Genomic DNA, 72,089 nt, shown 5'->3' with positions numbered 1-72,089 from the left:
AACCATGGAACGGGACTATTGTTTTTGGATTCTTTGACGTCCAAACATGAGAAATGGCCGCCCTCCATTGTCTCAGGGCACAGGCACACCCACGCAAAAAAATCCCAAACATGGGTACTTGAACATGGAAAAAGGGTTCATTTCGTATTTTTTTGGATTTTGAGGCTTTGTTTTGACGTGTTAGTTGACGGAACCATGGAACGGGACTATTTTTTTTGGATTCTTTGACGTCCAAACATGAGAAATGGCCGCCCTCCATTGTCTCAGGGCACAGGCACACCCACGCAAAAAAATCCCAAACATGGGTACTTGAACATGGAAAAAGGGTTCATTTCGTATTTTTTTGGATTTTGAGGCTTTGTTTTGACGTGTTAGTTGACGGAACCATGGAACGGGACTATTTTTTTTGGATTCTTTGACGTCCAAACATGAGAAATGGCCACCCTCCGTTGTCTCAGGGCACAGGCACACCCACGCAAAAAAATCCCAAACATGGGTACTTGAACATGGAAAAAAGGTTCATTTATGTAATTCTTACAAACAAAACTCATGATTTTAAAAACTTATGTTTTTTATGTAATTCTTACAAACATGGAAAAAGGGTTCATTTATTTAATTCTTACAAACATGGGTACTTGAACATGGAAAAAGGGTTCACTTATGAATTATTAATCATTTTAAAAACTTTTATTTTTTATGTAATTCTGACAAACAAAACTCATGATTCTAGGTTCCCTTTTTTTAAAAATAAATTTAAAACAACCGTAAACTTCGCTTAAGGACCACAAACAATCGGAATAACAAACTATATTATAAAATAATAAACTGTGCAAAACACGTCAATTATATTAAACAAAAACTGTAATAATTACAAATATTCATGTCAACTACAACACAACAAAATAAATACAATGATCAATGGTCCGTGCGGCGTCTCTGACGAGCCCTGACCGTCCCATCAGCACTGGGTCCCCCTCTCGCGATCGTCAGGCAGTCCTGCATAATGTCATATAACTCTGTGCCTGCAGTGACTATCCTAAGGTTGAGCACACGCTCCAACCTCTGTGCAATCGCCTCATATCCCTCGTAATCATCCTGTCAAAGTCAGTAAAAACATTTATTATGGAATTCAAAATAAACAACAACTCATAAAACATTAAACGCGCAAATAATCTTACCACATATGGAGGGGGGTCAAATGCCACTGGAACCTGGGGGCTGGGCGGCTGTATGTAGTCCTCAGGGTCTGCAGCTGGTGCATCCCTCTGTTGGTCAGCTGCCTGGGTCGGTGTCATGAAAGGGTGAGATATGCGGAAAAACCACTCAATGTAATCCGCAGATACCTGCCCAGGCACTAGACAAGGCTAACCCGCAGGTAGTAAGTGATCCGCAAACTCCATCCACCTGTCATCTATCTGATCCTGTGACAATCGTGCACTAACAGTCGGCGGAGGGATGCTCTGGATGTAACCGAACTGGCGTACCACCCTCTCCGGTCGAACTGTGACGATCATAGGACCCCATCTGAGCTGACCCTGGAACGATGAAATCTCCTGAAACGCCCTAACACCCCGATGCTCCGTGTACGGCAACCAGGACACATCTGTGACGGTCAAACCATCACAACGTGCCCTGTAGGGTGCTCCTGTGATGCCCTTCATGTGCGCTTTCGACGTCAACCACCGGGAAGCACGTGGGGACGTCTCCTGGTATGTATCGTCAGTCACGCACTGATGCACACTAGGGAAGTGCTCATAGATCCAGCACTACACAATAATTGAGGTTAACATAACATAAAAACATGTTTAAATCATAATCGAACCTAACATATTAATAAACACAAAATTTACCTGAAGTAGCGTCAAGTACCCCGCAAGCTGTCGGGTGGTGGTCCTACAAGCCTCATCTAACTGGTCATACATATGAACCAGCGCGGCAACCCCCCAAGCGTAACCACCACTATGAGCGAGGTCCCGGAAAGCGTCAAGGTGGACCACATGCACGTATGTTGCACTCTTATTAGCAAAAAGAGTGCAACCGACAAGGTGCAGCAGATAAGCGCGAGCTGCGACAATCCACCGCCGGGCCTGACATCTGGTCTCATAAATGTCACGAACCCATCCTAATCGTACATATGCTCCACGTGTGAGTGCTGTCTCGGCTCTGGCCTCCTCCGCAGACACTTCCAGCAACTCCGTGAGCAAGAATCTGGCCTCCTCCGTAGAAAGAGCGTGGAAACTGTGCAAGGCGCCAGTGATGGGCAAATGTAGAATGGACGACACATCATCCAATGTGATCGTCAGCTCTCCTACTGGAAGGTGGAAGGTGCTAGTCTCACTGTGCCACCTCTCCACAAATGCGGATATAAGTCCAGGATCGCCAGTAATAACTGAACAATCTATCAGTGGACTTAATCCTGTGGCAGCCACCAGGCCTTCAATCTCAGGCACTGGCCTCCCAATCAGTGTCACCTTCTTCCCATGTGACACTAACTTCAAATCAGGACGTTCCTGATTTGAAGTACAAATTATACAATTATTAAAAAAAAATTAATCATAAACAAATAAATAAACAATGACAAATAATTAACAAATTAAAATACCTGTCCACTCCACACGGCATGTGCAACATGCTCGGCAAATGATGTGAGCACTGACGGGTCACGTGGACCACCAGGGAATCCCTCTGCAGCATCATCACCATCTGACCCCTCACCACTATCAGCACCCTGTGCGTCCGCACGCATCTCAGGTGCCTCCGTAGGCTGCTCAGGGACATCATCAGTCATGTCAGCGACGTCTTCAGCCATATCACGTCCCTCCGTAGTCATCTGATGAACGCGTAGCCTACGGGCTGAGGCAGTAGGCCTACGCCTCTCGGGAACATCGCCAGCATCCTCGTCAGCAGCTCTATCTCTGCCTACAACTCTACCTATGGCACGACCTAAACCTCGTGTTCTGGCCATGATCTGTAAATCATGTCGAACACGTATTTTTTTCGGTCAAAATATACACAATTTTCTCTATAAAAAATCAACTTTATTTATAAACAAATAAGACTAACTTAAATCAAATTATTTTCACACATACACGACCTAATTTTTTTTAAAAAAATTAAACAACTTCATTTATATAAAAAAAAAAAAAACAACTAATGTAAAAAAAATTATTAATAAACATGCACAACTTAATTTTTTTATAAAAATTAAACAACTTCATTTATAAAAAAAAACACAACTAATGTAAAAAAAATTAATTAGTAAACATCCAACTCTTAATTTAAAAAAAAAATAAGAAACTTCATTTCTAAAAAAAAACACAACTAAATTACTTAGTAAACATCCACAAGTTAATTTTTTTTTTTTTAAAAAAACAACTTCATTTATAAAAACAAAACACAACTAATATAAAAATAATTCATTACTAAACATCCACAACTTAATTTTAAAAAAAAATTAAACAACTAATGTAAAAAAAATTATTTAGTAAACATCCACAATTTTTTTAGTAAATAAAATACTTCATTTATAATAAAATAAACTAATTAATTATAAAAAATTAGTATTTTTATAAAACTTCCAAAACACACAACTTTAATTATAAAAATAGACAACTTCATTTTTAAAGAAAAAACACTAATTTAAAAAAATAAATAATAAACAAAAACAAACACAAGTACTTTTATAAAAAAAATTAATTTACAAATTTATATTTAGTAAAAATACACAATTTAAATTATAAAAAAAATATGACATCAAAAACCTAAACTTCATTTTACATAAAATCTAAAAAACAAAATAACCAAAATAAATAAAATAATTCATTTAAAAAAAATAAAAACAATTTCTGTTTAAAAAAATTTATAAAAAAAACACAAAAAAAAACAAAAAAACCACTTCCGGAAGAAGTGGTTCTTCCGGAAACATTCCGGAAGAAAGGGTTCTTCCGGAAAGGTCTTCCGGAAGAGTGCGTCTTCCGGAATTCTTCCGGATGAACCACTTCTTCCGGAAAGTTCCCGGAAGAGGTTTTCCGGGAGTCTTCCGGAAGAAGGGTTCTTCCGGAAGACGTTTGGTTACTTCCGGAAGAACACTTCTTCCGGAAACTTTCCGGAAAATGTTCTTCCGGAACTTCCGGAAGAACCCCTAACGGGTCTTCCGGAAGACTTCTCCGTCAGCCTTTTCCGCCATTTTTTTCGGCGTACTCTCGTCTTCTCCCCTCTCGTCTTCTACCCTAGGTTTCGTCTTCTACCCTAAGGTTCCACTAACCTAACGTTACACTAACCTACCCTAATGTAGTGCATAACAAAACCAAAGCTAAGAAGAAGGCCACCTACCTCGAAAGCAAATGGGTCCAAGGGCTGTCGGAGAAGCTCGCGGAGAAGAAGCTTGTCGGGGAAGAGAGAAGAGAAGAAGCTTTTGCGGAAGAGACTCAGTGAAAAAGAGAGAATGCTTCCGAAAGAGGGAAAAAAATGCTTTTTATTTTTTTAAATGAAGGGCAAAATTGACCTTTCATTGAATTGCTGGGTGCACCAGCAATATTGCTGGGTGCACCTAGCATATCCCTTTTGATTCCATTATCCTGCATTATTTTATACTTATACCCATTTTATTTTGTGTTTGTAAATGTCAAATAGTAGTAATCACGTTATTATTATTATTATGGTTTAAAACAAAATAAAATACTTATCATTTAAGAATTATGTTAAATACTTGAATTTTGCTTTACAATATTAAAAAATTGTTAATCGATCAAGAACAAATAAGTATTCTCAATAAATATACATATAATGATATAAAATAAAATAAAATCGTTAAAATAATGATATATAATAAAATAACTATTCTCTATCTTTTTTGACAAGACTCTATTCTCTACCTTATTTATAGAAGGAGATTTTTTCTTCTTCTTATCTACAATAGAAGAAGGGGATTTGATTCAACACAAAAGTGTAAGGATTGTAATGATCTGTATTTACATACAATTCGTATAATTAGTATATTATAAATGTAAAGTATTAATTGACTTAGTTTATAATTATTCTCAGTAAGAAATTAAACATGATTGATTACTTTGATTGGATTTATTTTCCAAATTTCCAACCACAATTTGGAATACAAGATTTTGCTTAAAAGTCTGAGCCAAAGATAATTTATATCAGCATAATGTTGGTTAATTGTTTTTAACCGTAAGAAATTACTATCATACATAATTTTGACAAAAAATAATATAGGTAGTCAGTATATATTATTAACTCTTTTATATTATTAATGCATAATAATTAAATATAATTTATACTATTAAATCTTTTATAAATTATCATGTTTATTAACTTTTATAAAATTTATTTTAAAATTATATTTAACACAATTTTTTTTACTATCAACTAGTTAAAAATTGACACATATAAGATGAATTTATTGATTTTTTTTATCAAAAATAATAATTATAAAAGTTATATCTAACATAATTTCTCTAATGTCAACTAATAAGAAATTAAGATATATGATATATTTATTAACTTTTATAAAAAAAAAATACTCAACACTGATTGATAAAGTAATAGTGTTTTTGAATAATACACAAAAATCAATTATCAATTATAGCCAACAAAATTATGTTTATACTATAGAAAAGAAGAAATAGTTATTTATGCTTTACTTCCATCACAACAAATGATTATTTCTTTCCATAATACTATAAACAAACTATAATTTTTTTTGAAAAAAAAAGCTAATAATAATATAAAATGATTTTATACGATCATCTCATCATAATTCATTACATAGGGTGAGTTGAGTCGCTTTTATAATAATTACCTTAAAAATAATTCAAATCATGATTTTATGATTAAATGATGATATAAAACTATCTTGCACTATTAGTGCATAGTCATTAAATTCAAAATTTTGTATATATTGTATACAAAAATTAATATATTTTTAATGTACTACTATTCATCATTGTATAATTTATTAAATTAAATATTTAATAATGATTAATTTAAAAAAACTATTAAAAATATATTCAAATAAAAAATTATGATAAGTCATTAAAAATGGTTATATTCACAATTTTTCATGCATGTTTGTCAAATTTATTGTCATTAATTATTTTATCTGTCTTTTTACATAAATTTTTAGAACTGTAATTAATAGTAACTGAAATATACCAATGAATTAATGAAAAAATATGGTAAAACAAAAATGAAAAGGCATATTAATACTTCTATGGTAAAAAAACATTCCTATTTCCTATCATAATAAAATAAAATATTTAATATTTTTTCTGACCATAATATTAATACAAAATAACAATCAATTTTTATCAAAAAACTCAAATACACATAAAATAAATATTTTTTTAACACAATTAATTCCATATTCAATAATCAAGAAATATTTCTAACATTTTGATTTTGATGATTTATTTCATCAAGCTTGTCCAGCAGTTAAGTGTAGTGTACGACTGAATTGTCTTTAATTGTGGCTACCCTCCCCACCATATCTCACCTTACCACATCCTTTCTTTCTTGGTAACAGTAATATTTGTATCTTCAGCTGCCAGGCGCCGTTTCCTTTTACTCTCTCTCCTCCTTTTTCAAAATCCAGTTTTTACTCACTGTGATCAGGCTCCACTGCTCCTTTTCTTGAGAGGTTTGGAGGTCAAGTGGTGGAATTAAGTATGAGAAAGATGAATAAAACAGTAAATAACAGATAAAAACAGTGGGAAGAAATGGATGAAATAGTGGAATTGTATTATGGTAGGACAATTACAATCTCAACAGCTAAAGGAATAAAAGATAATAATCTGATAGTGTACTACCAGATCCCAAATCACTGATTCAGTGACCCTACCAAATCACAGAATTCTTTTCTGTCCACTACTGCTCAATACTACTACTTATATAGTACTATTTTGATGTATCCTCTGCCACCTCATCATTCTTTTTCCCTTTTCCATTCTTCCTCGTATACACTCTCCAAACCTTGGGCCTATTAACATTCTCATCAAGGCCCACTTCCTTACTAAGGTTTCTATCAATTCCATCCTCCTTAGCAACAACCTTGTCCTCAAGGTTAAAATCTGGAAACTGTCCTCTAATGCACGCATCATCTTCCCAAGTCACATCATCACTGGACTTGTGCTTCCACTAAACAAGACTTTGAGGCACAGATACTCCTCCTTGAGTGATAGTGCGTGAACCAATGACCTTCTCAGGATAAAATTCATCCATATCAGTAACCTCTAGCTCTGTGGGTAGATCCCCTTGCACAGAATAATCACCAATAGCCTTTTTCAACAAGGAGACATGAAAAACTGGATGTATCCTAGACTGTGGAGGTAATTGAAGCTTGTAAGCAACCTCACCCAACCTCTCAATGATCTGAAACGGCCCATAAAACCTTGCAGCCAGTTTAGGATTGATTCTCTTTGCTACAGATTGCTGCCTATGAGGCCTTAACTTAAGAAAAACCCATTCCCCTACTGCAAACTGAACTTCCCTTCTCTTCTTATCTGCATCTTTTTTCATTTGTTGTTGTGCTCTCAGCAAATGAGCCTTCAACTGATTCAAAGCCTCGTCTCTTTCACACAACTCCATAGCTACAGCAGCAACTTTGGTCTCATTACTCAAGAAACGGATGATGTTTGGTGGCTGCCTCCCATAGACTACCTCAAAAGGAGTCTTACCAATAGATACATGAAAGGTGGAATTATACCAGAACTCAGCCCATGGAATCCAGTGTGACCATGTCTTTGGTTGTTCAGAAGCAAAACAACGCAAATAACTTTCCAAGCATCTGTTAGTAACTTCAGTCTGGCCATCTGTCTCAGGGTGGTAGGCCGAACTCATCTTCAGTTTAGTGCCCTGCAGTTTGAAAAGCTCCAACCAGAAATGACTCATAAAGAGGGGGTCTCTATCACTAATGATAGACAGAGGAACACCATGAAGCCTGACAATCTCCCTAACAAACAATTCTGCTACAGACTTGGCAGTATAAGGATGTTTCAACAGCAGAAAATGGCTATATTTGGATAGTCTGTCCACTACTACTAGCACAGCCTCAAACCCCTTAGATTTGGGTAAGCCAGTGATAAAATCCAAAGAAAGATCCTCCCAAATGGCATTAGGAATAGGCAAAGGTTGAAGCAAGCCTCCAGGTGCTGTTGCTGCATATTTTTGTCTCTGGCAAGTATCACATGCCCTCACAAAATCTCTAACTCTCTTTTGCATACCTGGCCAATACAGATTAGCTGCCAATCTTCTATAAGTTCTTAGGAACCCTGAATGTCCCCCCATAGGCGTTTCATGAAATTCCTTTAGCAACACGGGAATTGAAGGAGAGTCAGAGGATAACACCAGACGACCCTGATAAAATAAGACATCCTGCCGCACAGTGAATCATGTCTTAGCTCCAGGATTCCTTTTGAGTTCTTCCACTGTTTTCTTCAATACAGGGTCCTGCCTAACCTCTTGCAGCAATTGCTCTCCATCCAACCATGTGGGATATGATAACATCACAGCCAGCTCCATATCACCATGGCATCTTGACAAAGCATCAGCAGCCTTATTCTCTAATCCAGGCTTATATTTTACTTCAAATTGATAACCTAGAAGCTTAGCCAACCAACATTGTTGATCAGGTGAAGTTACTCTTTGTTGCAGGAAATGTTTCAAGCTCTTATGATCTGTATAAACCATGAAAGGTTTGCCCAAAAGATAGTGCCTCCAATGTTGGATTGCAAGCACCAAGGCCATAAGCTCCTTTTCATACACAGACTTTGTCAAATTCCCATCAGATAAAGCTTTGCTGAAGAAAGCTATTGGTTGTCTCTTTTGCATCAGAACTGCACCAATGCCCCTTCCTGCAGCATCACACTCCACTTCGAACGGCACAGAAAAATCTGGCAATCCCAGCACTGGAGGTGTAGTCATAATCTGTTTAAGTAACTTGAAAGCAACTAAAGCTTCTTTTCCCCACACAAAATTGTTCTTCTTAGTTAATTCAGTTAAAGGTTTGGCAATTTTGCCATAATCCTTAATGAATTTTCTGTAATACCCAGTGAGCCCTAAAAAACCACGCACTCCTTTCACATTTTTAGGCTCAGGCCATTCTAATACACATTTAATTTTGTCTGGGTCTACTGCTACCCCATCTCCATAAATGACATGGCCAAGGTAGTCCACCTGTTTACAACCAAACTTGCATTTAGCTTCATTGGCCACAAAGCAATGAGATTCCAGAACTGACAACACTAATTTCAAATGCTCCAAGTGTTCAGTTTCAGATTTGCTATAAACTAGGATGTCATCAAAAAACACCAATACAAAACTTCTAAGATAGGGTCTGAAAATGTCATTCATTGTAGCCTGAAATGTTGCTGGTGCGTTCATCAACCCAAAAGGCATTACAAGGTACTCATAGTGTCCATTATGAGTCCTAAAAGCAGTTTTATGAATATCATCCTTATGAACACGAATCTGATGATATCCAGCCTTTAAATCTATTTTAGAAAAAATAGTTGCTCCATACAATTCATCCAATAACTCGTCCACAATTGGAATAGGATACTTATCTGGAACAGTGGCTTTGTTTAAGGCTCTATAGTCCACACACATCCTCCAGGACCCATCCTTCTTTTTGACTAAGATAACCGGGCTCGAAAACGTGCTCATGCTGGTCCTAATAACTCCTGCAGCTAGCAACTCCGTCACCTGCTTTTCAATTTCTTTTTTCTGGTGATGAGGATATCTGTAAGGCCTTACATTGACCGGTCCATGCTCAGGAATTAACTTAATCTGATGCACCTGACTTCTTTCTGGGGGTAGAGTAATTTTTTCCTGAAATACTTCAGAAAATTGACTTAGTAATTTGGTCAATTCCATCTGTCCAACTGCTTGAGCAATATCCCTCTCTTCCTGCTGAGTCCACCACCAACCTTCACCTCCCCTTCTATGCTTATCCTCTAAAAAAGAGTGTAAGCAGCTCTGCTTTTCCTGTATACGGCCCTGAGCTTGTAAGTTTACCATTCTTCCCTCGTGCGTAAACTGCATTGATAGATCCTTCCAATCCATCACCACTTTCCCCAAAGTGCTCAACCAAGACACTCCCAGCACCACGTCTAAACCTCCCAGCTCTAACACCAACGCATCCACATGAAAAACTTGGGTCCCCAAATCAATTTGAACTCCTTCACATATTCCCTTTGAAAGAACCTTATGACCATCACCTAGCTTGATGTTCTTAGCTGCCATAGGGGTCACAGATAACCCTAATGCTGTAGTGATTTCTGGGGAGATGAAATTATGGCTAGCTCCACTGTCAATTAAAACCATCACATCAATACTAGCAATTTTTCCACAAATCTTCATTGTATTATACTCCCCCATGCTACCCATCACTCCAATCAGATTGCATTCCGCATCTGTCTCCTCTCCCTCTCCTTCCGTTTCAGTGGCTTCAAGAGAAACAATTTCCCCTTCCTCGTTCAGCTCTTCCCCTTCTCCTAAAATCAGAACACGCATTGCTCGTTCAGGACACTTGTGGAGCGTGGGATGGTACTTCCCTCCACACTTAAAACACAACCCCTTGGCTCTTCGTTCAGTTATTTCATCACTCTGAACGCCGCGAACTCCCTTCCACCGTTCCGACGACAGTGTACGACGGTCATTTTCCCCTTTTCGTCCTGTTGAATTCATTGAGGACGTGGGAATTGTATTTGACCCGGTAGAACCCGTTTTCTGACTTGGAGCGTACCCACCCGAATTAAAGCGGGTAAAATCTTTGTGGATCAGGTTAGACCCATTTTGAGATTTAGACAGCAGCCCATTGGGCTCACTACGGCCCATACGATTCTTCCCATAGTAACGATCTCCTTCATCATCTTCTTCCTTCAGTTCCTCTTCAACATCTTTGGCCATCCTCATCACTTGCATACGATTCTACGGATTCAACGTTCGCACCCGCCGCCGAATCGGTTGTTTCAAGCCACTCATGAAATAACCCAAGTACTGCTCCTCCGGTAAACGACCCACCTGAGAAGAAAGCAGCTCAAATGCTTCGACAAACTCTTCTACCGTTCCCGTCTGACGGAGGGTAGACAACTCCTCAAACGGATTTTCCAATCTTCTACCACCATACCTCGCAATCAAAGCTCTCTTCAGAATTTCCCACGAAAGATCATCCTCTGTTTCCCGTAACAAGTTAAACCAATGGATTGTTGAGCCCTCCATACTCAGACGAGACAACTTCACCCGCATTTCATCAGGAGTATTCTGCACGTCGAAATAGATCTCTGCGCGCATAATCCACGCTACAGGATCTTCCCCTTCAAACACCGGAAGTTTGACCTTCTTTCCGGCGAGGCGAGACTCGTTCTGAGTTGAGTCACCAACAGAAGTTTCGCCCTCTGGCGACACTCCCTTCTGACTGATCTGTTTGCTGAGCTCAGTAAGAATTACACTCTGTTGCTGCATCTGTTGAGCATGTTGCTGCATCTGCAGAGCAAGGTCATGCAACGTCGTTGTTACGTTACCCATTTGTGTCTCCAAAGCTTCAATCCGCTCTCCCATTTTGGGTATCCTTGGCATTTACAATTTCTGGTTTCAGGGGGTATTGATCCGGCAGGTCGGACCAATTGGTGGAATTAAGTATGAGAAAGATGAATAAAACAGTAAATAACAGATAAAAACAGTGGGAAGAAATGGATGAAATAGTGGAATTGTATTATGGTAGGACAATTACAATCTCAACAGCTGAAGGAATAAAAGATAATAATCTGATAGTGTACTACCAGATCCCAAATCACTGATTCAGTGACCCTACCAAATAACAGAATTCTTTTCTGTCCACTACTGCTCAATACTACTACTTATATAGTACTATTTTGATGTATCCTCTGCCACCTCATCATTCTTTTTCCCTTTTCCATTCTTCCTCGTATACACTCTCCAAACCTTGGGCCTATTAACATTCTCATCAAGGCCCACTTCCTTACTAAGGTTTCTATCATCAAGGATATCAAATGTGAATTCTCTTCACTAACACAGTTGGTTCCTACTTATTCTTAATTAGAAAAGGTTGCATACCTTTAAATTCGAAATTATGGTCGTTGATGCTTGTTGTTGTTAGTGGCTCATGACTTTTCTTTTCTCTAGCATAGCCATGAGTTTTTTATACTTCAAAGATAAGTCTTCTACAAGTAAGTCTTCTTTGAATAGGTGAAATTTTCTCAAGACTCCTTTTCTTGTTCTTGGTTGCCTTGCTTGTATAGGACTTATAGTTTGATGACTATCTCTTTCTTCTTCAAGATGATTCTTGTTTTCAAAACGACTTGTCACTTTAGATGATAGGACCCGAGTACATTTTTTTATGGCGTCTTCTTTATAACTTCCGGTGCGTGCTTATGAATTGTGTAAACATGTCTGTCTACACTATTCTTTTTTGTAGTGCATTCTCTAATGATCCCTTAGTCATGTGTAGCTTCTAGTATCTACCCTTGGACTAAAGTGACCTCCAGAATCATGCTTTTAGTCATATGCAACTTTGAATATTTGCACTTTGACAAAGAACTCATGATTACCCTTCTGCTTGTAGTATATTTCTTATGAAGTTAGACAATCTTAAGACTTGAGGTACCTTCACTGTAGGCTAATGCTTTAGACCTTTCTCCATGCTTTTTGATTAAGTTTTGTCTTTTAAAAACACTAAAGACAAATTATCCATTAGTAGCACAAGTCTAAACAACTTAGAACTTGCTTCATAAAAACTTGTTGTCATTAAAACTGTTGCTTAAAAAGGGTTCTACTTCAACAGCTAGTGGTTAAGTAAGCACAAAAGAAAATTAGAAAATCATAGATAACATTAACCCATTGATCTAACGATAAAAAAAGTAGTTTTTAAGAGATTGTTGGTAGGTAGGCCATGTTTAAGAGGTTGTCAAAGGTATGCCTAACAGTGATGTTTTTAGATTAAATACAAAATAAGAAATAAAGGAATCTTAGTAACATACATTTTAACATATTTTTTTAAATTTTTTTTTCCAGTTTTAGTTAAAATTTACCAATTAAAAAATTATGAGTAGATCCTCATTACTTAGATAAGTAAATCAATTGTTTAATCTCCTAGTTAAATATAGTCTAGCTAGTGAAGTTTCTTTTTATAGGATTTTCAATATAGTTCCAGATTTTTTAACTGTTTCTCTTCATGCTAATACTTCTTCCATTATTTTTCCTCATGGTTTCTAGTTTGTAATTCCTTTTTTACAAAAAAAAAATACCTATATAATTATGTGATTTTTAATAAAATTTAATCAATAATAAAATTATATTCAAAAGAGTGTATTAGATAGTATGTTGCTATCCTCTTAGAGGTATTATGTGTTATAAATTAACTTTGGCATAGTGAAAATGGATGTAACAATAAAAGGTTATTTGTATTCTATTCTAAATATACCAACATGGACCTAACATTTTGAATTAACATTGTGATATCTTACTATATTTGAATGATCAATATTAAAGATGGGGTGTTTTGGTTTTGTATATGGGTGGGGTTGGACTAAAATGAGAATTTTTTACTATACATTATGATCAAGATTAAAAGAAAAATGTCCATGATTTTTTAAGTGATCATGAACCCACTTACTAAATTTTATTCTTGATTATTTATGTATAATTGTATGACTCATATTTATGGTTCCCACTTCACAAAACTAAAAAAATAATTCAATTGATATGCTTACACATAGAAAGACACACAAATAAAATTATATGGAGGGAAGAAAACTAGTAGTTCTTAACCTTTTTTTTCTCAGCCATTGCTTTGAATTGCCAAAACACACTATCAACTTCGTCTTCCTTAAGATCATAACCAAGCTGAAATATAGATTATAACCAAAATAGCAAAGGGTAACATTAAGTATATTTTAAACATTAACAATGTGGTTCGATAGAGTAATAGAAAAAACAATAGCAAAGCTTTATTCCACCCGGTGAAGTCGAATCTATAGTAATTGAATTTCCTTGGTTCTATTTTTTTCTTGATAGAATAATTAAATTAAATTTTCTTCATTTTTGAAAAAAAATTTATATTGTAAAAAATAAAATTTGCCAGGTGTTGATTACTTTATATTTTTTTGGTGAATCTTAATTTGTTTAATGTTTATTGATGCAAGAAAAATATATATTAGTAATTTAAACTTGATGATAAATCTCATGGACTATGGTAGTGTTGAATTTGATCGATATTAAAGCACACAAAATGAATACATGGATATTTTAAAAGAAGTCATATATGAAAAGATCATGAAGAAAGAAAAAGAAATAAGATATATATGGGGAATGCTAATATTCTTCTTAATTGGAGTGTATTAGCATTCAACACAAAATAATTTGGACTATAAAATTATTTATTTTTCTGTTTTCCAAAATTTAAGAATATTATAGAACTTTATCATTTAATTCACAAAATAAAAATAATTTTTTTTCTCTCTCGTATCTTTTTCCACGATTCTCTCCTATATACGAGAAATATTTTTATTTTTTAATTAAAATAATAAAATACGATAATGTCTTTGAATTAAATTTTGAAAAATAAAAGATTGACTGATTTTTTAGTCCAATTTTTATGTGTTAAACGCTAATGCAAACCAATTAGGGTGGATATTAGCATTCACTTATATATATGTGTGTGAGGGTGCATGTGCGCTCTTAAATACTTTTTTGTCTTTGTATTTTAGTAGACTACCACCTATTTTGTTGAAATTTTAATTTAGCACATTTAAGAAATAAATTACCTATTGAGATTAGTATAAAATTTTAAATTTACTCGAGCTATAAAGCCAAACATGGTATTTCATATCTTCCTTAAAGTTACATTCTTTCATAAAACTCTATATCTAAATACGCAATAAAAAAAGTATTTGTATACCTCTTCAAGTCGCTTTCTCAAAGCTTGGCTTCCACTTCATCAATAAATGTAAAAAAATAATAGAAATCAAGAAAACATTAGTTAGAAATTGATTGCGCAATGAATAAAATATGGAAATAATGAAAAAGTTGTTAGTAAAGATTACACAAAGCCTTGGAATTCAATATCCTAACACAAAAAGCCTTGGAATTTAATATCCTAACACAAGAAGCCTTGGCATTCAATATCCTAACACAAAAAAAATATTTTTTTTCTTGGTTACAAATATACATTTCTTAATTTTTAATAAAAGGCTAGGATTTCTAAAGCATCATAATAATCCCAACTAGGTTAGCACCAAGAGGATCACCAATCACCTGTATAAGACGAGGTTCCTTACTATAGTGAATTTACATGTTGAAAAACATTAAAATAAGACTTCAGCTGCCATTGGAGAAATTACAAAGGAATGAATAATTCCATATGTTGCATCCAATGGGACCTTTCATGCAAAGGACCTAGCATCCAATACATGAGCATTCATCCATCCATGTGTTGCGTCTAATTCATGGTGTATCATATGTCTTTGTGTTTATAATCTATATGTGCATTTGTATGCAAAACGGAAAATTCATTAGTCCATTAACTAACAATGATTTGAAATAAGTGTCAAATTCCCTACCGAATCACATAAATGGCCTAGAACTATGCATCATTACCCATACCTCCCTTTGGACACCTCATCATGTCACATTAAATGCAGAACAATTACCCTTTCTCTCTACTAAAATTCAATGAGTGCCAAATTTTTTTTGCATTTGAAATAAACACCTTACCAGAAAAATTTAGCCTTCGAGTCTCACTTACAATCTTGTGATTTTTACTACGTAACTTTCCTCTCTTCTATCTTTTGCACTCATAATCCAAAAAAGACCACTTCTAATGTTAATCCTAACCAGAACCCGAATATGGATTCCAACGAAGATTTTGTTGACATTGTTCCTACTCACACTGAGTCCTCTTGATATCAATAGTGCAATACTCAATGTTTAGTATTACTTCACTATTGATTATCTAGATAAACTTGGCCTGAAGATCAATGTGACGCCCTCTACCCTGACATATAAGTAAATAAAATATATAAAAAATATTAGTAACCAAATTCACACGGGTAAAAAGGTTCACATTCACTTCACTATTATCAATTAAAACTTATTAAAAAAAATATTCGACTCGAAACAAGGCCATCAAAATTTACAAAAATATTTTGTTAAATCAGTGAGATAAAATAAAATAGACTAACATTATGCAATTAATATAAAACTTATGTCCCACTGTCACATCCTATCAGAGTATTGTGTCCTGACGTCCTTCAGCACAAGGTTCCTTTAAGCACTTCACCTAGCCATCTGCTCCCCCGAACACAATGTTCAAGATCATCACAGGATCCAAACACAAACAACAAACCGGGAGTGAGTTATCACATTCCTAACTACTAGAGAGAAACAAAACAACATATAGTAGCCAAATACAATTTACTTAGCATATCTCACATTATTTCATCACTTTGTCATTCAAAATTCACTTTTCAATCATCAATCACAATACACAAGAATCACACACTCCGATCAAGACATAATAACACATCAATTTCATAATGAATAATTAACAAGTGCATGAGACAGTTATGCTAAGACTCAAGCCTATATGCAATGTGGTACCATGTCAGTGAAAAACCACCCTGGGGTGCTTAGGAGTACATAACAAGACACACCACACAATGGGTTTGTCAGGTCACTCTCACTAAGTAAGATCATAGGGAGACCAGTCAGGGTCACGATGTTTTGCGAGAATGCTCCAACCATATGGGATCAGCATAAGCTTAAAAGAGCACTCAAACCCAGTGACCCCCAAGGCCTACACTCCGAAGAGTCCGTCAGGGCCTCTCCCTCCTGATTCAGGTCCAACCCCTAAAATCATTTTAACACACAAACACTGCTGGTGAATTATACAATACCCACGACCTCACACTCGTGTCTTTAACACTGGTTCCTAAATAGGAACCTACACTTTCTCTTTATCACTGGTTCCTAAATAGGAAACCTACACTTTCTCTTTAACACTGCGCATTTATACTTTTCTCAAGATAACACTGGTCGGGTTATTGTACAATTCACAGCTTACAACACAAATGATGTCACATCAAGAGTTAATCACACACTTATTCACAACCAAAACTCATTCACAATTTCACATCTCATAATGTCACACTCCACCATCACATGTTTTCACGTATCTCACAATTCAACACTTGTTCTATTTTACACTTTTACTCAATCTCAATAACAATATTATAATCTCAAGACAACATATTATTCCACAATTCATCACATATTTCATTTATAAGCACTGCTCATGAATTATACAATACCATGACCTCACACTCATGTTTCAAACATGTTTAACACAATTGCGCTATAATTTAACATTGGTTCCTAACTAGGAACCTACACTTTCTCTTTAACACTGCGCATAAACACTGGTCGGTTATTGTATAATTCATAGCTCACGATATAATTAATGTAACATCAAGTGTTAAACACATCCACTTATTTACAATCGAATATCATGTCCACACTTTAACATCTCATAACATCACATCAACCATCTCATAATATTCCTAATGATATTCATAAGGTACAACATACACATGTCCATCAAATTTAACCATAATATTCTCGAACTCCAACACTTAATAATTTTTGGAATCATACTATAACACTCTACAATATTATTTACATAAATTATTAATATAAATAACTACCTCTATATATATATAAACTAACATACATCATATTGAATCACAAATTACAAAGTAAGCTTTCAACGCACAAATTCTAAATAATTATATGAACACTTTGGTCAATTTCAATTATGATATTAATTTTTTTTAAAATTATATATAAAAACCTAAACAACAAGAAAAAGAGAAAATACAAAATCAATATCTCTTTCTAAATTTCTCCTTTATTTCATCAATTCATATTAATTAGAAAAAGTACTCGATTTATAGGGTTCACGCTCAACACAATAACATATCAATTTCACAATAATTGGTCTGTAAAACATATATAATTCACTGTAATAATTATAAGGATAAAATAAAAATTGCAAAAATACCCCAAAACCCATTCCAATTGATATCTCTAAGGATCCCTATACATGTTCTCACTAATTCTCAATTGTGAATAACTTATCCCTTACCTCTAAGCGGGCTCACGTATTTTCAGCCAGCGATAGCAGCATCTCTAGCGGTTCCCTGAGATTCCTCCAATTTTTTTCCTCTAACTGCTCCGATAGAGTTCCCAAACGTCAAAGAGACAGAGAAGGGATTGAAGCCTCCACTTGTACTGTCATCATGCGATTTATTTTTCTCCCTCCACAAATATTATCTCGCAAATCCCAACGGTGAAAGCGTGCGAAATTGAATTTCGAACAACATATCCAAATTTCATGAAAATCCAAGGGTAACGAAACCGGGATCGTAGTTTTACCAAGACAACTCTGGGTTTCTGCGGGAAAGGAAAATGCTACAATGCGAGGGGTATTTCTCTTAGCTCAGACATAATATCAAAATTCCCAACGGTGAGAATGCTCAGAATTTGGTTGCAAACGTGGTGCTCAAATTTCACGACGATCCAACGGTTAATGAGTCCGAGATCATCATTTTTCTAAAACAAGTTAGGTGACCTGCGGGAAAAAAGAGAGGGTTTTGGGAGAAAAGAGAAAAAATGAAATTGTGAGGCAGAGGAGGCTGAGGAGTCAGTTTGAAAACTGACCTAGCATGTTGCTATTTATAGCTAGGGACATTTAGGACCTATTATTTACTCTATTTATTTATTATTTATTATTTTATAAAAACAAACTTTATTTTATTCTCTATCAAACAAATAAAAAAATACCCTTTTTATTTTCTCTCAAATCATTATTTTGATTAATAATTATATCTCCTTATTTATTTATTTATAAAATCTGATCATTTTTTTAAATTCTATTTATTTATAAATAACAATCCTTTTTAATCTAGTTTACGAAAATTGAGATATTACAATCAAGAAGAACATAGATATGTAGAATCAGAAGCTACTTCAATATGAATGAGGTCATATACCCAAAGTTGATCATGATGTATTGAAGGATAGTTTTCTAGTAAATGGATGATTGCTGGAGAAGTTTTGGGGAAAATAGTGAAAATTACTCCAACAACCGTTTGTACTACAATTTGTAGTGAAAGAGTAGACAATTATGTTGAGTCCAAGGCAATATAGAAGGTGTTATTAGGAGACAAATTCGAGTTACCTCTGTCATTTGGAAACATGACAAGGGATGCTAAGGTGTAATGCTCAAGTGTTCCAACAAATTCTAAACAAGGCCATCTTTCCCAACGTGAGGTCAAAAGACTTCATCACTGAGATTCATATATTTTTCCGGCCTGTTTCATCTACTAGAAGGTATTTCCTTCAACATCCCCTTACAATCTACACTAATATATTTTAGGGATTTGAATGGCTAAGGGTAAATGAAGAACATCACCTATGTTTCACTGGTAAACAAACATTTTGGGATCAATGGGTTTATGATGAATTTGTTGGAGTTAACCCTAGAGGCTAACCTATTTTAGACCATATTTGTATCATGACTTTTGTTTATATATTTTATATACATAAGACATGTCAATTATAATGTTATTAGTTTTATAGCATAATAATTTCTTTAGAATAGGCAATTCATTCAATGGCAAATCAAATGAGACTTGAGTGTGAGATTCATTGTTGTTTTAAAAGTATCTGTAGACAAGTATTATTATTGACTAGGGTGACAATAATGCATTGAGGCTATTATGTGAGTAGTTTGTTTATGTGTCCACTTTGGTATCGAGAAATTGAAGATCAAACTTGACAAGGATGACTCTCTTGTGCCTCTTGTTTGATCAAGACATTTGGATGAAGAGTCAAAGGTTACATGGTGAAAATGGTTGTGGTAAGATTGAAATTGAAGCACCGATTTTCTCATCAGCGGGGTGGCAACGATGCATTGCTAGATGTCAAACACTTTCTGTAATATTATAAAGATAATATTGTTTCCAGTCTAGTGGGAGCCTATAAAGTCACACACATAGAGTGATCAATTAGAGCAAATGAATAAATTAAATGTGAGTTAATTTAGTTCATAGTTAATTAATAAAATATGATTTACTTAATTAATGACATATTTAATTAAGATTTAATTAAATAGGACATAGTCTAGTAAGATAGCTAATTATATATGATTTAATTAATTATCTATAGATCTAATCAAATAAGATAAGTATTTATGTATCTAATCGAATAAGATTTGATAAGATCAAATAAGATTTGATAAGATCAAATAGGATTTGGTAGGATAAGATATGATTGGGATTTGAATCAGATCATTCTCTTATACCTGGTTATTAGGATCACACTACAACTCGTAGTGTCATTCAATTTTACAATTCACAGCCTCCTCACCATGCTGGCTCGTGCACAAGATTGTCAAGATATTGAATCATCCTAAAATCACGAGCTTACTAATGTAAGCGTGGGACCTTTGATCCCTTTCGATATCAAATTATGAGTCACTCCCAAATATCTCTCTGTGTGGCCCGTTTTTAGGTGCTTGTTGGTTGCCACGTTTGTTAGGTCTAGACAATCACTAGTCTTACTACTTTAGATTTTGATGAATAACAAAAAGTATAAATTAATAATATTCTAATGATTTTTTGACAAATGGACTGGTTCTATTTCTTAAAAGACTTAAGAATACGTTGTATTGTCCAAGAATGATTACTTTGTTAACTATCTATCCAGTGTCCAACACACTAAAACTAAATAGCGACCACTCTCTATGACAATTAGTGTTATACACTATGTTATTGGTTATACCACGCGTCCAGCCAGTAAGTAACTCATACATCTTCTGAAATGATCAGCATTGACAAAGAGTCTGTGGTAACCGTAAAAAGGAAGTACACGTATTCCATCCTATACAAATTTATTTTGTCTCTCTTTATTTTGAAATGCTAATATTTGAATTTAAGGAAATGACAAAATAGAATGTGCTAATAAGAATATTCTCTAAAGGTTGCTTTCATTAAAAGACAAAGGAGAACATGAGGATGTTTGTACTATCATACAAATCCTCACAAATCAAAGCACGACACGTAGCTTTTCCTTCACTATGAGACAACGGTCTATAAAAGGCAGCCACTACTAAAAAAGTAGAGGAAAATGCTGACGAAAAAGCAAGAAATGAACAAAAGTGAAATTCTGCTGAAATTACTAGACAATCAATACAAAGTTTTCATCTGTTTATTCTTTGCTAAGAAAATTCATTTTGTAATTTATCTTTATTTTTTATTCACTCTTTGAGTGTTGTTGAATACTTGTATTCATTCAAACTTCTGTTTGTGAAAGCCAGGAGTTGCTTAGTGTTAAAAATACTTGAGTTTCTTAGATTCAGGGGGAGTTTAAGAAAGTGCCATAAGTGGTATTAAAAATACTTGTAGAGCCAAGAGTGATAGGTCCAAATACTTGTTTGTAATCAAGTTTTGATTAGTAGAACCCTTTACTATTGTGTAAAGGAAAAATGGACGTAGCTTAGGTTGAGTGAACTAGTATAAACTAAGTGTTTCTACTTCTCTCTTTTATGGTTTATTGAGCATTCTATTAACACTCTCTGTCAATTGTTTAATACCAAGTGTTTATTTGAAAAATAGTTTTAAAAGGACTCTCTTTTACTAAGTCTCTAGACGATTAAACGTGTATTTATTATTTTTTTTTTCTCCTTAGTGGATGATTTATCTTTCTTCTACATTTCCATATATATAATCACATTAAAAGTTGATATAAGTTTCTTATATCTTTGATTAACACACTATTCAACCCCCCCTTCTAGTGTGGTAGTTGTTATTTCAATGTTTTTACTGCACCATTAAGGCCAATAACATCGAGAATTACCTACCTAATCTATGAAAAAACAAAATCAAACTTTTGCACGCGAAGATGAAGCTTTGTTAGTTTTTTGTTCCCCTAGAATTATCATATTTCCCTGACTTGGTAGTATTTTCAAAACAAATAACCAATGCACTTACATGGATTGTTCTTAATACTCATGGGTTATATTGGTTGTGCCATAACCTTTTTTTCTTGGATTTAAAAAGAAACCTTTTTTTTTTCTCTATATTATTTCTTAAGCAAATAAAGTGTATAGTTTAAGAATCGTGATATTAGGTTATTTAATGTTGTCATTTATTGGTTTTTTTCTTTATTATCAATGTAATTTTCCATGCATATGTATTATACTATCATATACTAATATTTTAGATAGCGATGTAGGATCTTACAGTCCGAGTTACAATTCTCGAGTTTCAATTTTTTAACTCCCATCCGATCTTAGGTAAAATCTCAATTTTGACAACCTTGCTCCTATATATATGAGAGAGATGGAACTGTGGATGACATGAAACTGATAATTCACTATTGAGAGAGAGAGAGAGAGAAGTGTATCACACCAAATCCCTACATGTGTACCATCAGCTAACTAATAAACCATAATTTGAGTGATATTTTGTGTGAGTTTTGTGCTATTTGATGTATTTTCTTAGCAGAACTCATGTTTGGACGTTAGTTTTTACCTTGAAGTACAACCACTCAATCAAGAGGAAAAGTTGGAAAATGCCCAATTTCATGAAGATCTGATGCTATTTTCACTTGATAAGGGTTATGGTCAGCTATAGAGGGCCATGGTCAATTTCACGAGGAGGGTTGTGTCCAAATTACAATATACCAAGGCCTCAATGAATAATTGTCAACAACGACCATGGCAAATATCACCACTGTCATGGTAAGTTCATATAGGTTATGGCAAATTGACAACGACTCAAGCCTTGAATAGCTTCAACTTCAGACAATGGGCGTGGTAAACTTTACCACGGTGATGGTGGATTTGACCACGACCATAGTTCACCTAATTAAGGAAATTATCTTTAGGAGTCTATAAATAAGATTCTCGAACCTATAATTTACATATTTCAAATTCATTACATATTTACGCTTTTGAGCATTTTTGAGGCATGGAACCCACCGATAGGATGGGTCGTGATCATCGTTCCTTCCTTACTGATACGTCTATGCTAATTTCTGTTAGGCTTTCTAGTTTTGCTTTGAACATGAGTGGCTAGTCTCCCCTAGTATGGCGGTTATGATGTAATCGCCCAATTGTACTCCTTCCCTTGTTCTTATGAAAATTCCTTGATGTTTTATGTCAATTTATGTTGTACCTTATTTTCTTTGTCAAATATATAGTGGTGATCATCCATGTGTATTTGGTAGATCTAGGTAGTGAATGCTTTATACCAATTTGCATGATCAAACTTTTTGGGTAATTTCCAATAGATTAGTTTATCAATAAATTAGTCATCCCTGGACATTATTTTTTCCTTTGTCTTAAATTGATATATTCATGATCATTGGAGTATCGATTTAAGGCAAAAGCACCTATTGACCTGAATCAAAGGCTTTAGGTAACTTTAGGGATTGGTAATTAACTTATGGTAGGAATTACTTAGGAACAGGGTTAGGGGAAAATTGATACTTGTAAATTAGAACCCCCGATCACTTTTAATATCACTCAAATTTCTCGTTTATCTTTTTTTACTTGCTTTTTTTAAAAAAAAAACCACAAAAATAATTATATTTGTTTTTAATATTTCTTCCAATTGTTTAGATAAATAATTTTAGCTATTGGGAAACACAACTTGTCCTTTGGGTAAGATATCCAGACTTAGGTCCATTGTTACTACTATGTAGGTTACACTTGCCCTTTTGCATACATATTTTACACATCAAGTTTTTGGCGCCATAGCCTTCATGGGAAGAGGGAGAGCACAAATTTGTCACTTCCAAGGACCTCTTCCCTATCTGGTGCATGAGCCACGAACTACGGTCCAATGTTGGTATGTAATTCACCAGACACTGCCAAAACATAAAGGTGGGTGTCTCCCCCAACCATAGTGGGTTTTTTTCTGTCGACTTTTTTATCACAAGGATTGCCACCCACTTTGGGTTTGATTATGTGATGACCACTAGTGGTGTTCCCACAAAACCCATTGACTGTTACACCCTTCTCCAGATGAAGGTGATTCAGTAGAGGGGTGATGGATATGCTGTCACGCATCCTCTTCCTCTACTACTAAGGGAGCCATAACAGCCAGAGCCTCAACCGCAACAACCGCCTCAATGATACTGTCAGCGGCATTCTCTAGTACATCACATGGAGGAGAGGGCTCAACATCAAGAGCAGCCTAAGCAAGCCTTCAATATTACCTCCCCGGTGCACTGCCTTGACTAGCTAGAGACCTACATCAGATGGTGGTGCTTAGTCATTTGGATGCACAAGAAGCTAGATTTGAGAAGCATCACTAGCTGATGACTGAGAGCTCTGCGGCTCAAATGGTGTTCTTTAGGAAGATGTAGGACCACTTCTTTCAAGGTCCACCTTCATCTTAGGGAGTTTTATTTTCTTTTTCCTTTATTTCTTTTTGTTTTATATTAGCCTATCTTCACTTTCATTTTAGGTTGTTTTTAGTTTTCAGTATTTCATTTTCAGTGTTGTATTTTAGGCTATATTTTAGTTTGTTTTATGCATTAAGGGCACTACATGTATAAAGTGTGGGGGAGGGGTATCATCAGTTTCCAACTCTGAGCTTATATGATATATGGGACTTTTTGCATTTATTCCGATTCCATCAATGTGTAAAATTTTTTTTATTGGGTTTTGAGAATTTCCTCAGGAGGGAACATTAGCATGCATGACTTGAACTGGCTTAATGTAACACCCTGAAATTTCCTTCTTAATTTACTTTGCTACATTGTGATAAGCTAGACAGTGAAAATTTGTATTGTGCAATTTAATTTTGTGCCTGTATGATATAATTTATTCTCTATATAATTTTAAGTGCATAATTTCCATGCTATATATGTCTATAGTTAGTGTAAATAATTTGTTTAGTCTAGCTTGGCAAAGATATGGAAACTTCCTGAACGAAAATTCCTTCTATGACAAAATTGTGTTGTACACTGAGTGACAGTGTAATTTAGCTCTATGTGAGAGTGATCTCTGTGTGAGGTTCACTTTGGTTACACTTAATTCTAGGGAGATTAGCACAGTAATCAAGGTGTTTAGGATAGTATTTACTAGTTTTGATAAAAAAAAAAAACAAGAATATCCATTTTTTGCAAAGCTGTACTTTAACCATTTATAGTAGAAAATTCAAAAGGAAACAATACTAATTGTGGGCTTGATGTACACGATTTCCATGAGATGCCAAGAGTCATTCTTGAGTGATTAAGATAAGGCAATACCTTAATCCATTGGACCAAAGCCTTAAGCACATTGACAAGCTTCATTAAAACCCTAAAACATTATCATTTCTTCTTATTTTCATGTCAGCTTCTAGGAGAGTTTAGAGCAGCAAAACTTCTTCTCCTTCTCGCTCTTGAGGGCTGGTCTAGAAACCTTGAAGCCTGTTGGTAAGCAAGTTAACCCTTCACTCTAGCCTTGTTCATTCTTCTTCATCACTTGAATTTTCTCTCATGTTCTTGAGTTTTGTTGAAGCTTGTTTTTTACTCAAGAGACTTCATTCTTGGTTGTACCTTTCTCTTTCACATGGAGACTACAAGAGGTAAGGGGGGTCTCTCCAATCTTTGAATCCTAACCATGTGATGCATGGAAACTTAGCTTCAAAAATGTAGTTGTGGTGTTCTTGAAGTTTTCGTGCTTGCTGCCATTTCTTGGAACTATATGCTAGGCTATTTTTTTCTTGAAATTTTGATGCCAAATATGAGTTCTTTGGCTATTAAAACCTAGGGTTAGACTTATGGTGCGACTAAAATGGAATCTTCTAGAGAAAGTGATGAGCAAAACAAGTTAAAGAGATTTTTGGAAGCTACAATTTGAGCACAAATTTGACAATGTCTCAAGCCTTCAGTGACTTCAACTTTTGACAATGACCGTATTGTGGTAAACTTTACCATGGTTGTAGTCATCTAAAATGGACAGTGGCACATCCTATATGTCTAAGGCTTCAACGTCATAACTCTTACCACGACCGTAGTGCGCCTAATAAAGAAAACTATGTTTAGGAGTCAATAAATAAGATTTTGGAGTCTATAGTTTATATATTTGAAATTCATTACCTATTTATGTTGAGAGCTTTGAGAGTGTTTTAAGCGCTTCTGAGGCATGGACAACACTGGGATGACGAATACCTATCATGATTGCTTCCCTAGTGGTATATCTATACTAATTTCTTCTAGGCTTTCTAGTTTTGCTTTGATCATGAGCGGCTAATCACCCCTAGTCTGAGGTTATGATATAACCTCCCAATTGTACTCTTTCCCTTGTTCTTAGCGATATTCCTCAATGTTTTATGTTAATTAGTTCTCTACCTTATTTTTATTGTCAAATAAGACTTGATCAATCTTAACTTAATCGGATATACAGTGGTGATCATCCACGTGTATTTTGTAGATCTAGGTAGTGAATGTTTTATACCAAACTGCTTAATCAAATTGTTTGGGTAATCTCCAATAGATTAGTTTATCTTTAAATTAGTTATCCCTAGACTTTATTTTATACTTTTTCTTAAATTGATATATTCATGATCATTGGAGTATTGATTTAAGGCAAAAACATCCATTGACCCGGATCAAAGGCTTTAGGTGACTTTGGGAATTATTAATCAACTCGAGGTAGGAATTTCTTAGGAATGGGGTTGGGGCAAAATTTGTACTAGTGAATCATAATCACAACAGCTTTTACTATCACTCAAATTTCTCGTTTATCTTGTTTTACTTGCTTTCTTTTAAAAACCAAATTTACAAAAAATAGTTCTATTAATTTTTAATATTTCTTCCAATTGTTTAGTTTAATAATTTTAGCTATTGGGGAACACAATTGGTCCTTTGGGTATGATATCCAGACTTAGGTTCATTGTTACTACTATGTAGGGTACACTTTCCCTTATGCATACATATTTTACGTGTCAATTGCACCGAAACCCCATTCAATTGTTGCTCTTGTGGATTGAATAAAGGTATTGTATCCTTCAACACTTGGTGATCAAAGGCAACCTCTTTGTTGTTTGAAAGCACCCTGAGAAGGTAACCTCTAAAACCTTCATGACTCTTACGTAATGTGTAGTCCATTGGATAGGGTTCTTTTCGCTCAAGGTTTATTTAGAAAGTTTTAAATTATAGACCATGAAACCCCAACAATTTTTTATTTCCATTTTAGCGACTTGGATACATGTTCATTTAAAACAATTTTAGTGTCTAAAGTAAGGAAGATTATACCTATATCAACATTAGATGCATGTTTTTCCTTAATAACTCGTTCAAACTTACTAGTCCATCAAACTTTAATATATTTTTTTTCATAAAAACTACAAGATTTTCTTAGGAGTTAAACATCTTCTATGTCTTTGGTTCTAACAATTTCTCCTTTTTTTATAATGACAAACAATATTAAATTTTGATCAAACATAGCGTAAAAAAACAAACATCGGGGCAGAAACTCATGGTATACATCATAGTTAAAATATGTCATCAAACAAAGCTATAGATATATGCATAGTATTTAGACTCCCCTTGAGTCCAATACTCATACACGCATGAGAATCAAAGCATAATGCATCATTATGCATACAAATCAGAGCATATATCATATAGCATATATAAGAGAACTACAAGATATATCATAGCAAACCAAACCATAAGCTCAATTGCAATCAAAATAACCATATTTACTAGACAAACTAGAATGTTCTAAGTCCCAAATAATACTCCCTATTTTGGCATCATCCAAAAAGGTAAAGAGTAAAAACATGATAGTCATTGTGGTGGTGGTACTTTGGGTGGTTCTAGAGGTATTGTTGTTGCTCTTTTGATTCCACGCAAGGTGGTGCTTGAGGTGGATTCTTAGTTTAAGATGCTCGAATAGGTATCCATGGAATTATGGATAGAAGGAGTGCCATCATAGGGGAAAATTGTTTTTGAATTGCTAATCAAATCATGAGTCTAGATACCAAAACTTATGATTAAGTTTTTCAATGATCCTAGAATCTTGCTTCTAAAGATGATCTTTGATCTAGACATCAATAAGATCTTCAACTTTAGCCATAGTTAGCATTTTAGCAGTATGTGAGATGGTGCAACATTAGAAGTTTGTTCAAAAGTAGATGCAACAACCATTGACATCTCAAGAGGAGGTGGAGGAGTCTTTGGAGGTTCACCTTGTGGTGAAGAAACACCAATCATGGAAGTGTTTTCCTTCGAGGGTAGAATTTTAGGCTCAGGAGGTGAAAACATCTTACAAAATAGAATCTCAAAGTTCATCCTATCAGATAATGAACCAAGATCCAATAAGTGTAACTATTTTTGAGATAAGTGATATCTTCTTCATCAATGATCATTGTATTTGTGAAATGGTATATTCTTACTAGATGCAAGGACAAGAGTTGTTGAATGTTGTCTCTATTTCCTTTTCCTCCTCCTCTAATAGATTGGATGGTGAAATCTCCTTTATGAGTTCATGTAAGTTTTGTTTCTAGGTTTGTGAGCCTAGGTTTTTTCCAAACTTCTTTAAAAAGCTCAAAGTATTGTTGGAACTCCACTTTGGCCTTCGTTGCCATATCTACTTCTTCGGGTTCCACACCTTTCCTTTTATGAAAGTTAATGATTGGAAACCTTTGATAAATCCTATTAGGGTAGAATTTGAACTTGATTGACTCCTTAAGGTGTAAGGCTGTTGGATATGCAATGGCCTACTACTTCACCCAAGTTTAGGCCTTTACTTGCTCTGCCATCAACAAATATCTATTTATAATATATAAAAGTTGAGTTCCTTACTTTTACACTGTCACGTCAGCAAAATTGATGATTCGGAGGAAGGAGAATATTCTCTTTTTGTGTCTATCACTTTTTTTTTTCTTCCTTCTTCAATGTTACTCACAACATAACAAAACTCTATACCAAAACATTTCAATTCAATCTTATTGACCTTCAAATGCTTCTCAGGTTCACAACCCTCATTCTTCAATGTTCTATATTGCATCCTATAACCATTTTCTTTTACATTTTGCATATCATTCAATTTTTTCCATATTAGTAATTTCTAAATTCTAATATATTTTTTGCTATATAAATATAAATAAATATTTCACATCAACAAAGTTCATGATCTAAAATTAGTTTTCAAACTAATCTATAAAATAAATATGTTGGTTAAACAAAATTGAAATTTATTTATTTTTCACATTAGTATGTAAAAAATATATTTAACATCAACTTTAACTATTGCAAATATAATTTTATTTACTATCTGGAATATTACATATCACAAAATGCAAATTGTTTTTACATTAAATTAATTTAAACAAATTTTATATTGATTAAATTTATTTAATATTTTAATTTTAACCTGATTTGCACTTTTAAATATACTGCAATAGGAAACTCCACTACATGTAGCGATACAGGAAAATATGATTTCAAAATTCAATGATATTTTACAAGAGGAAAAACTTATACATAATACATAATTTAAGAATCGTCTCAACAAATGAGGCATACCTGTCTCAAAGGAACATTTAAAAGATTATTTTTGCTTACTATTGTTGTCAAGAAAGTCAACAACATATCCATTAGCATTCCTCTACACTATTTTGAGTTTGGTTCAATGGAAACTCTAACTCAAAGGATGAATGATAGAGTTGTCTTAACAAGTACAACATTAATTTTTTTGCAAATTCATAACTAACTTATTTCACTCTAACATATCTCATATTTTATTATAGACATTAATGGTATACTTCATGCACTTGGAAATGAAGAAGAGGTACTTGTTAGTGGCAAACCAACAAAAAATAAGGGGATTGGAATTGCTACTAAAAGAGTAAATAAATTATCCTTACTTTATTAATTATAAATTTTGTTTAAATAATAATTTTATACAATTCATTAATATATACATTTTTTACACAATAGAATGTAATATATATCATTATATTTTCACATCTCTCTTTTTTATTGGTTATTTTCAGAAATGAAGTTGTTAAAGTTACTTTGTAGACAAACATAGCCTCAGAATTTGAAAAAACAATCAACATCTAAGAATAAGATTCAAACATAGTTACAATCACTTTTATCATGGTTAAGAAATTAAGAGGTTTGATTACTTTCACACATTTAAAATCTTTAACAAAATTTATATTCTACACTTTATATATCTTACTACTCTATCTCTTTTCTTTATATATATATATATATATATATATATATATATATATATATATATAATTCAGCCAAAAAAATATAGATAACTAAATAAATGGATGATCAAATTGTACTTAATATTTACATTGAACAACTCTCATATGCATTTCACTATGGAATTGAAATTATTTTTCTAAACTTAATTTTTATATTAAGATATATATATATATATATATATATATATAATCTTTAAATAACATCTTTAAATAACATATAAATAAAAATTTCCTCTCTCTTTATTTTTATGTTAGCATGTTTATTTAATTTGATATTTATTTCTTTATTTGAGATGTTTCTTTACTATCTTAAGTATTGTTTTCAATTCAACTTATTTATAAATAAATAATTTTAATTCAATTAAGTCTATATCATACTTTATGCTTACAATAATTTTTTTATATTTTATTTACTGTAATAATTTTAATTTATTAACAATTATATTTTAATAATTATTTTTCAGATGAATATTCAATCAACTCAACTTCAAGTACAAGGAACTTCCTTTTTTTATTTTTTTTATTATACACATTTTGTAACATTCAACAAACAAAATTGTTAGTTTATTCAAATTCTTTGATTGATGTAGCTAAAAAATTATAAATTTTATTTTAAATATCTACTTTGTGGAAAAAATGGAGCAACATCAAATAAAAGAATTATCTCCTCCAAGTTCTGCCAACATTGATCTTGACAAGAGAATATCAGAAAATAGAAAATCTTTGCAAGATATAATGTCCATGAGATGGGTATCAGAATCAGTATGCTAACCTATCATGACCTTCATATTCATAATATTCAATAATACTTTATTTTTTCTTAGTTTTAACATATATAAAATAATAGGATAATGTGTTCACAATTCATGCAACAATCAATGAAATCAACGGTTCCGTTGGAATTATGTTGCATGTGAGAGGTGCCAAAAGAAAGTTACAAAAGAGGGAAATCAATACATTTTTAGAGAATGCAAACAACTATCCAAAGGCCCAACAACAAGGTTTAATGTTTTGTATATAATGAATTATTTTTTTATAACAATTAAATAAATATTAAAAATTTTAAAATCTTTTTTAGGTTCAAGATACAATTGAAAGTCTCTAATGATGCTAGTGTAGCAACATTCAAATTGTTTGATCGAGATGCACAACAAATTCTAAGCACAACAACATTTGAACTCCTTCACACAAAAAATGCCAATAAGGCTGACATACCCCAATATTGTATACCCTTTGCAAATGCACTTTCATCCACTAATTAATATTTTTATTAAAAAAAACAACCAACTTCACCATAACAAATATCATTAGATGAGTCAGGTGAAGAACTAATTATAAGTTAAAGCCCAAATCTACAAGCATCCAACAAGTTAAAAGGTGCATCTTCATCATCCAATGAAGAAGTTTATCAAATATCACAAAGTCCATTAAGAAAAAATGTGAATAAACAAATTGTCACACGTCAAAGTCCAAAGCTACAACTATCCAAGAAATCAAAAGATGTATCTTCATCATCAAAAGAAGAAGAAAGTCTATTAAAGAAAAGTGTGAAAAAACAATCTGTCATAAGTAAAAGCTCAAAGCTACAAGCATCCAAGAAGTCAAAAGATGCATCTTCATCATCAACTGAAGTTTATTCAATCTCTGAAAGTCCATTAAGGAGAAAGGCAAATAAACAAATTGTTCAAACATCCTCTAGTCAAGAGTCAATCTTACTTCAAAGTTTAAAAAGGAGCACACCAAAGAAAACAAAATTCAACAATAGGTCACCGACAAAAGGAAATAAATACAAAAAGTCTATTTAAATGAATAATTTTTTGTGTTTTATTCGCATCATTTTTATGTTCTTTACCATTATGGTTGACTTTTTCTTTCATTAAATATATTTCTTTGACTGCTCTATTATGTCAATTTCACTTTATTCTTATATTGCTCGTATAAAATTTATACATAACGCTTACTTTTGTCTTCAAGTTAATCGACTTTAGTTGAGTGGTCAACCTCCAATTTTAGAATATTCTCTTATAATATATTGATAAATAAAAAATATCTTAATTTAAAATTTAATTTATCAAACAAATAATTTATTTAAGTAGAAAGGTAGAAGCTTTCTTCCTTTTTGTGCAATGGACAGAACCTTAAGTTAAAATGTCTGATCACAAGTTCATGCTCAGGATGAGCAATACGTGGTTTCGTCTAGTATTGCAACAATAGCAACATTGTTCCTGTACAACATTCTTTTTCTCTTTTCCTTGGCTTCTTTTTCTCCTTCTATTAAATAGCTTAGGAGCAACAACAATTGCAGTCTCCTTATTTAGCTCTTTCTCCTTGATGGCTTCCACCGAAGTTAATGGAATGAGACGTTGAATGATTCCAAGGTATTCCTTCCACTTTATAGGTTCTCGAACAACATTGGGATGATTTTTTTTTTTTCAAATTTGAGTTAAGGGAATGAGATGTTCAATGACTCCAAGGTTTTGATCCTCTTTGGTTGTTGCACCACTTGAGCTAATGGAGCTTTAGGTTCATCAGATTTAGTAGTGGCTTCCACTTCGTCCACTCTTTTCCTCTTAAGAGGTTCTTCAGTTTCCTCATTCTAAGATAGAATTAAAGTGCAACTTCAAGGTTGTCTTTGGTGTTGGAAGCTTCAACCTAGTTTTGGATTTCTTGGACAAACGAGCCTTCTCAACAACATCAAGTTCCTTCTTCTTACTAGACGCACAAGTTTTTGGATTTGACTTTTTCTCTTTAGCTTCCAACTTTTTGATTTTTTTTATCAGAGTCAATGAACTCAAAAGTCTCTTTATCCATTACCACTAGCTTTGGCCTTCTTCTTTCTTCTCCCTTCTTTCTTGTTATTTAGATTTTTTTCTCTTTTAGGCTTTACTTTCAAATCAAAACCAAGTTGTATCTTTTTAATACTGTTGGTGCCAAAGAAAACTTATTTAACTTTAGAATCGCCTTTCAGAATGATAGCATTGCTTTCCTCTACAAGCAACCAATAAAAAATAGTTGGGTTTCATGATCTATAATTTAAAATTTTCGAAAGAAATCATGAGCCAAAACAACGATAAAATTGTTTTAAATGAACTTGTGTCGAAATTGCTAAAATGGTCTATGTCCAATGATTTTGATAGCAGAGACTATCAGCTAATGGTGAAGTAGAGGAGCAGGATAAAGGAAACTAAGAAATTAAGAGAAGATAAGCAAATTCAAATTTTGTTTCTGTGTATTTTCATTCCTTTCTCTAGATATTTATTGGCTTACACTGCTTATTGATTTCTTAACAGAAGATAGCAAATTTTGTTATAACAGAATTTGAGGGAGCACTATATCTGGCCCCTAACTAACTGCAGTGCACTAAGGTTGTCTCCACTAAACGTAATCCCTGAGGTAAGTGGGTTTGTTATGGTTCCTTGCTGGTATGCTATTAGCTACCACCTCTGTAGTGTTGTTATTGCTATCAATACCCCCTTATGGAAGATTAACCTTGTCCTCAAGGTTGTAAGTGAGGCGGAGGTGATCCCTAAGCTCCTAAGAAGTGTCTTCTGGGGTGAGGTCATCCCATTAAACTAAAACTTGTTGGGTTGGTGGAGTGGAAGCAGTGTCTATCTTCCAATCCAAGAACTGCAAAGGACGGACAATTGGATGATTGTTTGTACTTAGAGGAGGGAGAGGGGAGGTGTCAGAAGTAATGGGCCCTTGATGTGGTTTCAGGAGTGAAACATGAAAAATAGGGTGTATCTTGGAGCCAGGAGGCAAATGTAGTTGATACGCGACTGGGACGACACACGCTTCTACAAGGTAAGGCCCGTTGTACCTCTTTGAGAGTTTGGAGTAAGAAGGCTGCAGAGAGGTCTGGTGATAAGGTCGGAGTTTAACGTACACCCAGTCACCGACGTCTAATTGGACATCCCAATGGTGAGCATCAGCTTGAGTCTTCATCACATTCTGAGATTTAAGCAGCCTGCGTTGGAGAGTCAAATGCATAAATGACTTCGAAGGGAGAAAATCTTGTGCCATAATGCACGGATGTATCATGGGACCATTCTGCCAGGGGAAGAAACTTGAACCATTGATTAGGATGATCATGAAAGAATGAGTGCAAGTATTGTTCAATGACCCTATTGAGGACTTCCGTCTGGCCATCTGTTTATGGGTGGTACGTCGTGCTCATACAGAGTTTGGTTCCACTCAAGCGGAATAGGTCACGCCAAAAACTGCTGATGAAGATTGGGTCTTGATCAGACACCAAGTTGCGGGGAAAACCATGTAGCTTACAGATTGTGTCCAAAAATAGGACAGCAACCTTGTGTACCGTGAATTGCGATGGAAGAGGGCCAAGATGGGTGCCTTTGGAATATTTGTCGACAACCACCATGATCATAGTGTAATCATTAGATATGGGCAACCCAGTGGTGAAATCTAGGGATAAATCTTCCCAAAGCATATGTGGACAAGACATTCTGATACTATAAGTGCTCTAAAATGTCCATCCTATGCGTTGCACAGTTTTTATAATTGTGTGCTAAACTTCTATATCCTCACTTTGAGTAAATTCTTGTAATCTTCAAACATGTTGTTTCTGAAAGTGAGAAGTGGATTAGTTTGAAACAATACCTGAGTTTTCAATCTCAAGGAAAGATTATTTTTTGTAAAGTCAAAAGTGGATTAGAAAATATTTGGTGTAGCAATAAGTGACATAGAAAATACTCGTCTACAACCTCGATTTGTTAAGTATAACCCTTCTAAGGTAGAAAGAGAAGTTAACATAGTTTGAAACAACACTCAAGTTTTCAATCTCAATGAGAAATTATTTGTTGTAAAGTCAAAAGTGGACTAGATAATATTTGGTGTAGCCATAAGTGGCATAAAAAATACTCGTCCACAACCTCAATTTGATAAGTATAACCCTTCTAAGGTTGAAGGAAAAGTTGACATAGCTCATTTTGAGTGAATAGTATACAACTTGTGTTCTTGTGTTTACACTTTTTTTTTCTTTTCTCACATTTTCCTAGATGAAAAGCTTTTCAGACTTGTTTTAAAAGTTTGTGTTTTGCAAAAAAATTGCAAAAAGTTTTCAAAGTTCATATACTCATTATTCAATTCATCTTCTAGTGTGTTTCTTTTATTTCAATTTCTACATCACAAGCACAACACAAAACAATATTTTCAATTAAATTTCAATTTGAGGAAGTCAAAAACAAATTTGTGAAATAATATTGTTGAAAATCCAATTCACCTTCCTCTTATATTGATAGTCATGCTTTTTCTAACATAAGCATATTTGAGAAAAAAGTATTTTGCATACCTAAGCTTCCCTAGCACAATACCAATTCTGGTGGTTCTTTTATGTCCAATTTCCTCAGGAGATATTGTTTCATATGTACCTTTATGTTTAAGCATTCCATCCTACAAAGTAGAAAATAAAATAATAAAAAATTGGATAAAATATAAAGGAGAAGTTTCATATAGTCTTAGAGCTAACTTCACTAGACAAATAACACCCGTGAAAGAAAGAAAGAAATGAAAAACTTAAATTGTATTCTTGCAAAGAACTTTAATTATATAAAAGGAATCAAAATAAAATTATAATATACATTTGATTTTGAGTTTTACAAGGGTTGTGTAAATGAAGATTAAAAGGTTTTAATCATATATTAGATTGTTACTATAAATTAAAAAATCTTGTACTGTTGAATGTTTAATATAATAGAAAATTCAACATATGTATTGATTTAAAACAAGCTAAGAATTTTAAAGACATTAAAATTTGTAAATGACAAGCAATTCACGAATCCAAAAAACTATAAGTAATAGAAAATGAATATTGAAATATTTAATATATATATATATATATATATATATATATATATATATAGAGAGAGAGAGAGAGAGAGAGAGAGAGAGAGAGAAGTGTTGTTTTGTGTTCTAAATGACAATCTTAATCAACGTAAGAACAAAATATATACATTAAGATAGTAGATTAAAAGAACATCAAGTAAGTTTTCAAATTCTTAAATGTTATTTGTGGATATTCATTTACAATGCAAAGTTTAAAATTCCATAGATTTATTAAAAGAAAACACAAATTGCGAAACTAATTAACTTTGAAATTTGGATATCACAATGAAGTGTTTGCTAATACTTCTTTCATGCTAGTATACTAGTATGACTAAATTACTAATTGTTAAAAACTCTAGTAAACAAGTTTTACAAAAAAAAAAATGTAGCATACTGGTAGATTAAATTGACAACATAAAAGCTAAAACCTATATGCTTTAGGAATACAATGAGTGAAGTGTCTTAATACTATTATATAGCAGGACATAGCATGTACAGGATACGACTAACCTGATGAATGCCACTTGCATGGACAAATGCATTAGCACCAACAAGAGGCTTGTGAGGTTGTAAATGCATACCAGAGTATTCTTCAACCTATTGATAGAAGTTATGAAAATTTGAAAAGAACAAAGGTAAGTAAAAAGAAGAGAGAGAAAATATAAAATACAAGAATGGATTCAAATTAAAAACCATCTTGCTTGTCTCTAATATGTGTCTTGTATTGATTCTTGTATATAGACCATTTAAGGCATGATCTCCCTTGGATGCCAAGACCATCACAACCTAGAATGAAAAAAATAACAAGGGAATGTGTGATAGAATATTAAGGAAAAGATTGATTAAATAACAGTGGACACATGTAAGCACTATAAGAGTATGTTTAGCCCAACTTATTTTCTACTTTTTTATATCTTAAAAAAGAGAAGTTGATCCAAACACTCTTTTTAAAAATCATGTACTTAAAAAACAAGTCACTTATTTTTTAAAAAAAATTGTCAAAATAATATAGCTTAAATAAAAGCTAATGAGAGGAGCTTAAATCCAACTTAAGTGGAGCTTTTTCTAAACATTCATTGTTTGAATCATGTCATCATATGTTTTTTTTTACTTTGCTTCTTTATTTTTTTGCTTTGATTTGAAAGTTCAGTTGTTATAATTTTAAAAGCAACCTAAATGAATTGGGTGGAACACACCTATGCTAACTTCAATCTTTTCTTTTCATGGGATATTTGTAAATATAGATTATTGACCTATAAATTTAATTCCCATTATGTATGAATTATTAACTATAAAATTATAATCTTTTTATATAATTTCATAAAATTTTATTAATTAAAATATTTTTAATATTTTTAAAGTTAAAAGTTTTAATTACTTAAATTAATATTTTATCATCTTTAAAATAATTCTATACACATAAAATAAAATTTTCGCAATATTACTTTTATTTTAAAAAATATTTTGTCTTTGATAAGATAATGATTTTTAAATAAAACTGTATTTTTTTTTAAAAAAATACCATTCAACTTTTTGTTTGAAAGGAACTTTTAATCTTAAAAATGAAAGTTCACAAACAACTTTTACTTTTTTTTTAACTTTTTATAGAAAGAGTAAATGTTAATGCAACAAGTGATATTTTTTAATAATTATAGAAAGCTTAAATGATAGAAATCTATGACACATTTTTATAATAATATCAACCAACATCATAAGTAGCACTTTGATCTTATCTTATGAAAATAAAATGAATATATTTTTTTTATCTTATCACCATCTTGACTCTTAAGAAACAAAAAAAAAATAGATTATTTAAAAAATAATGGAATAATAAAATATGACAAAGCCTTAGTAAAGATGTATATGACTTATTGATATGTGCAGATGAGATGTAAATAAACATCTTTATGGAAAACTATCCTTAGTAAAGTTTTAAGTTATTATTCAAATTCCTTGTGTAATACTCTTACTGTCACTATTTATTTTTATTTGTATAAATTGAACATAAATTACATTTGATTGTAATATGTAATAGGTTTTTCATGATAGTTTTTACTATGTAAATTTAGGGATAATTTTTTAAAATATAAGCTAAAATTTCATATATAAAAAAAGAGTAGCTAAAAGCAAGAGAAGTGCATTAGCCATGTTAAAAACTCACATATGATTTAGCCAAATAAAACCAACAACTTAACCCCGAACAAAATGCCCCAACAACACCCAAAACACATAGGGATGGTCACTATAATTTTAAGACTTGAAGTTAGAATATTATTTTTGGATTGGTAATGGACATGCTCACTTAGGTTATTTTTTATTAATATATAACTCAGATTCTTAATAAACTAAAATGTTCATTTGTAACACTTCAAAATTTATAACCCTGTAAATTGTTACGTAAGTAATTTAATTAAGATTTATTTAATTATTTATTATAAGAATGTCTTCAGAAATTGCATGTGATTAATAAAATAATTGTGTAAAATAATGAAAAATAGAAGAAATTAGTAGTTTCTTAATAATGGTTATTTAGAAAAGTCTACAAAAATCAATTATGTGAATATGTGTGTAATTATATCTCAATGTTTCTTGTTATGAGAATTGCATGTAGTGTGTGATTTGATTAAACGTTACGTGTTAACTTATTTATTTGTTAGCGAAATGTCTTTAAATAATTGGTTTTCTTTAGATTAATTGTCGGTAAGTGTTTGCTAGTGAATTATTTTGCCTATGACATTTTGATGTGATTTAATTCCTTTTAAGAGACAGAATATATATATTTGATCATTAGGATTTATTTAATTACACAAATATATCTCAAGTATTAAGTTTTATAAAAAAATAATTTGATTAAATTTAATTCTTAAAGTTAGCAGAAAAATAATTTCCGTCGCGAGAAAAATATATTTTTACAATGTAGAGTTACACTGTGTAAATTAATTACCCAGTGTAAACCCTTTTCACAATCATAGCAAATCTCTAGTCACCAATGGGGGAAGGGGCTAACAATTCCTTGCCACACCCTTCCTGAATCCTCTCTTTAGCCACTTCAACACTCAACCTTCACACACCACCCTCCTAACCAATCAAAATTCATGCATACCCGTCACACTCACTCTCTACTCATTTTCCCTCAACTTAGCAAACAAGTTAGGTTCTCTCTCTCTCTCACCAAAAACGCTTCAGATGACCCTCAATTGAACCAAGAGCACTCATATCCTCTTCTGAAACACACAAATTCGTTAACCACCAAGTAGGAAGGAAGAGTCACTCTAAAATCTTTGCACTAGTTTTGTGTTGTGCTTGCAAGGCTTGGAAGCTTACATAATCTTAACCACCTCTTCCTCTAATTTTCATGTAGCAGTGAAATCTATGGTCAGCAGGTCTTTTTGGTGAACGCAACCCTGGAAACCATGGTGATTTGATCCTCCATTTCATTGCACACATCAAAAGTATCTTTTTTTTTATAGTTTTTTTGCAACTGTACTTTGACAAGCTAAGATCTTTTTCTTTGCATGCATGACCTATCTTCTTCTTTTGTTCATTTTCATGCTTTAGAAGAGCTCCCAGTACAAAGGAGACTTTTTCCATGTTTTTTTTTATATTTTATAAAGAAAGTTTGGATTTTTGAAAATGGGCAATGATTAGGGAGAGGTTGGCTGGAAGGTTTAGTTCTATGGACAAGTCTCGAGGTTTCAAGCCTTGAATGAAACTTACCTGTTGGTTTTTCGTGAAATTGTTTTTAACTCTAGACACAATTTTCAACACCTTTAGTGTTCAAGACCTTGAGAGATGGGGTCATTTTGAAGCCCATCTATGACATGCAAAGTGACTACCTTGTTGTGCAACGAGTGTCTGATCGTGCTCAATGTTTTGTAACTTTTAGCTTATGTGGTTGTCATCTGAACAAAAGGTTTACTTGTTATGAAAATATAGAAATAAATTCTATTTAGAAATTTAAATTTAAAAAAATATGGATTTCATCTTCATTTTCTAAAGGCCTAGCAAAACGGAGTTGAATAAGAAATGAAATATTTAGGTTTTGGGAAAAGTGTTAGAAATAAAATTTTACTAGGAGCAACATAGGGAGAATTTTTGTGTAATTTTTACCTTGCTTAAAAGAAGGTTTTTTAGTTTCACACTGTAAAAAATATAATTCTTTTTGGTTTTGGGAAGAGGTATAAATTCGCAAATCTTTGAACTATGTCCAAACTGAAGTGCTCTCTGTCTTGCTGCCTTGTTGAAATTTTTATGTGTTTTTGTAGATTTTTGCTAATGAAGTACTTTACCTTGTTGGAAAGATAAGAAATTTTCCTTTAAGGCTGTATGAAAAATTTTCAATCATAAATTTTTTTGATAAATTTTAAAGAGGCTTGAATGTTCTATGCTTTTAAAACCTAGGGTCTTTAATGCATGTTACTTGATGTATTGAATCATTAAATTTTCACTATGTGTTGATGTGTTTCCTTGTTAATTTTTTGTCTAAGGATTGTGTGCTGAATTTAATGATTTCAATGAGTTAAGACCTGTTTTTTGATTATTGAAAGGCCAAAGGATTGTGAATTTTGAGCAACTATAACTATGGAATGTGATGTTTTAATTGGAGACCGGGAGGTGTGACATCAGGCACTGTTGCACGTGATCTTTTGTGTGTGACCTGGTTGGCTTGTAACTGGAGACGATAATGATTTGTGTGCTAAGACCTATGTGTGGTAGATACAAGGACTCGGGCACGAGTCCTGGTATCAACTAGGACAATGTTCTAATTGGCATAGTGCATCTCGAAAGGCATGCACTAGGTGTGGATTAGAACCCCGTTCTAGTGAACATTGTGTGTCTCGAACAACGTACAATGCTTTGCGTTAGTTTGCAAGAACATGAACATAAGTACCCATGTGACTAGGATGTTTCCTTCGAGAGATTAATGCGCTTGAGAGACGTACAAGGAAATTTAGACTCTCAACGGTATGTGAAGATTTTTTTCAAGAGAGTTGACTTTGGGGGACATGCAGGAAGTTGTGAGAGTTCTCTAGAAGATGATCGATTGGCGGTTTCCACCAAGAGGTGTAGATGGGATTCCTATTTTGTGATTATCTTAAGTTTGATTGATTCTCGGACTTGGTTCACCTTTCTACGATGTTTTGTACCTATGCAATTGGGCCCCACGGTAATGACAAAGTAAGCACTCTGTGAGGAGTGATAGAGGATTAAATCCTTAGAGTTAGGATGGCCTTACAGGTGGTACCTGGGTTATGTTCACTAACTTATTGTTTCTTGGGGGTATGGTGTTGAGGTTGAGGTCTCATTTTCCATAGTGCCAACTTGGCAATCCTGACAAATGCAAGACATAACTAGCTAGTGAGAGCTTGCCATCATACCATGGCATAGGGTGTACTCCTGGTAATCACTCAAAATAAAATTTTGTAACTCCAATGAGTTTTGGGAGTTTCAGTGGCGGTTGGCTAATGTGATCTATATGATTGAGTTAGTAAAAAGAGACACCTTAGGATGCATGTAAGACCTAGTGAATAACCACAATGCAGTGGTTGTTATCCTTGTGTGTTTTTGACTTGACTTAGGGTTTTTGTGTTTTGGCTAATGAAGCAGAATGACTCACCCCTTATGTTTTTATTTTAGGATCATACTACGGGTAAAGAGATGACACTATCTCGAGGATAAGTGCACTTGGAGGTGATGGATACACGATGTGATTAGAGGCGTAGATAACTTCCTTGGGTATATTGGTTAATTATGCTCAAACACCTACTGACTTATGCTTGGGTGTAGTTTCCAAATTGGCTTGGGTGTTAGAGATTACTACTCTAAGTCCAAGACCTTTATCTCTCAATGTATTTGTTATGGGTAGGCCTAGGCTTCAGACTTTTATTTCTATATTCAACCATCAGATTCCATTATATGCGCCTTGACTCACTCATGCCCTTGGATGTATTTAACACTTTCAAAACTCAGTATGCTTGTGTATTTATGCACTCTTTACATGTATTTCAGCAGTTTTAAGTTATTTAATTTCTCTTTCCTTTCATCTAAAAAGGTTGTTGATTGACAATGATCTTAGGCTCTTAGATAAAGGTGAAGTTGTGAGGAGTTTTATAATGTTATCCTTATATTTGTATTTTCTTCTGATAGCCATAAAACCATTAATGATAGTTTTTAATATTTGAAACATTTTATCATTAGTTTCTATGTATTTCATTTTCAATATATTGTATTGATCCACCAACATATACAATCTTCATTTTTTGAACTTAGTTCAATCACAAGTGAAAGTCAAGGTGACTTATATTTCCTTTGCAACCATACATGAATATGTTGTAGTTTTGAGTATTGCAAAAGACAAAGTCCCATGTTGCTTGGGATAGCTTTGGCTCAAGTGTTTATATACCATTTTGTGATATGGACTTTCAAAGTGGCTACCAGGAGATGGAAGTCTCATGCACATGAGCATGAGTTGTGTGGGTTTGTCATAGTGCAAATCCACTAATTTTACCCTCCCCCTTGCGAGTAGAATCCTTTTACATTTTATTCAATTAAATTATTTTGAGATTTATTTTGAATTCAAAAAGCACGCCTATCCAAAAGTCCCAATTTTAATGAGACAGTTTTTTTATTTGATCCAATTACAAAAATCATGGGATTTTCCTTCTTTCTACCTCAATCATTTGATTGTTTAATTAATTAGTATCAATTATCATTAACTATTTTAATTATTATCTTTATTATTATTAATTACTCAAACAGTCATGTGGTCCCCTCCAACCCAATAAATATGAGTCTCTTTGACTCTATTTTTTCACATCAAGAATTATCTCACCTCGTTTCTCTTCTCTAGTTTGCTTTCTCTGTTCCTAGGTTTAAGTTTTAGCCCTTGCTAGTTTTGTAGCCTCATAATGTATAAGAAGTTCCTGTTGTGTCATGAGGGACTTGCATGGGATACCGCAGATAAATCTTTTAGGGGCATTGCCAAAACACACCTCATGAAGAAATCATTTGTGATAAAAAAAACCAACTTAGAGAGAATACAATGACATTTTTGTAAATAAATGTAACAACTTTACGAGGGTTTTTCAAAAACCGTCTTAGAAGGTTGTCATTCTAAGATAATTGTGCGAAAAACCTCTTAGAAAATTGTCATTTTAAGACATTTTTTACAAAATAGTCTTAGAATATTTTACACTGTTTTTAATATTTCATTTCTCCCTCCACCTTCTCGCGCTCTCACTTTTCAACTTCCCCTTCGACTCCCCCTCTAGGGTTCCCAAGCCATCACCTCTCGCGCTTTCATTTTGAGGTTTGGCTCCACCTCTGCTCTAACCTGCAATGCCCTTTCCCTTCCTTTATGTTTTGGTTTGGCTCCACATCATTCACTCTCATTGGCCAAATTTTCACGCATCCCACCATATAAACCTCGCATTCACTAAAAGTCTTGAAATACATACTCTTCTCATATTTCTCAGTCACTAGAACTCATTTCTACCTTCACTTCGCACATCTTGAACCCTCTCTTTCCAACAACTAGGTTAAAGTTCATCAATGGCTGGTTGTGGCAAAACCCTAGGGTCCAGCACTGCCAAAAAGGCCACCTCAAGGAGTAGCAAAGCCGGCCTCCAATTCCCCGTCGACCTATCGCCTGTTTCCTCAAGGCTGGAAAATATGTCGAGCGTGTTGGCGTCGGTGCTCCCGCTTACCTCGCCACTATCCTCGAATATCTCACAACCGAGGTAATAGCCGTAATTTTAAATCTGATTTTGAAATTATCTCACCATGTGATTCGATCTAGGGTTTTGTATTTCAATTGGTTTAATTTCCCCTAATACTTGTTTGTTTTTTGAGCAATTGGATGATTGGAAAATTGGAATTTGATGTTTTTATTTTTTAAGTTTTGGAGTTGGTTGGAAACGCTGCGAGAGACAATAAGAAGACTCGAATTATGCCACGCCACATTCGATTGGCGACGAGGGACGATGAAGAATTAAACAATGCTTGAATCGTTATTGCATTAATTAGCTTTCTTTTTTTTTTTGTAAGATTTTATGTTCTTTATCCACATGATATAAATGCTCATTGGTTCAGCTCAATGGTTATTAATTTATTTCCTTTTGACTTTAGTTTATTTTTTATAAATTATTTAGATATGTTATGTCACTTAAATAGTTATTAAAGTAATATATATGATTTGTTATATGTTACATGATTTCATGAATAAATCTTCTTTATTAGGCAAAAAAATAGTGTTTTTTTTAATTTTCCTTTTTTTAAAAGACATTCTAAGACGGTTTTTGGGAAAACAGTTTTAGAATTCTCAATTTTTAAATTTTTTGTTAAAAAAAAGACATTCTAAGACGATTATTTGAAAAACCGTCTACAATCTAAGACATTTTTTGGAAAAACCATCTTAGAATTCTCAATTGTGAACCTTTTGTTTTTTTAAAAAATATATTCTAAGACAATTATTTGATTAAAAACTGTCTTAGAATAATAGCTTTTTTAAGATGGTTTTTTAAGAATCATCGTGGAAAGTCTTCACTTTCCATGACGTTGGATTCAAAGACGATTCAAAACCGTCTTTGAATGCTTTGAAAAATCATGGTGGAACTCTGTTTTTCCAGTAAGTACAAGGTTGTGTCCAATAGCATATACCTAATCATATATTCTATTATTTTATAAGGAAAAAGATTATAAGGTATCATACTTTTGTATTCAATTGAATCTTGCTTACATTTTCTATAGCCTATTTTTCCCTTAAGAAAGGAATCCCTAGAGGTGATTTTGGAACATTATAATCACCATTAACAGTAATACTCCAAAGTGTGTATTAACTAGATTTCATGAACATTTTCATCGAGTCCCTCTAATAAGGATTTTTATATTCAAAGAATGTTATAGAATGTTTTTTAGGAGCCAATTAAAGTACAAATGATATGACATAAAATTTAAGTTATAAACAATGATAAGGAGGGAAATGGTTACATAAGATTAATTAGAACATGACTATTGAATGGTTACATAAATAAAACAAAATTTTATTTATGATCATCTTTCAGAAAGTTTGAATAGGTATAGGCTTATTGTGAAGTGATATTGGAAAAGAAATATGAAACTATGGTATGATTAAGTAATTTAAAAGATTAACAAAAGAAACAGATTGTGGAAAAATTAAAAAAAGAAAACAAAAAACATTCTCATGGAAGATAACATGCCTAGAAATGTGATATTTGTTAATTTTTAGGATTAAGAAACTGATTGTGTCATTGATATTCTTTATAACTACCATAATGGCAAACAAAAATTATCAATGATGCATGTTAAAAAATTTATTCACAAAAAAAAAAAACAGTGATAACATGCATGTTAAGAGTAGTGATACTTAAGTTGAATAACAAAAGAAACCAAAAACCTTTAGATTACATTGTGTAAATAAATTGATGACAGAAAATGATGAAGAAATAAAGAAAGCTACAAATATAGAGACTATGAACATTATCAAGGGAAACGTAATGCATTATTTCTACCCTTTTAGTTTGTAGTATATAGAAATAAACATTAGGACTTAACACCTTTATCATGGAAAAATTTAGGAAACACAAAATATTATGTTTAGTCTCATATTCACATTGGACAAATTAATTTATAATAGTGTTAAATTGAGCATGCATCCAAAGGAATCATGTTGAAATATAACAAAATGATTTTTTTCCATAATGGAAAAATTCATACATAAGAAAGATTGATACTTACCTCTTCTAACGACGCATTTCCAGCCCTTTCACCAATCCCATTAATGGTTACTTCTAATTGCCGTGCACCTGTACGAGCACCCTGAGAGTAACCAAGACTATCTAAAAATTGCTATGTAGTTCAATTGTCCAAATTAACTAGTTGAGTTGTACGTTATACCTCGATGGTGTTAGCAGTAGCAAGCCCAAGATCATTATGACAATGAGTCGAAATAATAACATTCGCAATTCCTGGGGTATTGTCTTTTATATCAACAATTAATTTTCCTAACTCCAATGGCATTACTATACCTACAGTGTCGGCTATGTTCACTGTTGTTGCCCCGACTTCAATAACTACTCCAAGAATTTCATAGAGAAATTCTCTATCTGATCTGTTATCATATTGAACAATACAAAATAAAGGTTCAAAATTCATAAATACAACAATATTTAAAACAAACAATTATGTACATAATATTCCGTAGATACAACATTTTATTAAACAAGTGCTATATAGATCATCCTGGTGATATGAAGCTTTAAAATTGTGATGTTTATTGGTATTGAATTCACTACATACTTAAGTAATAAAAATTAAATAGGCATTGTTGTTACATAATCTAGAAAATGTTAAACAATTTCTACTATGCATAACTAGTGCATACAAATAATTGAGAATGGTTAAGAAAACCCTAACAAAATATGTAAAACTTTCTAAAAATGTAGTTATTTTTCTGTTATATATATCTTTCTTTAAAGACAACTCTATTTAGAGATACAATCTGACACTACATATGGATACTTCTTTCAATAGAGATTTAAACTTTAGTTCATCACATACTAAAGGACTAGTCCCTTCCACTAAACCAACCCCCATTAGTTGTTGTTAGTTATTTAGTCCTTAAAATAAAAGTATTTGAAATTAATATATTTAGGTTAAATTAATTTGTAGGTCTCTAAACTATTTAACATTATTTTTTAATTAATTCCTTGAATTTTAGTTTCAATTAGGTCCTTAAACCTGTACTTGTTTTTAATTGTGTCATTTTGTCTAACTCTCATTATGGAAAATGAATCACAAGAACCTAATTAGTCTTTGAATCTAGTATTGTCACCTCTACAAGTCTACACTATGCATTTTCATCTCTCTAGGCCAACATTCACACCTCTTTATGAAAGTATATATGATCGCCTCTTCATGTAAGTCTTCTCGCCTCTATAAATTCTAAATCTAGTATTCTTAATCAAGTTTTTCAACCAATATTTCTCACCTCTCTAGATCCATTCAACTCAATTATTCTTTTACAAGTCTCTCCAAGCTTCATTCTACAACAACCCGCTCAAACTCACGTAATTGACTAAGGCAGTTAATTTTTCGTAAAGGCTGTTATACAGAAGGACCAAAGTAAAAAAAAAAACAATAAGTTCGAGAACCCAATTAACAAAAATAGTTCCGGAAACATTAAAAAAATATATCAAAGTTCAAGGATTTACGAATTAATTGAACATATTATTTATTGGTCATTTCAATCCTAAACATTAGGATATATAGTTTGATCTTTCATGTTGATATTTATTATGCATTTTAGTCCCTAATACATGTTAATTAATTTGACCTCTAACATCAAAGATAACAATGAACCTAGTGGCCGAATTTTGTTTAATCGCCAACTTTCAATACTAATGGTTGATTTTTTCAGTGCAAATATTTGTTTTTTTCAAAAAATGGATTATTTAATAAGCTAGGAGCTACCTTAAAATAAAAAAAAGCTAAGAGCTAAGTTATCTTTTAATATCTATCTTTTAACACCATACCATTACTATTAAAGATGGATTTTCGATTCCAAATATTGATGAGTTCTTGGATGAGCTTGGTGGTGCAAGCTGGTTTACCAAACTCGATTTGCTACAAGAGTATCACCAGATACTTGTGCGCAAGGACAACGTACATAAAACTGTATTCCGCACTCACCATGGGCATTACGAATTCCTTGTAATGCCCTTTGGCTTTTGCAATGCTCCTTCTTTACTCCAAGCATTGATGAACACTACCTTTAAACCCTTTCTACGTAAATTCATTATCGTCTTCTTCGATGATATTTTAATTTACAGTCAGACATTCGCAAACCACCTTCAACATTTGGATTGTGCTTTTTGGATCCTACAAGATGGTCAATTCTTCCTTAAGTTATCTAAATGTTGCGTCTTCCAACAACAAATTGAATACTTGGGTCATGTGGTGTCCGCTACTGGTGTTCAGCCCTTTCCCGACAAGATACTTGCCATTCAACAATGGCCATGACCTACCTCCCTTAAAGCCCTGCAGGGATTTTTGGGTCTCACAGGTTTTTATAGATGCTTCATCAAAGGATATGCTACCATAGAAGCCCCTCTGATTCATCCCTTGACCAAGGAACATCTCATCTGGTCACCGGAGGCCCTACTATCCTTTCATGCGTTACTAGAGGCAGTCAGTGTAACACCTTGATATATATATCTATATATTATTAGTAATTATGTTTGATGTTTGATTATTTGTTGCGTTATTTTCATCCGAAATTATTTTTAAGGAGGTTAATTTAGTTAATAGAGGGGTGTGGATAGATAAGGATCTAGCTTCTCAAAGAAGCCTCTTGAGAAAGCTTCTCAAAGAAGCCACGAGGAAGCTTCTGGAGGAAGCCTCTTAATGAAACTTCTAGAGAAAGCTACATGAAGCTGCCTCAGTAAAAATGCTTCCCAGCCTTCGTTAACCGTTGGATCTTCTCTAAATTTGGTCTTCAACTTCACAAGACACTTTTCCATGATTTGACCGTTGGGATCTTTGAGAAAATGTCTGGAGTGTGCTAGAAGCTTCCGTTCCCGAGAGCATTTCTTATTTAAGCACTTCAGCCTTTGCTTTCGTGTAGCTTAGGAAAAACGTCATTTCTTCTTCTTTCTTTCTTTCTTCCAAAGCCATTTCTAAAGTCCCAATCACTTTCTCCATCACCCATAGCCACCATTAGCCACCACAAACCATCGTTGTTCTCCATTGAAACCCCACACCGAGAGGAACCCTTCAACCAAAGCGGAATCTTCCAACTTGGCTTGCGGTTTCGATAGAGAATGAAACCCTAATCTGACCTTTCATTTTCTTTCGACGTAACCATGATTCTACGCTTGTTTCTTGTCTTTGCATCTTTTCTGACTTTGGAACCGCCATTGCATGTCTTATGCTTCCTTTGAAATGCATGTTATTTTCGTAACCTACATTGAACTCCGGTCACATTGGCGTGGTCGGAATTTCCTAATGATGTTCCTTTGTAAAACCCGAAATGCTCTCAGCTCTTTCATAGTGATGTGGGTGTTTGACCCAGAGCATTGTTACTAGCTTTGTTTTCTGAAATCCATACTAAGTCTCCTTCGTTTTGGCACGGTAGAGGCTTGCGTGGAATCGACGAGCAAGGACAAAAAGGAATCTTCAAGTGATGCGACGAGGAATCCGCGGGGTAGCTCACGATAGGTAAGGGGAGTTTATTATAAAATTTACCGTTTTAACACCATAGTTAGGGTCAGGGAACCTAGCTATGAGGATATCTGCCTGTCCCTGTTGCATGCTGATTTTTCTTCAAAGAAAATTACGTTTTAACTAATGGGATGCGATATATATATATATATATATATATATATATATATATATATATATATATATATGTGTGTGTGTGTGTGTGTGTGTGTGTGTGTGTGTGTGTGTGTGTGTGTGTGTGTGTGTGTGTGTGTGTGTGTGTGTGTGTGTGTGTGTGTGTGTGTGTATTGTGATGAATGATATTGTTGTGGTTGTTTGATTTGTGTTGTTTGAAGACCTGTGAGTGTGAATCTCAGGCATGAAAGATATGTATGTATATATGTGCGAAATGCAATTTGTTGTTGATGTTGCTATTGAGGATTTTAATTGATATGTGATGATAATGATGATATTGATTTGAGATGATGTTGTTAATAAAGACCATGTCAACATGAATTGTTATTATTGAGGAATATGTGAGTATAAAATAAGGTTGTTGTTGTTGTTGATAACGTCATGTTGAGAATGACATGGAAATGGAATGTTGATTGATGTTGGAAATGCATTAGCATGTGCATGTTGTGTATGTTCGTGGGGGGCACTGTGCACTGACCTTCTAGGGTCTTTGGCACTAGCTTTTGGCCACAAACATACGTCGTATGAAGTGTATGTCATGGGGGGTAGAGTGCACTGACCTTGTCGGATGGCCCAGACGTGGGTAACTAGCGTGGTTAGAGAATCTAAGCATTTCTGAGGGGATGCTTAGGCGCTTTAATTGGTCCATGGTCTTTGGCACTTACTTTTGGCCGTGATCATAGCTCATACAACACAGGAAATAGAGTAACTGTGGCCAAGTGTACTTTGTACTAGGGGGCTGTCACCTGGTAGGGAACACCTTTGGGCTCCCAGGCTGATCACCTATGGGAGGGGGGCTGTTACGTGCACAACTGGGTGGTCTCGACAAACTCAGCACAGTTCCCTAAGTGAGAGTATCGTGTGGACACGCTTAGGCAATTTCCTGAGATTTGGTTGTTGTTGGTACGTACCACATTGCATCTGAGTGTTGAGTCAGGTGCATGCATCATTCTGTGCAGTCTTGATTGGGTCCATGGATGGATGATGAGTAATTGTTGAATGTGGATGATGAATATTTGTTGGATATGAGTGTTGAATAATGATTGTTGTGTATGCTCATCATGTTTGCCTATGTTCCTTGCTAATTGTGGTTATTTGGAATTGGTATTGGTTCTTTTTATAATGAACTCACCCTTGCAATTTTGTATCATGTGGTTGATACCTGTGATGATCACGAACCTTGTTCGTGGGAGCAGAATGACAGTGATAGGGTGCAGGGAGTAAGATTCTGGTGAGGAGCCGCCGAGTCGACGTGATTGACGTTTGCGTTATTTTGGGAGAGAGTTGTATTTTGTAATCAACTCCTCCGTAGTTGGTTTTTAAGTTTTATTTTGTTGAGTTAAAGATGTAAAACTAGGATTTTAATTATATCTATGAACACATTTAATTTTCGTTATATGTATGACGTGTATCGAATTATTGTTTCTAGGTAATTATGCATATTCACTTAAGTAATGGCGTGTTGTTGGATGAATTTATGTTGTGATAAAATCACTTCTATTTTCATAGTCAAAAATTAAGGAAGTTCTTTTTATAAAAAAAAATAAAAATTGAAATCATCGAATATTAGAGTGTGGATACCGTAGTGATGAGGCGGGTCGTTACAGTCAGCTCAGCACCAGTGCTATGCCTACCAGCACCCCATAGCTTTTTTCAGTAAACCATTGTGCCCTAAGCTTCTTCAAGCCTCCACCTATGTTAGTGAATTATGCGCCATAACAGCTGCCGTAAAAAAATGCAGACAATACCTATTGGGTATTGATTATTCTCACTAACCATAGGAGTCTCAAGGAACTAATGGCTCAAACTATCCAGACACCGGAGCAACAGAAGTATCTCACACGTTTAATGGGATATGATTTTATCATACAATATCGCTTTGGCCACTCCAATGTGGTCACAGATGCCTTATCTTGTACCTTTGACCATTCCAAGGGAATGGTCCTCACTTTTTTAATGCCATATTTCATTTTTATAGATGAACTAAAAGGAGAGCTAGCTGATAACCCCGAGTTTAATGCTCTACGACAAGGCTTACAAGAGAACCCAACCAATCGTCCTACTCTAACTTACAGTGATGGGTTGGTCTTACAAAATGGTCGCATTTGGCTGCCCAACAAACTGAACTTCATCAGGCTTTTGTTGCATAAATTCCACTCCACACCCACAGGCAGTCATATGGGTGTCACAAAAGCTTTGGCCAAACTACATGACAAATTCACCTGGAATTCTATTCGACAGGACGTTCATGATTTTGTTGCACAGTGCCTCAACTGTCGATACACCAAATATGTGACCAGGAAACCAGCAGGATTGTATCTCCACTACCTTTTCCTACTCAGCCATAGGAGAACTTATCACTCAATTTTCATTGTCGAATTACCGATATATAAAGGAAACACCACAATACTGGTGGTTGTATATCGATTCTCCAAAGGTATTCATTTGGGCCTTCTTCCATCTCAATATATTGCCTATCAAGTTGCCACTCTTTTCCTGGACATAGTTTCCAAGCTTCGCGGCATGCCTCGGAGCTTAGTCTTCGACAGAGAACCCTTGTTTATTAGTAAGTTCTGGCAAGAACTGTTTAAGCTATCTGGCACAAAGTTACACTTAAGCTTGACTTATCATCCTCAATCTAATGGTCAAACTGAGGTTATGAACCGCATAATTGAGCAATTTATGCGTGCCTTTGTTCATCATCGCCCATCGCCATGGGGTAAGTTCTTACCTTGGGTCGAGTGGTCGTATAATACTTCCAAAAATACTAGCACTGGAACCTCCCCATTTGAGGTCACATACGACAATAAACCATCGACAATCCTTTAGTATATCACAAGCTCTTCTTTAGTAGAGGCATGGGACACATTACTCACCACATGTGAGGAAGTTTTTGATAGCTTACGTCATAAATTGTTAAAAGCGCAAGCTCAAATGAAACATTTTGCAAACAATAACCGTCCAAAAGTACACTATGCAAAAGGTGACTGAGCTATGGTCAAACTCCGTCCTCAATGTCAGTCGTCCCTAACGGGCCCCAACAAGACCAAGCTCACTAAATGTTTTTATGGCCCCTTCAAGGTTTTGGAATGTATAGGTACTGTGGCTTACAAGCTCCTTCTTCCGTAGGACTCACATATCCACCTTGTCTTTCATTGCTCACTCCTCAAGCCATTCTGGCATGATGCAAGAACTGAACCCAGCCCACTTCCATTACCTGGAAAGGACTTCGACAACTATCCTCTCATCACCCCTCTAACTATCCTCAATACTCGTTGGGTAGACACAAACAATGGACCTCGTTTACATGTGCTAGTGCAAAGGGCCAGTTTACCAGTTGACGACACATCTTGGGAACATTGGGCTTCATTAAAGGAGAAATATCACCTTGAGGACAAGGTGATTTTTGAAGGGATTAGGAGTGATAGACCAGTCAACATGCATGAAGCCCAGCATGGAAGGCCTCAGAGGAAGGTCACACCTCCTCAACGTTTTTGCGATTACGTTTAAGTGCTAATGTTTCAAAAGCATAGTTGGACGTTGTTAGATTCTGTTATTTAGTGCATGTCTTTGTCGAGTTGATGTTAGGGCTTGTTCCCCATTATAATATTTGTATTTTCGTGTAGTGCTTATCTTTTGGTGCCCTACAAGTGCCTATATATATGATAGCGCATTGTAGGAGGAATAAGAAGAAAATATCTAGTTCTCTCTCTATTCTGAATACTCTCCTTCTTCCTCCTGTAGCTTTACGTAACAAGTTGTTATAACAATGGTTACAGGGTAGATAGAGCCTTTAATCTCATACATATTATTCAAACTCTCAACCACTAAATCAATTGATCTAGCGGGTTAGCCTATAATATATTTGTTCTCCTCTTTTCTTTGCCAATTACCTAATCTTTATTTTTCTCATTTAAAAAGGAAGTTATCTCAATATAAAACCGGTGTTTAAAATTTAAAAGATTTCATTCTAGACTACTTTAAGAGAAAACAAGGATTCAACATAACTGATTAAGTGTAGTTAAATCCTTATTCAATACTTAAAACTTAGAACAAGCGTATATATGAGCTACAAAATATCATGTCAACGGCGTATATCAACAGTAATTTAATATAGATTTTACCGGGATAGAAGTGAAGGCCTTTTTTAGGAAGGAATTTCAAAGTAATTAACATTAACATGTAAGACAAATAACATAATGCATAAAGAAGTTTGACACTAAAAATACATCATATCAAGAGTGATTGACCTTTGGGTCTCTCTTACAAATTATTTTCAAAAATAGGATTATTTAAAATGAATCACTGGTATGAGATCATTTAAAACTACGTAATGTCATTTTTTACAGTCTAAAAAAACTGTCAAAAACTGACCATTAGTGTATTTTTTTAGATATTCAGAAGATAATCATTAGTAATTTAAACCAATCTTATGTCAGTAATTTTTGTTTTAAAACAACCTCATTTTAGTAAATAATCTGTTAAATTCCCTAAATTAGTCCATCGTCCTAGTACTTGTAACTAAAATAGTAAAATCTCTCGCTGCACAAAAGAAATTTCAACAAGAAGGTAATTAAGAAGGGCGGTTGCTTTGGCTTCACCATGGTATATTTCTGGAAAGAAATTAAATGACAACCATGAGTGATGCCATATGGGAGCGAATTCATATTTCCGATAGGTGTGCCTTAAAGTGTAAAAAACAATAGAAACATGGTGTTGCCACTAAAAGAAAATGAAGGATCTTAATCTTCTAATACATTTATTTATTTTGAAAGAAATAAAACAACAGCCATTAGTGATGCTGTGAGAGCGAATATTTCCGATAAGTAGGCCTCACTACTAGAAAAATTGGATTTTAAGTCGGTTCTTATGCCCATGTCACGACGGTTTTCAACAGTCGTTAATGCCAACGTCGTAAAATGTATAAGCTATTTTACGACGGTTATGGAAATCGTCGTTGTAAGGTTTTAATACTACGACGGTTATCTATAACCGTCTTAGTATGCGCCAAATATTACAACGTTTCTTCTATAACCGTCTTAAAGTGCACAGATAATTTTGGGTTATAAAGACGGTTACGATAACCGTCTTAGTAGGTGACAATCAAAATTTAGTGCACCCGTAACTGAGACTCTTGAAGAGTTCCCTACAAAGGAACAATATGAAGCTCATATTAGTGCTGTTGTAGAACCTGAGACCCCTGTAGAGAAACATAATAACACAGGATTATGGTACTTGGTGTATAAGCACATGGTATCAAATATGGATGAAAACAATTCCGAGTCACTAATTGATGGGGCAGACAAAAAAGAGTCAGGGTTTGATGGGAGCAGAACAAGAGGAGCTTCCTTCTCTTATGAAAGTACACCCGTGACTGATCAAGAGATGAAATTTAAGGACCATGTCGTAGCTGATCCAGAAGTTGCACGCCAATAGAATAAAGCCATCAAGATGGTAGACGAAGCAATTGATTCAATTCTTCTAGATGATCAGGATGACTTATCAGACAAGGAATCACTCAATGACAGCACAATTTTAGACAACTCCAAACAATCCAATAGAACTGAAAGAGTATACAGTGAAGGCCTGAACCAAAAAGAAGAAAAGATAGAATCCTGGAACGGAATGATCCAAAAACAAGAAGAATCAGCACCAAAGGAGCAAAACAAAACAAACCAGAAAATGTCTACAAGCTGGAGCAATCTTAAAAAAGTGATCCTGCTTAGGAGATTCATCAAGTCATTGGAAAAAGTAAGGAAATTCAACCCAAGAGGGCCTAGATATCTACCTCTAGAGCCTGATTCAGAAGCTGAAAAAGTTAACTTAAGGCATCAAGACGTGGAAGAACGAAAAGGTACGAAATAATGGATGCTTGATTATGCACTTTGACAGGTTGTTTCCAAGTTAACCCCTGCTAGGAAAAAAAAAAGTGGAGCTGCTGGTGGAAGCTTTTGTTTCCAAATTATATTTTGATGTTATTTATGTTCATCAAATGCTAAGATATCTCACAAACGTTTTATTATACTAGTCAAAGAAAATTTGTCCATATTTTATTTGGAAGAGTTCAAATTTTTTATTTTTTAAAGTATATCCTGAATAGTTTATTTGGGAAAATAAAAAATAATGAAGCACTAAATGTGCCCAATAGCAAGAAGGCAGAAGCAAAAAGTTTGTGAGATATCTTAGCAAGCTTCCATGCTAGCTGTTGGGTGCCTAAAGACGTTAAAGGTGTGGATGTAATTTTTCCAAGATTTAATTATTAATCAGTTCCTTCAATCAATCTTATATAATTTGAGGTCTTATTTTCTAAATGAAATGATTTGAGTTCAATTTTTCCTTATAATCAACCATGATAGAGGTAAAAAAATATGGGAAGAATTTAAAACATTTGTGGCAATTACTATGCTTCTCCTGTATTTGGTCTATTTTACTACATAGGAATGAAATTATCTTCAAGAATTATACTATAAATTAATTGGAACAAAGTGTTGCAACTAATCAAAGTTGAAGCTGGATTTGGATCAAGTCAAAAGTTTCAGGTTCTTCATGTTTTGTCGGGTGATATTTAAACCAAATGAGCTTTTTTTTTATCTATGCCTAGGAGGTCAAAGAGTTTAGGAAATATATAAATGTAAATTATTGTCGACGTTCTATTTGAAAATGGTTGGGAGAACCTTTTATACTCCTTCCCAATAAGATTTTGACTAATAAAAGAAATAAACCAGAGCCAACAATGCCTCACTAATGCAAAGAATAAGCATAAGTTTGTCACAATTACATGTCAATCCAAGAACCTGAAAACTTGCTTCCAAGAAAATACTAGATCCAATTTGACACAGTGATTGCAGTACGTGTACAAGAAAAAATAAAATCCAAAGAAAAAGTAGAAAGAAGAAATTTAGAAGCAAAGGATTTCACATCTTGTCAACTTAGCTTTTGAGGCAATCACTAAAGGAATATAGGTAGGCAAAAAGCATAATGAAGGAGAATCCATCAAATTAAGGATGCAACACAAAGCAACTTACAAATTAAAACATCAACCCTGAAAAGGTAATATGTACTTCCAGGTATAAATAGTAATATTTTCCAACCTTAACCAACCTGATGACTAATGACCACCCTTTTTAACATTAAAAAATATCAAAATATACTATTACAATCCACACTGCATTCCAGCCTCCACAATTAGCAAAACGGTAAAATTCAGTAACCAAAATAAAATTCTACAATAATAAAGTTGACAACCCCAAAATAAATATTTGACACATGCCTATGTTCAACTTCAACATAGGGTAAAATATTATATAAATAAACATGATTACGGATTGAACAGACAATGACAGAGAACAAGACCTGAAAGAAATTGAAGTAAAGCATCAATTTACTATCACCTGAGTCCTTTAGATTAAAACCTCATTTTACAGTAAATTTGCAAAATTAATTTTCTTCAACGAAAGCATGAACAAACAGGATAATCTAACTTCAATAATATTGAGCTCATTCTTTTTTCTAATTTTACTAACCAACAAGATAACCCAAAGCAACTAAATTTCGATTATTTTAAGAAAAATCTGACATTACTTTAGCTTCAGACAGATAATCAGCCCTCAGACAGATAACCCATAGAAGCTAGCAATTATACATTGTTAATTAGGGGAAATTAAATATAGTGCAGCATTAACCTTGTTCAACTAAGCTTCGGCTTTCTAATTTCTCTACTTTCTGAAAAAAGATAGACATCCTTGCTATGTATCCATGCCTCTCATGATTGATGCACATGTTAATTAATACTATATAACCTAACAACTCTTAACTAAGCAAAAAACTGAATCAATATAGCAAGCAATAGAGCAATTTTAACTAACAAAAAAGTAGCTATACTTAAGCCAATCAATTTCCTTCCAGCTCAATGAGTTCCAATTTTGTTTCCATTAGTTAGTAAATTAAGAAACATCCAACAAACATTAAAATATTCAACTAATTCACTACATGACCCAAATATTCTGATGCTTAGAACGGTAAAAACCAAACCTGTTGCTCAAACGCCAAGTAAAGCCTTCTCAACTCCTCCTGTAGCTCTCTCCAGAACAGCACGAACCTACACGCACACCCGAGCAATCAGACAAGAAATTCAAAACCCAAAAACCATTATTAAATGAAATTAACCAGAAATATGCAAACACCATGAGTATACTAATAACAGTGGTGAACACCATGAGTATAACCAAAGTAATTGAAAAAATAGCAAAGGAATCTGAGATTGTATCCTCAGAATGTCTTCGTTTGAGAGAGGGAGAAAGCACATACGAAAGGGAAAAGAATGACCCCCAAATGGCCCTAACATATGAGATTGTGTCACTCTCTTATTTCACCTCTGTTTTCAAACTCCGAAACATTAAAACCCCCAAATGGCCAAACCCTCAACACAATTGGTAGCTTTTCCTTTCAGCAATGACTATCGGTTCGATACAGAACAAGGAACAACATGCAAAGAAGTATACATTAGAAGTAATCAAATGGAAGAAAAGCAGGAGAACATACCTTCAAGTAACACTCACAAAAGGAAAAGCTTAAGTGCCCTCGGTATGACTTTGTCTGTGCTGTTTGGTTTGCTAGAAACTTTCTCTGTGACTTTGTAAAGAAGTGACGTCGATAACAATGTCCAAAATTTGAGTTCTTCTTGTCTGTGCTGTTTGGGGGTTTTTGTTTCGAAGAAACCGCGAAAACGGAGGAGAGGGTGCACGGGGTAAGAAGTAAAGTAAGAGTGTTCTTCCTCAGCTAGCTAGGGTATACCAAAAGTGAAAATGATATACAAAGGCGGTCTTCCATAAAAAAACGTCGTTGTCTTACTTCCTCATAATTACAAGTTTGCCACCGAAAGACATTCTAAGGCGGTCGTCTATAACCGCCTTAGAATGTACGACGTTAAAGACAACAGTTTTCTCCTTTATTACAAAATTGCCACCGCTCCGTACTCTAAGACGGTTTTTAACAACTGTCTTAGAACTCACGTCTTAAAAAAGCACTTTTGTAGTAGTGCCTTAAAGTGTCACAAAATAATGGAAACATGGCTGCCACTAAAAAATATAAGGATCTTAAACTTCTGACACATATATTTATAACACAGATAGGAATAAAGTGGATAGCCAAATAATTAACTATAACCTCTTGAATTCTTTAAAGAAAATATACTTATACTTTCCATCTATGAATCTTGTCTCATCCAATATTATAAAATTAGATATAAATGAGTCTAAAGGAAGATGAAAATTTTCTTTAAAGATAAAATTATCAAAATTCTAAAGAAATGGTAGGAATACTTTCTCTACCACTCTCTTTTTATCAGTAATTATTAATTGTAAATACCACTCTCTTTTTATCAGTAATTATTAATTGTAAATATGATTAGTTTTTGTCAGTGAAAAAATTTGAACTCTGATTTATTTTTCTTTCCTTCTCTTTTTAGCATTAGACCAATCTTATATTTCCATAAATTATATTTCTTATTTAATGTTTCTTTTCTGATTTAAAATTGACAATTGCTAAAATGAGAAATTTTTAATAAATTTTAGTTAATCATGAATAGGAAAGTGTGAGAGATGTTCCTAGCATTTCTCATAAACATTTTAAAAGAAATTTTGATCTCTTTATTTTTTAAAATCGTTAATTTTGATCCTATTTAAAAATAAATACATCCAATTTTCTTATTTTTTAAAATATATAATTTTAATTTTTTATTTTAAAATAAAGATATTTAGTTCTCTACTTTTTTTGCAAGATTTGCAGTTTTGGTCATTCTCTCTCAATGTGAAAACATACTTTAATCACATTATGCTAATTTCTTATCAATCATGCCTTTTGAATTTGATGAAAAAACCAAAATTTACAAAAATGAAATACTAAATATGTTTATTTTAAAATATAAAGACTAAAAACGTGATCCAAAAAGAGTAAGACAAATGAAAGACTCGTACCTAGTAGCATCTTCAGCACCGAACTGAATATCATTGCAACCCAAACTCCGTGCAAACTCGACCATATCCCTGGCAATCTGAATCACCTGATCTTTACTCTTTCTCAGCTTGTGCTCCATGTGAATAGGGCTCGTAGCTATGGAAGTACAAAGCCGTGGCCTCTTAGCATACTTCACAGCCTCCCATGCAGTAGAAATGTCCTTCTCAACGCACCGACAGAAGCCAGCAATGACAGGCACATAACCATCATCACCAACAGCATTGCCAACCTCTTGTGCTATCATTTTGACGGCCATGAAGTCACTGTTCGACGCAGAAGGGAAGCCGGGCTGGAGGATGTGCACGCCCAGCTTCACCAGCTGCCGTGCGATGTCGAGCTTCTCCTTTGCTGTCATGGTGGCTCCCGGGGATTGTTCGCCGTCGCGGAGGGTGGTGTCCAAGATGCAGACGTAGGAGGAGTCGGGGATGTGGTTGGGAATGTATTGAGGGCGGAGACGAGAGAGTTTTGGGGATTGAGAACTTGGAGTGGAGGTTTTGGTTGCCATTGATGTGTGCTTGGGGATTCGAAGGAAGGAATGATGAATGAAAAGGTTTTAAGTTTTGTTGGAGAGTCGGGGGTCGTTTATTTAGAGTATGATATGATATTAATCGGAATTAAATTTTATAAGTTAAATGAATTAGTACTGAGACGTAACTAATCAATTTTACCCCGTAAAAAAACACTAATAATTTTAGTGTGATTTTAAAGTAATTATTTTTAAAGTTAATAAATTTATTATTAGATATATATAATAATAATTTATGATTGATGATATTATAAAAAATAATTTTTTTTCACAATTTTAATATATTTTCTCATCTATTGTACTTTTATTTCTTTCTTCTCTCCTTAGGTGTTATCTAGATGTTAGGGGAAAGATATTCTCTCAAGTGGTAAAACAAAATGAGATTCTCATGTGTTAAGATTTCATCTTTAATTATTTAAGACTTTTATTTTTTAATGAAATATATTATGTTAATATTTTTTATTTTGACAAAACATTAATAAAATTTATTGAAGGAGTAGAATCTCGTCAAATAATAATGAGCATGTTGATATACACGTTATACTTATCTAAGTGTGAGAAGAAATAAATTCTTACGCTTGCTTGAACTTCATTTGATGGGTTCAAAATGGAAAAAACAAACACAGTAATTATTCCTATTTATATAAGGATGAATAATGATAAATGCACACGTCGAAATGAGGTGGATTGGCATCAAGAAATAGAGATAAAAAAAAAAGATACTATGAGAAAGTAAAAAATATATGTGATGCAAAAATAAGTGACATATAAAGATAACAAAATATATAGGATAAAAATGAGATGAAAAAAAAAGTAAAAATATGTTTAGTAATTTCATATAAGGATTATATGATAAAACAAACATGTACCCTATTTTGGGAGAATTCGGGTAAAAATAAGAAGAAGAAAAAAAGTAATAAAAATGATAAATAATTTAATAAAAAAAGAATGAGATGAAAAAAGTACTAAATATAAGATAAAAGAGGGAATCAAAACATTTTTATATTTTTTTATATTAATTTCCAAACTGGTACTTAATAAAATGTGTTCTCTTTTTCTTTTAAAATTAAAAAAAAAATCAGAAAACTTCTTGGCAAACATCTTAGAATATAAAAATATATTGTATCGATGTCCAAATATGTTTTCAAAATGACAAAGCGTGATCAATATAATTTCATAAAATAACAAAAGTTGAGATACACTAAAACATTTTGTCCACCCAGCAGTAAAAAAAAAGAAAGATCAGTAATGGATTAAGGAATAATATTTTTTTTCACGACTAAAAAGAGTACATTCTATGACACCAAAAGACGTCGATTCTAAATAACTATCGTAGAATATATGACGGTAATAATTTTGTAAACAGGAAGAGTTCAACGACAACGGCGTTACAAAAACTGTTGTGGAATTCTGTGTTTAACGAGGTTTTTTTTTGTAAAAACAACGAGATTTGCGAACTATTTTAATTTACAAATTAAAGATACGTTCAGACCCTCACTCACTCACTGTCCAAACCTCGCCCTCTCACCTCTCCTCTTCTGGTACCTGCATGAGCCTCACCCCCTCGCTCATGTGCCTCCACCTCGACGACGAGTGGTTCACGTCGCTAGTGCAAAGTTTGAGGTTCGACACAGTTTATTGCTCGCGGTGCTGTTAAGGTTCACGAAGGACCCTTTCTCACAGGTGCGAGCCTCAGCGCTGGAAGGGCTTGTTGGTTTCTACAAGTGCGGCAGAGTCGAGAGACATCATGTTCTTGTTGGCAAAACCCTCGTCTCTCGTACCCAGGGAACAAAGGTTTTTTATTTTCTTCTATTATTTCAAAACCCTTTTTATATAGCTCGATGATTTCATTTTTATATATGGAGTGAGGCATATGATTGAATGATAGTTGGGTTGGATCTGCATCTATTCACCAAAACATTGGATGAGTAGATAACTAATTTGTTTGACATCATTGTTTTTTACTCTAGGTCATGCTGAACTCATTTACTCGCGAGCTCAACTTGTTAATCCGAAAATTGAGTTGAGCTATAGAGGCATATTTCATTGTCATCATTTTTCTCCTACTGAAAAACTGAATCTTGTGATGTGTAAGTGTGAAAGTTACTGAACTTGATAGGTAAATGCTTCAATCCTCTGCTTACTTTTCAAGAAAGTAAGAAGGGGAAAAGGTTTTGTAAGCTTTCCTTGCTCCTTTAAGTTGATATAGGAAAAGTAGGTTCGATTATTTCATGTTCTTGAATTTATTTTGGTATCATTGGACAATTTACTTCTAGCTCTTTTTTCCAATTGTGGGGTAATGTCCTTTAGGAATTTAACTTCTAGCTTAGGCTAATCTTGTGTGCTTGAATTCAAGCCTTTAAACTTATCTTCACTGGATGCAAATGGATGGAGACTTGAAAAAGAATGAAGAGAGAAGAAGAATAAGAGGAGGATGGAACGGGGATGGAAATACTAGTGAATTTATTTATTTTATAATGGCTCGCCTTTGAAATCCCAGAATAGCAAGGATCGGGTATGTACTGCACGTTAATTTGTCTTATACGTATCATTTTTTTTCTTCTTCTCGTTTCTGCTTCCTAGTGCAGCGTAGTGACAAAATTCAAAGACAATGGTCTTTAATTTATTGCTATTTGTCCCTAACCCTGTTGCGCTGCATTTGAGGTGTCCTATGGGAAACTTGCAACTTCTTTATTCAACTCCCAACCATTCAAATCATATAATATTAAATGGTGGATTTTTTGACTGGTTTTCGTCACCATGAAGGAAAATAAATGATACTAGTCTGTAACCCGTGCGTACGCACGGGTCACTTAGTTAATAAAATTGCAATCACAGGAGTATAATTGAATATTAAATAGATATATAATTATAATGTTGATGAAATAGAGATTGTTCAGAGAAAATAAATAAAACATAATTATATATAAAACAAAATATAATCACATATAAAGCGAAAATTATAGCCACTTCCTTTCTCTTCTGATGACTATTTCCCAAATTCTTTCATGTGGCCGGTAATAGAATGATACCTCATCTCCGTGATGGAAATCGTTTTCCCTGAGAAACTTGTACCATGGCCGGACGATACTTTTATCTTTAATGTCGCGGTCAAGTGTAACGACGTCCCATTGCAGAGGAGGTGCATTCTTCCTTAAAATTGTCAAGTGATTCTCACATTGTTTCAGATATTTCCTTGCATGTGATGGGATTTCCTGCGGATCATTTATAGAGATTAATAATGTTATTGAAATTCTCATAATAATGCAAGTTAATGTGATTGTATATTACCAGTGGTTGGGGAGCACCCAGTATACATTGGGTAATTTCAGTTCTCCAGGCATGTACACGGGAATGAAGTATTGGTCTACCACATGTTTGTTGATTCAGGGGAGGTGTAAAATGTAGATCAAAGATGGTATTATCATCGCAGGCAAAGAAGTTGATGATAATAGACTCGTAAATTTTTAAATCTGCCCTGACCTCTAAGAGTCCATCTGCAAAAAAATATCTTCATCGGTGTTGTTGGACCCGTATTGGGTAGGTTGCTCCATTGTATTTGAACCGAACTTCGTATGGGTAATTGGGTGCCCATTGTTCATGGTAAAATGGAGGTATCTCTATGAATGTCTGAATATAAAAAGCAAGAAAATGTATGAAAAGAAATAATATGTCAAAAGAGAAAATGAAAAAAGTTAAAGGAACTAAATGAAAATGATATAAACTTCCACGCGAAATCCACAGTCAAAGCAAAATGCTATATATTTAAAATGTGGTGAATTGAAAAGCATGCAAATGCAATGGAAGCATGGAAGTCAGTACAAATAGGAAAAAATAGAACACGCAAAGCAGGAAACAGGGAAAAAACAAAACGAAGAGAAATGACATGATCAATCAAAAACCATGCAAATGGAATGTAAGCAATAACCAATAGATGCAAGGTAAGGAAAAAAAGTTTTTTGTATTTTAAACTATAACCTGGTCATTGTGGAAAGCTACTCTGAATTGCATGATTGCAGGTGGTCTCACAATTGGATATCTGATCTGCATGAACAAAAGATTTGCTAATGTCAAAAGTTTAAACGAAAAAATAATGCATTGCAAGATATAAACTTTGTAAGAGTGGCTCCTTACTCTGGTTGAAGCGGTGGAGGATGAGGTACTCATGTTGGGTTTTTCTGAAGTAAAAGTATGGTGATTTGATGTTAAGATGATGTTTGCAGAGGAACGGGTAATATGGGTTAATAGTTGAGTGCACTTGGTTAATTGATTTATCTTTTCGATGGCATAAGTGGCGGTAGGTTTATGTTGGAAACGGTGTAAGTGAATGGTTGCTTCTTGAATGTGAAAGGAAGTGATGATATGAAGAGCCTCAACGTGAATAGTTGTGGAAGTAACCGAAGGGTTTTTTTCTGAATGGTTTTAGAAGTGATTGGACTTTAGTGTTGTTTGTGGTGTGCATATAATAGTTGGGCCTTAAATTCCTTAATTTTTTCCATGAGGTTTCCGGCTTGATAGATTAATTAATAGATTAATAATTTAAAATTCACCTAATCATTAAAGTATTTTACACGTTCCCGTGCTTGAAGTAATTGCAGTATCAACTCTGTCGTCACCCATATCTTCTCAATAAATGGCCCTGTGAAACTGTTGTGTGTGTAGTTTCTAAAAAATGCTTAAAATGGAGGGACGTTAGAAAATAGAGAAGAATAGGCAAGATAGAGTAAAAAAACTGAAATTCAAACTGAAATAAATTAAAACAAAATGAAAAGGATTTTCTGTGAGGACTTTAATTCTCCCAGACATATCAAGTTCCAAAGTATTGTAGTCCACTAATTACTACTACCACTACTTAGTCAGCCTTATTTATCCTTAGTTTTTTTATTTATAATGTGATTTAAAAGATAAGATGTTTAACTGATCTAGCATATTTTGCTATTAATAAAACCACGTGTATATATATATGTGTGTATTTTTCTCGATGTGTGTCTGTGTGAAAGTGGTGATATGAATGGAATTGTCATTGTTATTTAAAAAATTATAGATTGGTTGTTGTTATTCTTGCTAGATTCTTAGTATTTAAAATCAATGGAATTGTTTGCAAGAAGTGATCACAAAAGAGGAGCACTGTTTCAGAACACATCAGAAAAGAATTGAAATTGATTGTGAATTCTCAATATTTAATATCAATTGAATTGTATTGAAGGTTGTAATAACTTAAATTATATAATGCAGTGATAATATAATATTGAACAATTGATTATTAAAGAATAGAACTGTTTGAAAAAGCATGACAACAGAATTGAATCTGATATTAAACAACTGAAATTTAAGTTTTAATGTTTCTGAACACTTCTTTGTATACTACATTGGTGGTGGAATTCATGCTTTTCTGCTCATCATCATGAATAAGAATTTTTAATCCTTTTGCTGAGTTGACCCTTGACATTGCAACATATAATTGGCCATGAGTGAATACCGGTTTCGGCAAATAAAGTCCAACCATGGATAGTGATTGTCCCTGTGACTTGTTTATTGTCATTGCATAAGATAGCATAATCGGAAATTGTCTTCTTAATAGTTTAAACGGCCAGGGTGATTGTGAAGGAGACATTGACATTCTTGGAATATAAACAGCTAGGCCAATGTTTTTACCTGAGATAATTTCAGCTGCAATTACATGTTTTGCCATCTTTGTTACCACTAATCTAGTACCGTTACATAGACCTTGATTTTGGTCAAGGTTTCTTAACAGCATTATAGGACTTCCAATTTTAAGTTTGATAGAATGAGTTGGCAAACCGGATGTTTTCAATGAATTAAGGAATTCAGTAGTAATTGATTGGAAATACGAATTCTCACTGGTTTCTGATTTATCAATGGAATCAGAGCTTAGATATTCCATGTGGTCAGCTATGATTTGCAAAATTTCAATTTCAGTGGTTACATTTTTGTCTAAGCAAGTGACAATTAAATAAGTAATGATATAATTACCTGGAATGAAGGATAGCACGTAATCATTGATTTGTTCTACCATTTCATTTGTTGAAGCCAGTATTGCCTTCGATTTAAAGAATTTAGGATTATTATGGTGCTGATCTAAGTCTGGGAATGTTGATTTGACTATAGCACTCATTGGATCATCATATTGAGTAATGAGTAGATGAGCAGGAATTTGAATTGTAGCATAACCATCATTTTCATCATCTATAATTCCATCTCCAATGTCTAGAATCCATTTAGCAAATGTGACAGTTTCTTGTTCATCAACTGATTCTAGATTGATGTGTAAGCGCATGTTTTTTGTCAAGGTCAATATTTCACATGAATCCCATAGATAGGATGAATTGATTGCTACATTTACAATGTCTGAGCGCGTTCCTCTTGGGATGACTGGTAGTATTTGGCGAAAATCTCCACCAAATACTATAACTTTGCCTCCAAATATTTGATTTGACTTTGATTTATCTGTGATAATATCTCTTAAACTTTGATCAAGTGCTTCAAAACAGAATTTGTGGGCCATTGGTGCTTCATCCCAAATTATTAGGCTTGTCTGGTTCAATAATTCTGCTAATTCGATGCCTTGATGGATATTACATGTTGAGTCTTCAAAAATTGGTACAGGAATTTTAAATCTAGAATGTGCAGTTCTGCCTCCTAGTAATAATAGAGAGGCTATTCCGCTAGAAGCAACAATAATTACAATTTGATTTTCTGCTCTCAATGAACTTGCTAATGCTCCATATGAATGTTTTTCCTGTGCCTCCAAATCCGTATAGAAAAAACATTCCACCTTCATTGTTGTTGACAATTTGGATAATTCTGTGATAAATTGTTTTTTGTTCATCTGCATTGATAGGTAAGCTGATGTTATATTGAAATGAAGATTAATTTAGTCATTGATGGAAACAATTAAGTGAGGGTAGATTGTCTGTTATTAATAGAATATTAAAAGCATTAATATAATTTATAATTCGCAATGACCATTTTTTATAAGATGTTAACTGTCATTAATAGAATTTATAATGTATGAATAGGTATATTGCCTGTCATGGATGCCAAAAAGATGTTCAAATTCTGATCTCGTTTCATCATGGTTGTAGTCGAGTTTTGATAATACCAAGTTGTTTTGTAGGTAGGATGTGAGATTGATATCCTGAGGATATGGCATTGTAGGATAGTCTTTTAGTGATCTTTGGTTTATGTGCAATAGTTGTTCAATTTCAATCATTGTCAAATTTCTAAGAGTATCATCATTGATCTTAATTTCTAAGAAAAAAAAAGAAAGTTGTTAGTCAATAAAAAAGAAAAATGAAGTTTGTAGTGAATGATTGTGACCATTGCTGTGGAACATAAAAACTGTTACAACCTACCTAAGTTGGTTGTTGATTTAGTATATTGATATGCAATGTCATCAGCTAGCCAATGCCAACATTGATTCCAAACTTCTTCAGGTTTGCTCATGGCACCTGTTAACAAAATTAATACAAACAATTTCCTTAGATAATTAGTTGTGCCCCAATCCTTGGCCTCTTTGATTGCCTCAACATATTCCGTGTCATCTTGTAGAAAGCCCATTGCAAAACATGCTTCTCTATATGTTGGATATTGGATATTTGCAACAGTCCTGATATCCTCAAATGAAGTAGGTCCTTTGCAGTTGCCAAGCATCATTCTTAAATAAAACAATTCTCCTGTGGTTGGTGGTACCCATATGAGTCTTCCAATGGTATATCCTTTTTTTCTGGGTTGCCATGATCTGTTTCTTTTATTATATACAAACTTTGACACAAATTGGGAATAAGTTAGATTTCTGGCCTCATCAAAATCTTTATTAGTGTTCATCCAAGCTAGGAATTTTGAATCTAAAATAGTTGGTTTCGATAGTACATCATCTATATCATCATGATCTTCATAAATAATGTTGTGTTGATCTGGAAGATGAAAATACAATCTCTCAACAGCAGGCTTTCTGCCATGGATTGGAAAAGCAAATATTCTCCAAGCAGCTTCACAGGGAGAAATGTATCTGTGATATAGCTTGGTTAGTAAAAATAATAGTGAGATAATAAATTATGCAGGTTAAGATGAAATTACCTGCAATCTAGATATTCTTTAAGTTCATCATTATGAATATTTACATTTTGAGCTGCATTATCGCTATCAGAAAGCATAACAGCAGTCACCCTGTCATAGCCTTTGTTTATGTATTTAAATAAATATTTGATTGAAGTACTTTGATTACACCATTCAATATTTATATGAGCCCGATATTTTTTCAGTAATTTTGGATTGTAAGGTACTACATATCTGTTATCAATTATAACACCATTCTTTGAAATTGAATGACCATTGTTTCTTCTACGATAGATTGGATAACCGTTTGAATCCAAAAGAGTCTGAGGCTGAAATTGTTTAGGATAAAAACGACTGCATTTGCCTTCTTTCATACATGGAGAGTTGGGTTGTAAAATTCTGCATGGGCCATGTATCATATGGTTCTCCACCAATCTGTAGAGTTATGGGTCATCTTCATGGGAAGGTATTTCAGTTGATATTATCTTATCAATGTCAGTTGAAGATGGATATTTATTGTCTGGATGTAGAAATAGTAGTAAATGCACGTGAGGGAGTCCTCGCTTTTGAAACTCTATAGTATGCATATCTGTGATCCACAAAAGATAAAGTTACGATGGTAAGTATAATTCTGTATTTCATATCTGTAAAAGTGTTGGTTAAATTGTAATATTTTAGCTATTAATATCTACGTTATAGAACAAAGAAAAATCTCCAAATGACCAACTAATATTTGTATTTAATTTAAGTATAAAAATTGATGATCAACTAAACTCTATAAAATGCATATCTGTGATTCACAAAAGATAATCTTATGATGGTAAGTATAATTCTGTATTTCATATCTGTAAAAGTGTTGGTTAAATTGTAATATTTTAGCCATGAATATCTGCGTTATACAACAAACAAAAATGGCCAAATGACCAAGTTATATTTGTATTTAAGCATAAAAATGATGGTCAACTTACATGCAACCACTTTTCCAAGTAATTGACCCTTTGTTAAGTCTGACAGCATGTGTTCATATTTTAATCTGAAAATTCGTGATACAATATCTAGCCTGTCTGTCGGTTTGAGATTCAAAGGTGAAAGTAATCTACGAATTTCAGGCCAATTTGGATTACAGGTTAGAGTAATAAAAAGATTTGGAAAACCAACATGATTGCATATTGCCATACCGTCAAAGTAAAGTTGATCCATATAACGTGGGCTCCCAACAAACGTTGAGGGTAAGATGACCCTTTTTCCCTTGGTTAAGCCTTTAGCTGTTCCAGTATCCAATGAAGTTTGTAAGCTAGAATACTTATCAACTCTAAGCTTCTTTTGGTTGTTTCTGATATAGCTAAGTCTTTCAGATTCCACCATGGTATAACCTTCAACAATGAATTGTTGAAATAATTTTCAAGAATGCAATAAAGTCTGTGCTTCATTTGACCTGGACTGAAGTCTATAAGCAAACCACTCTCTCATTGTCAGACGGTTTCATTTTCTTTTTTTGCTGGATGAAGTACAACGATGAAGTATGTCAGCTCTATATTCGTCTTCTCCATAAGGAAAGAGTAGAGGATGCTGCAGTGGTAGATAGCTAGGATGAAGTTCATGGATTCTTTGTAATTCTCCATTTTGAGTTTCAACAATAATGTCTCTTTTTGAGCCTGGATGAAAATCGCCAACAATAAGTGCAGCAATTTCCAGAACATTAGGCATATTATATACACGACCATCTTTTCCCCGAGCAGCTATGAGTTGCAATTTGATATTATTGGCTTGATCAGCTGCCAATCTATCTCTGGCCATTCTAAAACTTTTAGCATGAGAATTGTGTTGATCTAGCATGTGACTTAAAGCTGAAACAATATGATTCTGAATTCCGGAATATTGACTGAAAAAACAATATTTAAAAATATTGATAATTGCACAAAGTATTGAAAGTGAATGAATAATTTTCTCACTGACAGAAATAAAAGAACTTCTACCTCATGACATTAATTCTATTTTGCACTTCATTTTCTGTGTCAAAGATATATAGTTGTGCAAATTTGGGTTTTTTGCCAAGCATTGGTAATAGACTGCCTATTCTATGGCATGGTTGCCCCTGTATTCTGATCGTAGGAGGTCCTCTTGAATTATTAATTGTTTTATCTAGCTTAATTCCAGCAGAAGTAAAGGCAAACATCATGTTGTATGCTTGCAAGTTATGTTGATAATTTTTACTATCAATTGTATCATCATGAAATAGAAGTTGTTGCAGATATGTGGGTGGATTTTGTAATAATGGCAATTCAACTCTGCCATCTCCACAACATAAACTGAACCTTGGATTCTGATAATTCTTATTTTTTGATATTCTTTCATCATACCACATTTGTGCATTACAATATCTACATTGGATGAGTTAATCACCAAGATCAAAATATCTTGAAATTGTTCAATATCATAGTACAATATCATGATCAGAATTTTGAATATTAACTTAAGAACATGTAGAGTAGCATCTGAAACTGGAAATCAGAATTATAGTCATTACCTTCAGTGTTGATTACAGGCTGATTAGTTGGAGATTGACAATCCTCGAAGGGAGTCATAAAATTAGAGACTGAACCTGCATAAATTATAAATATATATAATAGCAATATTTGAAACATAGCAGAAAAGAGCAGGAAACATTTTTTTTCCAGTACCATGTGTGGATTCAGAATTTTCACTTTCTGATGAATTAGAAACAATTACTACAAAATAGAGAGGAAACAAAAGAAAATGTGATTAAGGCAGCTAAGTAAATTCATTTCTTCCAAAACATGATATATAAGATGTCTCACTATTATATTCTGAAGTGCAATTAACTGTTGGTTGTGAAGATGACTGAGCATGATCATGTCGCTTCTGCTGCATAACACGTTTTCTGTTGGTCCTCGCTTTTGCAGAATCACATCTCTTTGCATGTTGATAGTTCTGCATGTTGAAAATGACTAAAGGCAGAATTGAGTTAATTGTGAACTAAACAATAGATTCACATTCAAACGAAGATCCAAATACTTGTTTTAGATGTACAGAAACTACAATAAAATTAGAAGATGAAAAAAATCGAGGATGAAGCATTTCATTGTTTCTTGATTATAGGCTGACTATTAGTGATGACATAAATTATAAATACATATAATAGCAATGTGTAAACCATAGCAAAAAAGAGGATGAAACATTTTTTTTTTCAGTACCTTGTGTGGATTCAGAATCTTCACTTTTTGATGAATCAGACGCAATCACTAAAAAATAGAGGAAAAACAAAAGAAAATGTGATTAAGGCAGCTAAGTAAATTAATTTCTTGCAGAACATGCTATATGAGATGTCTCACTATTATATTCTAAAATGCAGTTAAGTGTTGGTTGTGAAGATGACTGAGCATGACCATGTCGCTTCTGTTGCATAATACGTTTTCTGTTGATCCTGGCTTTTGCAGAATCAGATCTCTTTGCATGTTGATAGTTCTGCATGTTGAAAATGACTAAAGGAAGAATTGGGTGAATTATAAACTAAACAATAGATTTATGTTGCAACGAAGAACCAAACGCTTATTTTAAATCTGCAGAAACTACAATAAAAATAGAAGATGGAATAAATTGGAGATGGGGGACTTCATTGGTTATGCATTATAGGCTGGCTATTAGTGGTGGAATTTCCTAGATTAGATATGTTTGCATGTTGCCAATTCTATATATTGAAAAAGGCTAATGATAGAATTGCCTAAATTGTAAGGTAAACAGATGAGACCAAAGGTAGATGACATAGCAAAACTATGATGCAACATCAACAGCTAGCAAAATTGGTAATATAGAAATCATGACACTTGGTTTCGGCAAAAATTGGGTTTTGGGACTGTTGCAAACTTGCAATGAAA

At 33.7% G+C, this 72,089-nt stretch overlaps 1 protein-coding gene, 2 long non-coding RNA genes and 3 pseudogenes across 3 annotated transcripts; 2 read left to right on the top strand and 4 right to left on the bottom strand.

Annotated features, from left to right (window-relative positions):
- Positions 1-13,785: 13,785 nt before the first annotated feature.
- On the bottom strand, positions 13,786-60,141 carry LOC100778148 (probable 2-isopropylmalate synthase). Its single transcript, XM_014766178.3, has 8 exons — positions 59,549-60,141; positions 46,077-46,290; positions 45,918-45,998; positions 36,855-36,947; positions 36,672-36,758; positions 35,629-35,729; positions 14,930-14,963; positions 13,786-13,875 (listed from the first exon to the last, which is right to left on the bottom strand). Exons 1-8 carry the CDS (start codon positions 60,091-60,093, stop codon positions 13,786-13,788), a joined length of 1,245 nt encoding a protein of 414 aa, XP_014621664.2. The 5' UTR covers positions 60,094-60,141.
- On the top strand, positions 39,150-42,476 carry LOC102668880 (uncharacterized). Its single transcript, XR_417532.4, has 2 exons — positions 39,150-39,577; positions 41,799-42,476. It is a non-coding gene; the product is annotated as an uncharacterized lncRNA (long non-coding RNA).
- Positions 60,142-61,319: 1,178 nt separating the features above from the next.
- Positions 61,320-62,584, top strand: LOC112998748 (uncharacterized). Its single transcript, XR_003263797.2, has 2 exons — positions 61,320-61,908; positions 62,085-62,584. It is a non-coding gene; the product is annotated as an uncharacterized lncRNA (long non-coding RNA).
- Positions 62,585-63,074: 490 nt separating this feature from the next.
- On the bottom strand, positions 63,075-67,288 carry LOC102659864 (uncharacterized; annotated as a pseudogene).
- On the bottom strand, positions 66,717-68,780 carry LOC106795595 (uncharacterized; annotated as a pseudogene).
- On the bottom strand, positions 68,495-70,842 carry LOC121173364 (uncharacterized; annotated as a pseudogene).
- Between the last annotated feature and the right edge of the window lie 1,247 nt (positions 70,843-72,089).

The sequence above is a fragment of the Glycine max genome, chromosome 13, assembly GCF_000004515.6.
Source record: "Glycine max cultivar Williams 82 chromosome 13, Glycine_max_v4.0, whole genome shotgun sequence".
Lineage (NCBI taxonomy): Eukaryota > Viridiplantae > Streptophyta > Magnoliopsida > Fabales > Fabaceae > Glycine > Glycine max.
The sequence above is the reverse complement of the archived record's forward strand: the minus strand, read 5'-3'. Positions and strand labels throughout refer to the sequence as shown.

Bases quoted from the DNA above. Each gene is read 5' to 3' on its own strand.
- LOC100778148 (XM_014766178.3), bottom strand. From the start codon at position 60,093: ATGGCAACCAAAACCTCCACTCCAAGTTCTCAATCCCCAAAACTCTCT. The intron at 36,948-45,917 runs GTAAGTATCAAT...TTTTCATTCTAG, and splicing joins GAAATGCGTCGTTAGAAGAG to GTTGTGATGGTCTTGGCATC. The intron at 35,730-36,671 runs GTTAGTCGTATC...TCTACTTTGTAG, and splicing joins ATGCAAGTGGCATTCATCAG to GATGGAATGCTTAAACATAA.